Raw genomic sequence first — 72,089 nt, forward strand, 5'->3', positions numbered from 1 at the left:
AGATTAGAGATCAGGCATCTCTTTTGTCTAGCTTGATGCATTCCAAAATGTTTCATTGTTGCCAGCAGGAAAGAACCTAACAAGACAGAGATATTGACTCAAAAATCTCATACCACTGTGACTGGAGTTTGCTCCTTGATGATGAGGTCGATATTTCCAAACTGTTTCATGCTGACAGGTCTCAGATTCTGCTGGTCTCATTTCTGAGACCAGTATTTTCACCTGCATTTTAAACTTGAAAACAGCCCAAAAGATTGGATATTCTCTGACCATGCCCAATACATTTCATTGTCAAAGGAACTTCAAACCAAAGATTTCTGGGTTTTGGGTTCCAAGTGGCCTGAAGGGACTAGGTGGTCAGTTCATGAAACATAGCAAACTTTTGGGGGCACCTAAGGATGTGATTTTATGAGCCTACAGAAAGTTTTCACGTTTGAGGTGCCTCAGTAGTGTAGTTGGAGTTTTCCTTCCTTTTTTCCAGAAAGTGTCTAAATTTTGCCAAAGGCTCCTACATACATTTTAGGATCTGTTCCATGAGCTGTTCAATATGCAGAAGATTCTAGAAGGAGCATCTATATATGAAAAAAAAAATCAATCAGGAAGGTCCACATAATATATTATAGTAATAATTTCTGTTTTAAATGTTCAACAGTCAGTTTACACCATTTGTGTGAGGCAAAGCCCTCAATAATGAAATCACCTCAGGCTTGATTTCAAAAACTAGCATTGCAGAACATCTCTGGATTTCAGTGCCTCCACCACTAAATCCTCTTATAAGAAGTAGCTAAGGAATAAATAATATTTGCTTACTTAACTGAGCTAAGAACTGATCCCAGAACCCAAGTTAATAGAAAGCTGAAGCGGAGACACCGTATTAAGAAGATGTGGTGTTTCCTCATAAGGACAGTTGTGGGTTAACATGTCCTTTTGATTGGACAAGTCTTTTGGTCTATTCCATATAAAGACATGGGTACATTTCAGCTTTGAACATATACCACTTATAACTTCCATGTAAGACAACTTTTAAAATTTCTTGTCCTCTGCTAATGGATAGTGTTGCTGTAAGAGACTTTCTAAGGAGTTCAGCTTCCTTCACAGATATGCCAGTGGTTTATTTATTAACTCCTGCAATGAGGATTAATTTAGTGACCACAGCAAAAACAATTCCTGAGAGGTCATTGGGCCAGATCTCTAATTTCTAAATCCAGTAGAATAATATGTAAAACACTTTGATAAGCTTCAGGATTAAAGCCATCAGAGAAATGAAAGATTTCCATTATTAATATTAAGAAAAAGGTTTAATTCATACCAAAATATTACAGTGGAGTGTAAGTAGTTGCCCATTATCTGTTGGATGCTAAAGTGTGTTCTGCCAGAAAATAATGCTTCTTTCATCAACACTTTCTACTTAGTAACTGACCTTTAACTCCTGTAGGAATAATTAGGATCACTGACAAGTTGTTCATGTTTTCAGAGTCCTGTGAATAACATGGTGATGTGATTTCCTGACTAGATGTAACTCAGGATCATTTATTTATTCACGCACTGAAGGATAGCTGATAGTGCTTAAACATAATTTTATAAGTTTGCTTTTATTTCCTACCAGGCTCAACCCACTCCTTGTATTATAGCATTTACTTAACTCTCCTGTAGAACTTTAGATACCCAGGTTATAGGGGCCTCAGTAATTTGTACTGAATAGTGGGTGCAATAACAGAGGCAGTTTATCTGCCCCTTCTTTTCAGTGTTTTTAAAGAAACATCTTTCTGTGTGCCCAAGTCAAGTGATTCTCTGTTGTAATTCCCTGCAGGGCTCTTCTTGAACCATGAAACACCAGGTAGAGAGGACAGATCTTTTATACTAATTTGCATTGTCTGTGCAAGGCAATAACTTAGGTCATCGATACACTCCCAGAGGAGATGAGCAACCACTTCTTTTAGTATTATTATACACTAAATGAGCTGTTAATTTTCCAATTTATTTAAAATTCACATGCTTTGTAACAGACATATTTTATGTTTCACCTTTGCATTAAAACGTATCTTGGTAGCAGTTCCAAAGTTAATATCAAAAAGTTGTTTCAAATTCTTTGCATTGTTAAATAATCCTCTTGTTTTTACTGCAGTTTTCTTCATAAGTCCCTTTCCTCTGGAATGCGTCCAGGCTGAAACACCCCAAACCTCTCTCAAATTTTGCAGAGGAAGGCCTGGATTTGCTTAGTGGAACCAGTTTGAGAGTACTTGAGTTTGTATATGTATCTGTGCCAGTACATGTCTGTGTGGACACCTTTGTTTCAACCATCCTTCAATACTAAACTAGTCTTGTGTTTGTACATGCATATATCTCTCTCATCATACATGTATTACAAACTTTATTAAATTCCTAGAGCCATTTGAATTTTGCCACCTCATTGGCGTGAGGCAATGGCTCTCCAACAATGCAAAGAACAAATATTTTTGACAGAACTTAACAAATGATTCCTGTATTTGACATATTTATTAATTTCTGCAGTTCTAAAAATTAATTCATTTCTTTTTCCTCTAAGTAAAAGCAGAAAATAGATACATGTCATAACAAGCTCAACTACAAATAAACTTCTTGGAAATGTCACTAGCAAAATCTGAGCTATTTTTACTCCATATTTGGGTTATTTCACTTTAATAGCAGAAAATATTTTTAGAATTCTGGGAGCAATTGGAGTAGATCACCCACACATGTCCTTCCTAAAGGTTGTCCAGCTCTTCTGTGCAGTGGTACTCACTGATCTCTTGGGTTGCTTCTTTTAACCCATATTGCAATGGCTTTACCTATATGAAACTTTCAGTGATTCCTCGTTACCCAGAACCACGTTGCATCCAAACCCTAGAAAAAACCACATTGCCTGTTAAACAGTGTAGAGAATGAGATGCAGGCTGCCTGCTGCAAACAGAGGAAGAAGCATTCCAAAATATTTTGCTCCCCTCCTGGTAGTCTCAGTGATATTTTGGCAAACTCAAGTGATTCAGTGGGTGGGAATCCCCTACCACAATCCCTGGGAGTGAGAGATGAAAGAAACCATTCTCACCTCTGTGTCTGGGCCATCAGAGCAGTGAGAACTTGCCACTCCCTGAGTCAGAACACATGCACTCTCTCTTTCCTGACTTCTATGAGGTTGAAACTGAAACCTATCTTAACCATCTCAGTCAAGTCTAACTTAACTCAGAGCTGTGGTAACCATCATCTCACTCATGTGTTTCTGCATAAAAATTGTAGATTTGTGTCCAGAGGTGAGTTACAGTGTGTCAAACACATAAATTTAGACACATGATTGCAAGGCAGATAATTTAAATCATCCTATGCATTACACTGAGGTAGGCCATACACAATGAACCCATGGTCACATACTTGATCAGCAGAGCCACTTGATGTAAGAGAAAATTGTTAAGAAGTGATGTGTCCTCGGAGGCATTACAATTGTTTTTGGGGATGAACTTAGAAGACAATGCATAGTGTCAGCACTGCTTAAATTTCTTGCTCTGCTTATCCATGTGATTTAATGTACTGAAAAATATCTTTCTTTCCTGCCTCTACCCCAAATCGCTCTTTGAAATTGAGCCCAGAAAGTCTAACACAGCTAAAGACAGTGCAATCAGGCAACCTGCTCCTATAATAATTGGCAACATTGTCACTGAAGAGAACAATGTATGAAGGGGAATGTAACTAGAAGGACAGTATATTGTATGGAAACAGAATGCAATTATTCAGCTCAAAATTAATGAGTTACCAGCCACAGTTGTTCCTTCATCACCAAGTTGTTTTTCTTTACTGACAGCAAACAACAAGGCCTTGGGTTTATGTCAAATCTTAAAGAAGCTGCCATGTGTCTTTAAGGACCATAAATAGCAGAACCTTGGTTTTGTGTCTAAAGGCTGATGTCCACTCTCCATACATGATTAATGTGTTTTATGAATAGTACTTTGGCCACAGAAGCCATCCAGAAGTGGGAGAATAACTGTCAGAAAATATCTGAAGAGCACGGATGAAAGAATGGATCTGACTAAGATTGGGGAGCAGATGTTGCATCTTCCTGTGAGTGTCTGGATTTATCTTTCATGTGTTTGAAGGCTAGTGTAAAACAAATCAGGAATAATAATAAAGGTGTTTACCAACTTATACATATAGAAGTCTGTGAGGGCAAATTGCTTTAGACTGTTTTTTAAATTTCTGTGCTTTTTTCCAAGAGAATTAAAAAACATGCCTTTGAACATGTCCATTAGTTTGTATGCCTCTTGTTCCGTAATGTTCACTCATCAGTATGACAAATCACACAAAAATGGGTTATAACCTGGTCAGATGGTTTGCAAAGATCATCTTTGAATAGTAGGTATGGGAAGAAAAAAAGGGAATCAATTTGTTGAATGCTTAACATCGCTCATGTTCAAAATTATTGAATTAATTCCTAGTCACTTGTTTCAACTGACTTAAGTAACTGCTTTCTGAACTGTACGTAGGAAATGTCTCCTTTTCAGCCACTCGTCTTCTGCTGTCAACATGTACAGGAACAATTGTTACTGTCAGAACTGACATGAAACATCAACCACAAACCTGAATTAACTTCTCTTTGGTTGTCTCTCAAATTGCTTTCACAAGCAGCGAAAGCAGTCTCTTTCTTATTTCTGCGGGCTTAGTTCTCGATTTTTGTATTGTTTCGTTTCTGGGTTGCTTGAGTGTTTTTGTTATTGAATTTGTTATTTGCCATTCTCTCTAAAATAGTGTCTGGTCTGCATGGCATAAGTAAATTCCTTTTTGAACCTTCCAGAATGGGAAGAGAAGAGCTGTGGCATTCATCTGGTAAATCTCAGAGGGCCAATGCTGTGAGAAGAAGGAAGGGACGGAAGTAGAATCTGTGCTTTGCTCAAGCAAGCATTAATGCCATCCTTCTTTACTGCCTGAATTTACAGTGAACTCTTCACTGATGGTCTCATACTTTTACTGCATTCAGATAAGGGCAGGAATGCTTCTCAATCCTGACATCCCACAGATGAGCCGTAATGAAAACCTGCATCGGGTGGTGCAACCTGCATGGGATATGGTTCCTTGAATGGTTTAACTGAACCAAAAGAATCACTGAATGTGACTGGAGACAGCAAATCTTATTTCATCTGCTAATCTTGCTCTTAAAACTAGTTATGCCTAAATGTGGTTCAGTAACTTGTAGCCAATGAAACTTCACCTCTTCTTGGGATGAGAGCTGGTATGCAGCCTCCCTTCTGTTCCATCTGTAGCTGGGGCTTTGAAAATGGAAATCTAGATATGGGAGCAGGTAGGGAAAGGTGGTGTGATCCCTAGGATGGAGATAGCATGGCAGATATAAGTTCCCACAAGTTAAATGCTGCCAGAATGACCAACTTGTAGGCTTAAAAAAGGCTTGGTTTAGATTTTCTAGTGATAACTTCAAGCTATCAACTCAGTCTAATGAGGTGATAATTGTATCCTTAAATCTATACACTGAAAGACCAGGGACTCAAATTTTACAGCAAATCATATCTGAGTATCATTGCCAAGTTGTTTCTTTTTAGTTGGATAGAATGATAGATCCACAGCTTGTGAGTTTAGAGGAAGTTTCTTCATAGATTTCTATGGGTCTTGGATGAAGCATATGATATTTGCTGGTTGATACAACATAACATTCTGATATTTTAGAAGAAATTATTCACAGTTAAATGGTAATGAAAACCCAAAGTAAATTGTTATGTTTCTCAGCCTCTTTCAGACACCCTGACAGTTAAGGCAGAATATATATGAGTATATAAACTGCTGCTGGAATTTACCAGCAGGACAAAATATGTTTTGCTCCTGACAGAAATCCAGGTGCATCTCAGACAAAGACTAAATACCACTATTGCTTAAGATGCAAAGGAACTGGAGGAAGATTTCATTCGGTCCATGTGTTGCAATTTAGAGGTTTTGTCCTTCATGTCCTCACCTCTGCTAATGGAAATTGGGCTCATGCTCACTGAAAGTAAAGGGCTGGAGTTTCATCTGATAATACTTTAACAGCTCTCAGACGAGGTATCTTACGTGAGCATCAAGCCTGATGGAACAACTGTTGTAAACCTCAGTGAGTGACAGAGAGTCAGAGCTATTCATGATGGTTAATACAAGTTGCTGGCAGACATTCATTATGCACATATTACATAAACACATATAAAATCAGAGTTTGCATGATTTTTATATACATATATATCACACTTTAAATTAAACACATACAAATCATAGGTCAAGCTCATAAGAGGCAACATTGAAGGCAGTGGAAGAAAACTGGGATATAGGGACTTTTAAAACTTATTTCTGCTTTATCCTACTTGGATGTTGCTTGGAATAGAATTTGTTTCAGTGAGAATAGTTAGGTGAGTAACGACTGCATTCCTAAGGAAAAGATTTGAGAATAGACTTTGAATCAATAAGAGAGCAATCTTTAGCTCTCTGAGTACATAACCGGAGAAAAAAATGAAGCAACTATGATTTCTCATGCACTGCATTTTTGTTTTTCATTTGGATGAACAAGCACACATACTGAAAGAACTCTTTGCCAACAGAAATAAAAGACTTTTTGCCAGACTGCTATTGCTTATATTATAATATTACATTGTGACTGGAGCTGTATTTATTGTATTTGGTACTTTTTGTTTGTGCATTGTTAGGTTTGGCTGGCTACAGTACTAGTGTACTCAGGGCTGGCAGATTATTTCATTCATTTTGCAGTGTAAATATTCATTTTCACAAAGAAGGGATGCTTTTTGGGAATAATGAATTCAAAATCTCAGCTATGCCTTGTACACAATGGTTAGAAGAGAAAAAGAAGAGAAGAGAGTCCAGCTAAGACTCTTTTGTACCTATAGTTACTGTATAATTAGAGACCGACTGTTTGTTGTAAGTATAAGCCAGACACTTTTATGAGAAGAAAACCAATACTGAATCGTTTTTTCTTTCTTTCTTTTTCTTTCTTTCTTTCTCTTTCTTTCTTTCTCTTTCTTTCTCTTTCTTTCTCTCTTTGTTTTAAAATTTTTGAGTGGAAAAGGGTTTCAGCTGGCAGAAATCAACACAGTTTTATTAATCTCAGTGGAATTTTTCTGGCTAACAAGGTTTGCAGCTGAGAATCCTATCCAGAACTTAAATCTCTATTTTTTTTTTCATGAGAAAGGAAAGCAGATTTGTCCCTTTTTCTCCCTTCTGAAAAAAACAACAAAACCATAAGAACAAAAAATCCTTAGCAGTCTTATACCTAATCATCTAGATCAGAGATATGTTGTCTTCATCTATTTCACCTCAAAAATTCCTAGAAACCTAGGCACCACATCTTGGAGAGCCCTTTGCACTTTTGGAGCACAGAGGATGGCATTTCTTATAATCTGAGGTACACTTGAGAAGTAAAATCAGACTCACATGTTTCAGAAAGTTCTACCTCCCTACAGAGTCCCTGCCTTGTAATATAAAATGGTCTGTGTTTCCTGCTGTAGCTTGTTATCCTTTGGAAAGTTCTTCACTAGTAGGTTGTACCATGTGTTGGGCAATTTGCCTAGTACCATTTTGAAAGCAGCACTCCTGTATTTAGTCATGCTGAAATGTGTACTAATAAAGAAGATAGGCACTTGTCTCCCTTTTCCCTGTGTTAGATGAGGTTGGGGGAAAGAGCCTTGAGTGTTTTTCTTTTCTCCATTCTTCTTAATAATTTCAATCTCTCTTTTTTTATTCCTCTGTGTAAAACAGTTCTGAGACTAGGCATCTAAACAAATCCTTTAAAAATTATTTTTTTTTCTTTCTAAAGTTTTATTTTTTAGGGAGAGGAGAGGGAAGGAGATGTTAACTGGAATTTTAAATTTGTTTTCTTTCTTTTAAAACCATGTCAGTATACTCAGAAAAGTTTATGATTCAATGCTGTCAGGTTTAGGGCTTTTTTCAAAAGTTAATGTTTCCTTTGTATCCAACTAGTTCTATCTAAAATCAAAAAGATCAGTCAAACTGGCCTCACAGAGAATAAAATGACACCATAGGCTTCTTGCTGAAGCATTAACTCTAATGGCAGCTGCTGCCATTACATATACCAGCTGGGACATAACAAAGGTGCTACCAGATCCATCAAAGCCCTGAACACTTGCAGGTCACAGAACTGTCTGTCACTCTGTGTAGTTGCCACATCACATTGATGTGTGTCTTCTTCTGGATCTATGATACTGCTAGTTTCCTCTGGAGGATAACCCAGTAACCACCTTTAAATTATGGATAACCTGCTGTGAAATACAGGATACCTCTGGATGGTAACATCCACCATACCTGCAGTGGAATATGCCACATGAAAATCCTGTGTCCGTGATGAGTAGCTGGGAAAAGGATACTATGTAGCAATTGGAGGAGAAACCTTGTTGGAAATTCATCCCCTTTTGTCTTTCTGGATAGCTTTTATTGTACCATACTCCTTTCATATGGGAAAACAAACTAAAAAATCGTTTAAACACTCCATAAAAAATAAAACTTGGAATAAGTAGAGGGAAACAGAAGCATATCAGGATATAAGGCTCTTACGAGGAACAGACAGAAAGACAGAAAACATCTAATTAGAAGGAAGCGGCGCACATATAAGAAGAGGAGCAGATGCTTATTCTAATCCAGTCAGGACAGTTGTCCCAGTCACTCTTTCTTCCTGTCCCTCTTCCATCAGCCAAAATGCTGCTTTAAGTGGCAGTGAAAGCTGTAGATTTTATAAATATAGTACTGCTCCCAGCTCCAAGAATCAAGACAGGTCACAAAGAAGCACAGTACTTGCAGCTGACCTTTCTGAGCACTGTATGGAAAATGACTGACGGTTCTTGTTTGGCTTAAATCTTCAAGGGCTGTGAGATAGTGTAACAAAAAGTCATTTCTCATTCAGTCCCTATAGGCACATTAAATGTTTCATATTCCTTAAAAAGTCGCTGAAGTTACAAAACTCATTACATTCTATTTTAATTATATCCACTTTTTTCCCTTTTCTTCACTAGGTAGCAATTATTGGTGAATATATATATTCAAGTTAATCTGCATTTTCTTTCTAGTCTGAAATCTAATATGCAGTTGCATTAAAATTAGTCTGTTACCAAGAGAATATTCCAATAAAAGCTGGTAATAATGAAATAATTCTGTTTGGATTTAATATAATTCCATATTAAATATATTAAGGGTTCTTCCATAACCTCTTTCCTCCTTTGATATTTTTCTCTTCCCTTTTTTGGTGCCATTCACCAGCACAGCTCATGAAAGTAAAATCTTTTCAATGTCCTCAGGGTGCAAAGAACATTATTGCATAAAGGGTTCCCAAAAACGGTTGTATTTTTAAACATATCTATGCTGACACTTGTAACTGACCAATAAACTTATAAAACAGAAAAGGGCTCAGAGGAGATTGATAAGGATGATGTGCCCGTGAAGCTCAAAATAACACGTGTGACTGACCACAGCTGCTGTAAAGAATGTGAGTTTTATCTCAATACAAAAAGGGGTGGGGAAGGTGGCCTTTGTTGTGGATAAACATTTATCAACAGCAGAGTGGATCAACTGGTGGTATAAATATTTCTCTCTGTGTTCATTAGAGTGACTACATGTCCCTGAGTTAGCTAGACTAGAATGGGCAGGGTGAATATGTGGCTCAGCCCAACATAGAATATAAAACCTGAACAACTAACAAAAGAAGCAATGCGCTTGAGCTGGCTTCAATGCACATATTCCTTCCTGGCAATTGGGAAGTGTCATATCAGTGAGCATGTTACAGGGATGAGTAATGTGAATCACATTGGTATTGTCCTTGAACTGCATAATGCAATTGCTATACATTTTGCAAAGTGTACCTTATATCTGTATTGCATTGTGAAACATATTTATCATTGTTAAATCAATAATCCCGTCTTTAAATTACTAACTTGATTTTACACCTTAGCCTCTCTACCTAGGGAAAATCTAAAGAAACTTGATCAGAAGGTATTGGACTCTAACAATGTTGTGCAACAATTCTGAGATCAATCTGAGACTGTTGGAGTGACATTACTTTGGAAATGAAACAACAATAATGGGCAGAAGACAAAGCCAGAAGTAGATTCTTTCAAAATTTATATCAACAGAATAAAATTGCCCATGGTAGAATTTGGTTGGAATACAGTGATAAAATAGTATTTTCTTAGAAAGGATGATGATGTTTGCAAAGATCAGGGCTGTTCAGAAATTTTCCTTTTAGATTCACTGAACTGGCAGAGACGTCTAAATATTACCACGATTGGCTCAAGGCAGAGAGGAATATCTCTAAAACTGCGAATCACTTCCTTTAGTGGTTTCCCTAGTTAGTTTTTTTGTTTGCTTGTTTTTTAATTTCCCCTTCAAAGACTTTTCCTACCTCATTTCTTTTTTACAGTATTTTTACTGTTTTTACCATTTTTACAATATTTTTACTGTTTTTACCATTTTTACTGTATTTTTACCACTACATCTCTTCTTTTTTACAGTATTTTTAGAGGACAGGATCTCAAACTCACTTACCCATCCTTTACTGACATGAGTTATCATGGCAACCAAACATCACCAGCTTGTACTGTAATGGGATGGTGTAGTCTGGGCCATTGGCCAAAATAAGGCTGTTGTCCACTCTCTGCTGTGGGCTACAGTAGCTCTTGCTTATTGTAGGCACCTGGAGAAGGTTGCAGAGCCGGCAGACCGCCTGCACTTTGGACAACTGGTCACCAGATCTAAGGGACTTGAAAGTTGCAGTGGAACAGCACATTCTGATGTTTCGTTTCTTAGTTTAAACAGTCTATAAATTGAAATTACACATTTTTAAACTTAAATATTTTTGTGCTTTTAGAAGAACAACACAGCACTGCCTTTCTGTCTGTCCTCAGATGCCATAGACTCATTAGCACTCTTTGGGACCATGTCATGTAATAGTATAACTTAAATAATAGATTTTATTCACAGTAAGAAGACCTCAGGGAAAAATGAATTAAAAAAAAAAAAAGCAAGTATGTGTAACCCCAAACCTTGTGAGCCAGTACCTCTCATGGCAAAGGCTGAAATGGGAAAGGCGCAAGGTCGCCTTCCCTTCTGTGTACATGTCCCACATCCTTCTGTCTTCTTGCAAAATACCTGCTCACGGCAAATATCTTTTTCTTCACCTGTGCCTGTGGTGTGACTGCTCACTGGATTGGATGTGTGTATGTCTTAAGACCCCATGGAAACCACAAATTCCCACTGTTTTACTAGGTTAGCGTGCAGGACTTTCACTGCTGCGACCACGGGTTCAAATCCCGGTCTCCTGGCCTGATGGAGGTCGTTAGCCCTGTGTGGCCATCCATCTATGAGAAGGACACTCTAAACAAACCTACGTCCTGAGGACCTCACTGCCATTGTCCAAGCTTGCTTGGCCCCGGCAGATGAACCTTAGGATTAAAGGGTGGGCTCAGTTCAGCGCAGGCTGTGTCTCACCTAAAAAATCCATTGCGCAGGCTGGAAAGGTAAAAGACCTTTCCCCAAATCTTCATTCGCGAAGATGGGCCATTATTATTACCATTATTATCTCTCTTGAAATTCAAGCTTAAATGGAACAGTTCTGAGGATAGGGCTGGAAAGTAGAACTAATTAGAAAGAGAAACTGACTGAACCATTTTTCTTCAGTTTAATGAGAGCGAAAATGCTTTGTAACATAGTGTTGATTTCAGAGGTATATTATTTTGAGGAAAAGTTCAAAAAATTTCCAAGTAAATTCCAAGGGAAAAGAATCCCCTTTCACTCTTTGAGAAAATTCTCCTGTATTTTTGTTTAGGAGTCACATTTAGTTTTTACTTCTGTGTTTAGCCATATACCTTCTGTGTTAGTATATTAGATGAATAATATTCTATACTATGTATTTGTAAATATTTTGTACATATGATGTATTCTAAAAAGGTGAAAAAAATTAAAATTATTTGATCTGGACAAATAATTTCCAGTGTTGCAAAATATAATCCAGAGATATCAGAATTGTCCTTTCAGAGTTTGTCAAGTCCTTCACAACAATGAAATATATGTGCTCTGATATCCTCCTTTTATAGACATGCCTTCAGAGCTCAGTCGAAATTGTTCAGAGTATCTGTAGTAGTTGAATGGAAAGAAATTAAATTTAAAATACTAGTAGTATTATACTGGTATTTTAGGTCTCTATTATACCTGCTAACAGGATACATTGAAAAATCATCAAACACCATCAAGATTTTTAAGTGAAGGATATATCTGAAAAATGGAATATTGTATGACACTCTCTTACTAAATATTTTGCTAAGGTCCATTTCTTTGCACACTTCACAGAAGCTGAGAACATCTGGGTCTATTTGTTCCCCTGTCTTCTGTTCCTTCTGTATGCTCCCTCAGACAGAGTCTGTGCTGCAATCTGCTTCTGCACACAGAGTCAGGCATGATGACTCCTGGTTTATGACTCAGGGCAGATTTACACCAGCACAGGCTTGGAAAGCATTATCTGGGGTTTACAAATCTAGTGTAGCGGTCTAGGCCTCCTGAACCTAGTCTTTCACGTGTGGAGGCTTGACAGCTCTGGGCTTACTCTGCAGCACAGATGTACTTGTTGTGTACACACTCCCATGAACGGGACTATGCACGTGCTGGTAGGGGTCTTTGGCTTAAGAGGAAGCAAATGCTTGCTGCCACAAAAGCTGTATGCTCCCATTTCTAGCATGGTTATAGAAGGAAGAGACAATGGAATTGCCTTCCTGAATGTTCGCATTTTTCTTTTCCTTTTGCAGAGGAATGCCAGTACCTTGCTGAGCTTGATGGACCTCATCTTTGGAGCTCTTTGGAACATAGCTGAAACTGCCATCCTTGGCCCTTTTCATGGAGATGCAGGGTAACAAAGCACCTGGGTCAGGGTCTGGCCCTGGTCTTATCTTACACTGTAAATCATTAATGGAGACATGGAACCCCAAACACTAACTTCTAGTTTCTTTCCTTGACTCTGGAGAGATATTTTAGGGTGCAAGATCTTCAACAGAAAAAATGGTAGAGATAACTGTGACACTGTTCTCACCAGGTGTAACCCAGAGCTATATTTGTAAGTCCATAGATACTCCAATGTAGTGCTAGAGATGCTGTCAGCTTTAATTATGTCTGAGTGTGAGGTGCCATGTTAAATGGCTATCTCAATTCGTCATGAGGCTTAATAAAATAATTATTATATCTTCAGATATAGTGCCTATTCCTTTTTTTAATTTTTCACTTAAAAAACCTGTAAACCACACACACAGATATTTTTCAAATAAAAAATAATTGGATTTTGCTTTAGAAGAGTAGTCTGAATTACACCATAATTGCACTGATGGAAAAAAAAAGAGTTAAGACTGTGGAAACTGTAATTAAACTACAACCTTAAAAGGATTGGAAGTTAATATCTCTGAATCAAAAGAAGGTCTTTCAACCTGTAGTCTCCACAGTCTTGTCTTTACCTTACAGCCATTAACCCTGAGAAGCAGTGTTAATAACAGTAATTACCCTATGTTTTTATTCTAAGGTACCTATGCCTAAATTCTTCTGAGTGCATGGCAGAGGTGCAGCTGTAAATAAACCCTGCAGCTTCCTCACCAGAGACTGTGACTTCCTCTCTATGTTGTGGTTGGTAGGTGCATTCATTGCTAAGCTCCCTTTGGTACAAATGACACAGCCTCATACTGACTGAAATGCCTCCCCTACAGCAATGAGGTATGACATCTAACTTGTGAAACCTCACCTTTATCACTTTTGTGATTACCTGTGCTTTTTCACATGGAGCAGAAACCCAGAGCTATGAGGGGCAGGAGGAAAAAAGGTGCAAGAAACCCTTTTTCTTACTCTGCCTTGCTCTTAGAGAGAAGGTATCAGGAGTGAGTCTGAGGAAGGGGTTTTGTAAAGGGAGAAACACACAGAGGAACAGGCTTGTAAAGCCCACAGAGTGACTGTGTTTGGTTGCTTGTTAATTTGTCATCACTCTTCTCCTCTAGCCTTTCTATGTGAATGTCCTATTTCAATGGTGATGTTTCCGGACAAAGTCGAAGCCTATTCAATGTCCTGTGAGCTACTGAGCACATTTCAGAGGCTGAATAATCAATACCTTTGATGGGAAAGCAAGGAAAGGCTTTACTGAGATAGAGCCTTTCATCCAGGATCTTCTCTGTTGTCCTGCTGGTGTTATGATGAGGGTCCCTTTCTCTCATCCTTGAACACAGCCCCAGAGGCTGCTCCTTATATACTTTGAAAATACAAAGGAAATTTTTGCTATGCTCTCCGGTAGTGTTGATCTCTCCATGTGCTTTCTGAGTAATCAGGTCCTTCCAGCATTTTTCTAGCATTCTCTGGATATCAAGCTGCTAGCTCTGATCATAGCCTCAGCTATAGTACACAGGGAAAAACCTGTTGGAGCATCTGAAGGGTGGACCAGAATCACACACACAGTTGTAATTACATTATTTTGGCCACTGGAGGGCTCACAGTTTGTTCATCAGCTCTGTGGAGAGACATGGAGAATGAGGAAGAAAACTGAGTGGAGTGCTCAGTTCCGGGGACCTGTAACCTCTGTGCATGGATTGTAAGGTCTCTATGAAAATGTTTTACAAACTCAGGCTGTACTTCTCATGTTATACTCTTGCATCCATCACATGAGGAAGTCAGGAGGGAGACAGGGGTCATCTTGAGGTAATGTACAGTTTTAACAAACCTCTGTAGGAAATTAACTGCTGCTAAGTGAATCCTTCTGTGCCTTGTTTTCTTATGGTTATATTGCTTCTGGCTCAGGAGCTTGAACTATTTCCTGCGTTAGGCTGTGTAGACAAACTTTGTGCAGGTAAAGAGTTTACCAAGTGTCATGAATCACTTGGACAATGAAGTTATTTGTAACTTGATATTGGTATTCTCTGCAGTCACCTGGGAAGTTGCCAGGGGAAAGCTTTTTTGGTATCTGGGTGCAATATTTGCAGGGATGGAATGTAATTGGTTGTTATTTGGCTGGGGGACACTAGTCAGTGCCCATGTTTTGTCTGTAGTCCATCACTCTGGGGCTCTTAGTCCGTCGCTTAATAGCATCCATTGCTTAAGAGCATAAGAAAGAGTTTTGTGATGGTCTGTTGTTCCAACTTAGTTTTGCTCTGATGTTTCATATTGCATTTCTGGAGCAATCAAAGTTTGGGTTTGGCTCAGACACAATTTTATGGACGCAAAGGAGAAATCCCAGAGGAATATCTGACAGCTTGTGTAGTGGAGGATATTTAACTAGATGCTTAAAATTACCATAAGGATCTACAAACTCACCACAAAAATAACAGAATGGAGAAAGCCTACTGTCACCAGGTTAGTACATTTATTTACTAGTCAGAATTTCTTTCTGGTTTTTGAGATATTCAGCTGCCAAAGGCAGTGATACAGTCTCTTATTTTAAGGCTAATTGCTGCCTTAAATTGTATCTTATGATTCCAGTCCTCCTGAAGTCAACCCATATTTTTCCCCTCACATCAAGACAAACAAACTTTGACTGCAATGGTTACCATATCAACTTCCTCTTAATTTGAGTTGCATTCCCTGAATAATTTTTCTTCTTTTATGATAATATATATATAGATGTTAATCTGTTTGTGTAAGAAACTGTTAAAATATCTCCATATTCATCTCTGTCTATCAGTCAATGACAAGCATAAATGCATTAATACTGAGAGAGATACAGTGCAATTCAATTAACTTATTAATAAGATATCAGGATGTTTTAGAGCCTGTTAGTGCTGTGTTTTGGGATATGATCTGCACTCTGATAAATCTTCTGGAGTGCGTAGGCAGTGAGCAGAATACTTTTCCTTGTCAGTAACTTTGTGACCATGGACAGAGAAATGCCTCTTAATCCATTACAAATGGCTGTTGCCATAGTTCTTGCTTTGTCAAGATTTCTGGGACAATCAAAGCTCACATCCCTTTGCATACATGAGGTGACACAATACTCATGTCTTCTGCCCTCAATCATTTAATGGAAGTTCTCTGAATTATCCTTTGGAGACACCTATCACTCTCCAGGATTTTTATGAGAGCACTGAGTTACCTGTAATAGTCTTAAAGCTCAAATCATCTGAACTCTGTCTCAGCTATAGCCTGGGGTGTTGCTGGTCCTACCTGAACCTAAGTCAGTCAGATAAACTGGATCAGCCCCCTTGTCTAGTACGGAGAGCAAGTGGCAAGACACAGCTTGCACCCAGAGAGCTGAACACACTCTTCATCCCAAAAGTAAGTTGGTCTCACCCATGGAGCCTCTTGGAAAGAGCTTCATGCCTTGGTGATGTCCTGAGCCATGCCTGGTCATTGACTGGAAGATTGTTAAGGTGGATAAAACTGTTTCAGGAGCATTCTAATGGTAAGAAAGTGGGCTGCCATGGGACATAGCAGGATGTTTCCCCTGGACTTGTTTCATTTATTGTGTACATGTAGCTCCTGAAAGAAGTGTGCACATCAGTCCTTAGAGCCATTTCTCAACATAGCATCTACCAGTTATGCTTACCTTCTTAATAGAAATATTGTGACCTGCTTTAATTGTGGAGAAATATACAGTTCTGAAACTAGGAGTTAGGATCAAGAATTCAAATTCTAAAGGAAAGAAACTTAACCTTTGAAAAGAGTACAAAGAGCTCTATACCCTTCTTCTAAATCAGCAGGGAAGGGTATGCACACCTGAGTTAATTTAAAGAGATAAAAGCTTTTCCTGTAGGTATACCTGTTAAGCACCTTAAAATATGCACTGAGATAGAATGCTACCATAATTCTAATTAAATTTTAGTTCCTTATGAGACAATAAGTTTGATGTCAGAAAGAAATTGTTTCTCTTTAAAAAAAATAACCTAACTCTTCTGAGGGCAGAGCAGAATGCAAGTTTCTTCATAAGATTCACTCATGAGAGCAGTTGTTCTCAGGAATTAAATCAGCATTGCTTTGCATCATACAAGGAACTTGCCTAGAGTATTGTTGTGCAAGGACATAAATCACTTACAGTTTCCATGAACATAATTCATATTTGACCACTGGCCTTTGAGGTTAGAGAAGCAAAGTCCCAGGGATGAATGTGAGAAGCAAGTTGAAGGGAAAATATAGTGAAAATAATAGAAAATCTGCCTGGGCAAATCAGGTACTAATCATTCACAAACGGTTTCCTCTTTTATGAAATTGAAATTTCTTGGGGAGAGATTAAATTAATACAGAACAACATTTCTAAGCATTTGAGAAGAGAAAAACCCATCTGGTGCTTCTTACCAAACTAGGAAATTGTTGTTTGTGTATCCAAAGTTTCCAAGCAGTTGTTCTAGAGTTACAGACCTTAAGTTCTGTTTAAATTACTTACATCTACCTATGAAAAAGGAGAAGCAGCTCCTCAATTTTATAGATCTAGCAGTTTGGAACTTTGTAATAGTTCTAATGGCTTAAACTTATAACTTCTAGTGAACTGCCCCCAAAAGAAAAACAAATCCTACTCAATCACAACTTAGCTGCTTAGGTTATTTATGTTTTCTGATGAGAACTGTAGGGTATTTTACTTAGTTCATTAACTACGCAGCAGGAGACTGGCAACTTGCTTTCTATAATTTGAAATTAATGAACTGCAGTGTAATATATTGTAAGCAGAAAATGGACATTCTGATTACGGGAATAGGGTGAGTGGTTTGGTTTTTTTGTATTCTCTAATATAATGATTGCCAGCCTCTACAGACACTTAAAAAATCATAGAATCATTTAGGTTGGAAAAGACCTCTAAGATCATCAAGTCCAACCATGAATGAGCACTGCTAATTTCACCACTAAACCATGTCCCTGAGTGCCATATCTACATGTCTTTTAAACACCTCCAGGCATGGTGACTCCACCACTTCCCTGGACAGGCCTTTCCAATCCTTCTGATTAAGAAAACTTTCCTATTATCCAATCTAAACCTCCACTGACACAACTTGAGACCGTTTCCTCTTGTCTTATTGTTTGTTACTTGGGAGAAGAGACGGACCCCCATCTTGCTACAACCTCCTTTCAGGTAGCTGTAAAGAGTGAGAAGGTTCCCCTTGAGCCTCCTTTTCTCCAGGCTAAAGAAGTAACTCTCTTGAGTCGAATCAGTCTTTACAGTACTTAAGATATCAATTTTAATTTATAAACATTTTCTTCACTGCAAGTGAAGTTTTTTTGAGGACTTTATTGAAGTCCCAGACAATAGATAGGAGATCATTACATTAGAAATGCATCAACCTTCCCTTATCTTTACACAAACTGAAATAAAGGTAGATTTAATAGCAAATTCAATTTTATAGCAAATTCAGTGTTGATTAGGAAGAAAGCTGAATCAGTCTCACTACCTTTATTAAGAGTCTAAAGTGGAAGCTAAGGGAATGTGGGGAATCAGGAGGACTGTTTTGTTAGCTGCTCTTTTATGCTGTTTGCAAAACAGGCTGGATTACATGCAGAAACCAGACACTTAGCTTATTGTAGCCAGTTAAATCAGTATTGCTGAAATAACCAATCCGCTTCAGAGTGTTGTGTGTGTATATTTGGGGAATAATCTTTTCTTTTTGCTTGAAATACCACACAGTACATTTTGAACTCCTGTTCCTCCAAGCGAAAACTCTGAATCCATGACCTACGCCCCAGGAAAAGATGTCACTAAGGACGCTCTGAGCAGCTTAATGCCCTCCTGGTCTGCTCCTCGTCTCTTACCTTCCAACCTCTCTGCTGGCCAGAACTGGCTGTTTGAGACCCTCTCCACAGCGCTCTTCTCATTTCACTCAGTCCGTCACAGTATTTCTGCAACATATGAGGAATGGTGTAGTGGCACCTAATGAGGTTTATCTCACCTCTGTCATGTCTTGTTGGCAAGAGACAAAGTTTAGTTTTAGGAATGCTGAGATAGAGGAAGAGTTTAAGTGATTCTCTGCTCTATGAGTGTAAGGCAGAGACTAAAGCTCAATGTATATCAACAAAGTAGTGGAAGTACCCTGTTCCCACCAATCCTCCTGAGGGTAGGGGTGGGTTTCACGGGCATGGTATGGTTAGAACAGTACATTTAGGTTATTTCCCTAATTCAGGCTGTGCTGGCCGAATGCAGAGCTTCCAGATAGGTACCTCTACAGTTTGCACCTCCTGTTATACCACTTATTGTTTCTTGACACTCTTTTTTGTTGCCCTCCAAGCCTCTTCCAAAATAAGCATCTCAAAACTCCAGTCACTGTTCTCCACTGGTCTCGGTTTTTATACGTCTGTACTTTAATGGACTATTTCTGGCACTGTTACTGTGCTCATCTCGGCATAGCCTGGTGTTGCTGAAATGGTTCCCCATGCCTTGCTAGCTCCACTCCCTTAAGGTCCCTAGGGCTCCCCTCCAGTGTTGGTGTGGTTTTCTGTCCCTCCTCACATAAGTCTCCTGTCTCCCTTAGCAACCAGTGGCGTCATCTTCTTTTACACCACTGCCTGTGATTTTGTCACATCTGAAAATTTCTCGTTATGTTCAGTAGTTTTCTACATGTTGTTGAATTAGCTTAATTTCAGGCCATGACTTAGGCTTTGGCCTATCTGTAACCTGGTGTCTCAACAGTCACTACATGTCTTCAGAATATTTTGGGTTTTGAGGCATTTCCTCTTTGATCTTTCCTGGATTCTGAGCTGACCATTCTGCAACCCAAGGAACATTTCTTGGAGATACGCTGTCCTTTCAGTAATGGTGACAGCTCAGAGGTATGACCAAGTGCTTTAAGGGCTGTGCTCACAATTGATCCCTATAAATATTGCAGGAAGAAGGAATGACATGGGAAGAAGTTGGTGTCTTCACTGCTCTCTAGTGCTGCTGAAAAGATAACTGGAGATGGTTAGACATCTATACCTGTTTTATGTACAGATATAAAACATCCTCAACTCCTATATGGAGATCATGACACTGACATAGTGACTGTGTTTCAGCTAAACCCAACATATTTTCTAGGCTAGGGGCCTCCCAATTCAGGGTACCTCTTGAGAAGACCCTTAGGGAATTTGGATCTTCAAGACATTCAAGTGCAGTTATGCACCATATGTTCAGCATTTTCTGTTAGTGAGCTATTCTGAATGCATATGGCAGCTTCTTGGTGCCACATGCTCTTGCAAACAAAATTGTCTCAAAAATTTAATGAAGTTTTGGAAACCAGGTTCAGATGGCCAGATGAGGAATTCCTTGTAAGAACAAAACAAGAACCTCATTCTGATACAGAGTGGTCATATTGTTTTGAGTCAAAAAGAGACTTTTTAGTGCATTCAGATAGGACTTTTGTCATGTTTTGCAGGTTGCAATGAGTTCTCTCTTCCCCAGGACAGTAGCAAAGATATAACTCAGTCATGTGGTTGCATCCTGATGCTTGATGTTAACTGGGGAGATGATTAGTAGGACTGATTCTTAAACAAGCTCTGATGTTTCTGTAATACTACTCAAGCTTTGAAAAACTAAAATTCTGGGTTATAAATAATCTACATTGAAATTAAATATGTGAGTCACTCAGCAACCACATGATTTAGTTACGGCTGGCTTTGACAGACGTTTCTCTGGTATTTATCTAATTTCATTGTGGATTTCTTGACTTCTGAGAAAAAATACAGTCATTTTTAAAAAATGCATTGAAATTGTATTGAATCTGTAGGCAGAATTCCTTTTGCTGTCAGTGGGAACAGGATTAGGTTTCCAGTGGTTACTACATCAAATATTCTAATGAAAGATTACTACAGTCCCTTCTTAACTATTCCTCGTTTATGATAATTCAGATATAGCTGTTCATCTGCTTGTGAAACTCTTAAGTATCTTCAAATTCATCTCTGTCAATCAATGCAAAAGTGAGCTGCACGAATACTATGAAAATTACAATGGATTCAATTAACTTATTAATAAGACATTGGAATATTTTATAGCCCAGTAGCACTGTGCTTTGGGACATGATGCATTCACTGATAAATCTTGTGGAGTGCTGAGCAGAAAATGGATTCCTTCTCAATGATTCTGAAGTCACACTTAATTGGACAAAATCAGATATATAATTCTTAGCTGATTCCTTGTGGAATAGGGATGGTGGAAGCTGCAGAGTAGCAGAAATAAGATATTCTGAAGTACCGAGCTCTTTCAACTGAAATTTTGCTTGATTAGAAGAGAATTTGAGTCTAAACCCTTCAAGAAATGGATTCCGTTTTGATTTGTGACTATATCTCTCAATTCCAGTAGAGATGCTCTTAAACATATTTGTGAGGCAGAGTTACCTAGACTTGTGAATCTCTGTCATTACATAAATGCTTATAACTGATTGACTTAATAATACACTAGTAATTAAAACTGCTAAACACCTCACAGATGAGAAAGGTAATATCCATATCATGAAAAGTCTGAGTAAAATGGAACTTCTTCTCTTATTCTGTGCATGTTTTTATACATAGTGATGGAACTAGTAGTTTTGTGTACCATGCATTAATCCTAAATGCACAGGAAATGTATTAATATTATAGAAAACTGGTAACTGCCGTCTTACTTTCTCTTTTATTGTTCAAGATCCTAGGTTTGCCTTCAAAGCTTATTACCAAGATAGAGCTGAAAGAACTATAGCTAGTTCTTAAATATTGTGACTGAGTTATCTGTTGTTTGAGAGAGTGTTTTGACCTGAGGAGGTTTTGTCAACTATTCACAGTAGAAAAGGTGAAATTCAGGTAAAACTTTATTTTGAAGGACTGGGGTGGGCATGAGATTGGGGAAAGTTATTTATAAACACAAAGATGTACTATATATACATTTTATTAGTCGTATTCCTCTCTGATTAATTAGAAATGGACCCTTATTCCCTTAGTTTGATTGTTTTTATTTGTGAGTTCCTGGAGTGGTGAGTTTGCTTTTCTATGCAGGCGTATGTTGAACTCTTGCTTCTCATCTGTTAGAAAGTATCAGTGGCTACCTGTACACTTGAAATAAAAGGAGTCAAGGTCTGCTCTTTGCCAGCAAAGTAGATAGCATGTCACAGCTTATGTCCATATGATTTTTTCATAGAGCAGACTGTCCCTGATCCTAATGATTTTTGGGAATGGTTGCTCATTTGTGCTGTCCTTGAACTGTGCCTACATATTGTCTGGGAGCATGCTAGCTAACGTGTGCAGTTTTATGCTTTTACTCTAGCTGAGTGTCCCTGACTCTGTTTGGAACAGGGTAATCAATAATTCCATATAGGCTGATCTCTCCTTTCTATTCTGTGTAGTTGCTGTTTTCACTAAGAATGATAATTAGGATTTTAAAATGTGTTATAAAAAAACTTACAGTTTTTCATTATTAAGGGAAATTAATTAAGTGGGAAAAAAACCCACATATTTTTTTCTGTAATTCAGGGAGTCTATTTATTTTCAAAAGTGATCTGTGTTGGCTCTTTAAAGAAAAAATCACATGAGAAGGTTTCTCAGAATTTCCAATGCAACAGTAAAGATCCTATATGTAAGAATTTGGAGGGGCTTGTGCAGACACAACCTAGAGAATCAGTTCTTGATTAGAAAAATGTCATAATGACTTCTACAAACTTAGCTTGGTCTTGTATTCTGGAGAAAAACAGCCATCTGAGCTGGTCAAAGTTCAGGAAATCTCAGCAAGGACAGAAAACCATAAAATGGCATAGGTAAAATTGTTTTTCTCAGATGCAAGTGTTAAAGGGAAGGAACTGTAAGCTTTGTAGGCTGCAAAGGCCAGAGACCGTGCAGGTATATGAAAGAACCTATCATCAGCTCCATATCTGCATGGGAACCTTCCTGGGTCTATTTGTTGCCATAGAGCAGCACCTTTCTACCAAGAGATGTGGTTGCTGAATCCAATAAACAAGGCTGCTGCAGCCTTTTGACCCCAAAACCAACGAGCAGTGATTCTGAGCCTTGGTTCCCAGCAGACACATACACACAGAGTGCATGTACAAGCACATAAAGTCACAAAGAACAACATGGACAGAAAACACAGTGGTCACATAAATACAAACACAGATGCCTTATTCTGTTTCCTTCTGTGGCTGATAGTGAGAACGTATATGTGTATATAAATGCATATACTTATAAACAAATGCATTATATATATATGTGTATATATTTGTATTTATACATATATATACATGCAATTCGTACAATGTGGATCCCTCCAGCAGCTGCACTCAGACAAGAAGTTTTTCTGGATTTCAGTAAGGTTTTTGATACTGTTCCTCACAGAATCCTTCTGGTTCAGGGTGCTCTGGAAGAGGAACCATCTGAAGGATAGAGCATGAAGGGTTGTAGTGAATGGGGCTAAATTTGGCTGGTGGGGAATTGAACTGGGATACAACTCTAGGGCCAGTCCTATTCAACATATTTGTCAATGATCTTGAAGTTGAACGCACTATTAGCAAGTTTGCTGACAATACCAAACTGGGGGGTGGTGGTGACTCTCTTGAGGGAGAGGAGGCCTTGCAGAGGGATCTGGTTTCATTGGAGCATTGGGCTACGATTGTGGGATGAAATTTAACAATTCAAAATGCTGGATTCTCATCTACGATGAAGTAACTTCAGGCACAAGAATAAATTAGGAGAAAAGTGGCTGAGGAGCAGCCCTGCAGATAGGGATCTAGGTGTGCTAGTCAACAGCAGCTCAGTGTGAGCCAACAGCATGCCCTGGCACCCAAGAAGGCAAATGGCATCCTGGGGTGCATCAAACAGCATCACCAGCTGGTCAGAAGAGGTGACTGTCTCACTGTATTCAGCATTGGTGCAAGTCACTTTGAGTAGTGTGTGCAGTGCCGGAGCCCATAATTTAAGAATAATGTGAAGGTCCTTGAATGTGTCTGGAGGAGGGCAACATATCTGGGGAAATGGGCTGGAGGGAACATCTTATGTGGAGTTCTGAGGACGCTGGGTTGTCTAGTTTGAAAAGAAAGAGGCTGAATGTGACTTCATTGTTCTTTACAGCCTCTTAAGGAGGGGAAGTGGAGAGGTAGGTGCTGATCTCTTCTTCGTGGTATCCAGTGATAGAATGCATGGGAGTGGTTCAAAGCTGCATGAGGGGAGTTTCAGACTGCACATTACAAAGGATTTCTTCACACGGAGGGTGATCAGACACTGGAACAGGCTTCCTAGAGAGGTGATTAATGTTCCAAGACTCTCGGTGTTTAAGAGGACAATGCCCTCAGGAACATGCTTTAAGTTTTGGTCAGACCTGCATTGGTCAGGCGGTTGGACTAGATGATCATTATAGGTCCCTTCCAACTGAAATATTCTATGCTGTGGTATGCTGTGCTATGCCATGTTAATTTGTCTGCCCAGTAACCGCACCTGGATCCCAGTGTCCCCAGTTGCTGGTGCCTGGACACACGTCTCCGAGATTGCAGCCTCACTCCAGCTGCTGGTATTCAGAACATGTCTCTCTCATACACACACACAAACAGGTCTCTCAGTACACACCCAGACTCTATAGTCTTTCTAGAAGAGTTGTCCTGGACCCTCTTATTCCTCTAGTAACCAGCCTGGAGTCATTATCTCTGCCCCCTTGTACCCATCATGAAGTTCTGATTTCTTGTTGTAGTTGCAAAAGAGTTTGCTGAGGATAGAAAATAAGGAGGAAATGTATTCCAAAAACTGAAATATTTTTATGCTTGGCCTTTTTTTTTTCTTCTGCTAGATGTTAAATATTTTCTTTGTTTTTCTTAAATTTGTTTTGGAGAAGGAATAAAAGGACAGGCAATATGCATGAGATTCCTACTCTTCTAAATTCAATGGCAAGACTTGCAAGGAGAAAATTTTCAACAATGGAGCTTTTCCAGGTTTTCCACATGCATTTTCTTTTGTAAAAAAGTGAACCAGTGCCAGAATGTAAGGCAGCGCAAACTGGATTAATGGCATCTAATCTATGTATCTGTTTCAATTTTCCTTAACAGAAGACCTGAACCTATGTTTCAAAAGCAAGAGTGATAATTTTAAAAAAACATAAAATTTTATGTGCATCCATTTTGCTGTTATTAAGGAAAGTGAAAGTGTTACACAGGAGGGAGTAAAATTAGCTTTGGAATGATTTTGCATGTAGCTACTTAGGTTCCTTTCCTTTCCCCCGTCTTTTAGCAGAAAGAACATGCTTTCTGTGTCTGTTTTGAAAAAGTTCAATCTGAAGAAGACCAGAACTTGCTGTTTCACTCTGACAACCATGACGTACTCCCCGTATGCTTGATCCAAACACCGCAAAATGCCTTCATTACTTACTTCCATTCCTGTCTTTTCCATCTTGTGATACTTTAAACATTGGAGCAGTGTTTGATCACCTTTGAACTGAAGCTGTGTTCTTATTACCAGTTTCATAGCCACAGCTGGGTAACTGCTTTCCAGAAGGAAATTAAATCTGCATGGAAGAAAGGGAAATCTTAAGGTAGTTTAAATAAATAAGGTATGTTTTCTCTATCTGGTAGTCTTAGGAGCACTGAACTTGTCAGACTGGATCATGCTCCAGGTCTGTCCACCCAGCATCCTGCCTCTAACAGCAACCAGGACAGACTGCCTCAGAGGAAGACACATGAACCCCAGCATATGCAGACATGGCATAATCTGTTCCTTTGTGATATCTCATTTTTAGTCTTTGGAGACTTATATTGGGGTAATTATTGTAGTTCTGGATCTTGTGTTACTTCCTTTTACTTGTGTAAACTTCCTTTTCTTTGGAAGTTTTTTTAATTTTTTTCTGGGACAAAATAGATGGAATTGTATATCCATGTAGCCACAACTGAAAGGGAAATACTATTAAAATTCTTAACTGACTGCTGTGGACTTTTCAGATGTATGAACAGCAAGTTTTATGGGGACCATTTTGTGGCTCCTGAGACATAAGTGAATCAAGTGCAGGCATTATGACAGGTTTCTGTCACAGATCTGGTGACAGAACCATGCTACCATGGGGACTTCAGGGTGATGCTGACTTCTGGAGGAGGAGGTATGTGTGGACCAGCAGGTATATGCGGGCCTGCTCCTGAAACAGCCTCCACACTAAGTCTTGCACTATCCTGCCACATCTACCTCAGACGTCCCTGTTCCTCACCGTGAGGAACCCATGATGTGTTTCATGGCTCACAAAGTTTTCTGCCCCACTTATATAAAGGTTGGCCAGCCTAGTCATATGGAGTCACTGTGCTTGCAGCACAGTGTCTTGTCCTTCTAAAAATCAAATAAATATATATAATTATTGATTTTTGGCAAATACAAAAATTTCAGCCTTTCAGAGCAATACCATTTTCTTTAACAGGCAGTCACAACTAACCTTATTTCAAGAATGCAGAAATCACAGTTCTCTAATATTGGCTAATTAGCCAAAATGATCTGTTGTTTTGATGAGTCCTGCCAGAGGAGATTGAATAAAAACTTCAAGCCATTGAGGCAACCTGGACATAAGAAGCACATGGGATTTTATTTTTCTTACTACAGACTGGGATTTTTTTTTTTTTAAGGTTGATGAACCAAGACACATATATGTATCTTAAGCTACCTAAAGCCTTCAAAACCCTCTGCTCAGCTGCTGATTAACTCAAGAGGGTTAAATGACTAAATTTCCACTGTTGCACATATACAAAGCAGCTTATGTGCTGATCCTGTTCCATATTTTATGAGCTTCTTGGATCCCTCACTCAAACAGCAGTCCCAAACCTGGAGTTAATTCCTCTTGTCAGTCTCCCATAGTCCTTCTCAGAGCACTTCTCAACTGGAGACTGTTCCCAGCATGCCAACTCATTGGCACAGTACTCCAGGCTTGCTGAAATCTTGCTTCCTATTCAAATTTTCCACAAAGCTCTCACTGAATAGCCTTCTAAAAAGAAGAAACCTAATTTATTCTAGTTAATGGGAAGGTAAGCTTCTTTTTTAACTTCAGTGAAATCCATACTCTGTTCTCCAGACTACTTTCGGGCAAGTTGGGAGCAGGTACCCTGCCTTGAAGAACTCTCAGGGCTCTGACTCCCAAAAAGGAATCAGTGGGAAAAAGACAGAAACATGTTCTTGCTTGTGCAAGAAGCAGAACAAAGATAATATATTGATTGTCTTGAGGAAAAGCCATGTAATAAAATTTATTATATTAAACAGAATGCAGCTAACCTCACCTGCAGAATTATATTTTTTTTGACAGTAAATTTGTAGGGGAAAAAAACACAAATACTTTGAAACTTCCTTTTTTCTGTTTTCCATAGACAATTTTTTTTCACAGGTGTTAATATAATTAAAAAGTACCTCCACAAAGTATTTCTGGCTCTACTGAAAACTTCCATGCTCTACTGAAAAATGGAAGGTGAGGTAGTGACTGCATAGATATTGCAGCCATTCATGCATGCAAACTTTGTCTTCCTTGGTAATCCTTTATGATCTTTGCTGCACAGAGGGTGAAAATTGCTCCATGATGTGTGTCCCATCCAATTCCAAAACAGATGTCACTCTATATCTGTCTCTTTCTCAGGGAGTCTTATAAGCTTACAAAAGAAGTTAATCTATTAAAAAGCTCTGTACTGTTCATTCTACTTCTATTCCAGTGTCTAAAGACTCAGAGCTTCTGGCTATGATAATTTATAATATGTACTTTCTTCTGTATCACCAATTTATATGCATATAACCTGTAGGTTATCTGTGAAGAAGGCTGGTGTTTCAGCAGCAGGATTACATTCAAGTGTGAGAAGCAAAGGCAAAATTTTGGAAACATTTATTCTCTAGTAGTCTCCCTACTAATTTCCCAGGGACTAGTCCCTGTCCCTCTCTTCTCTTATTTGCCTTTTTTTTTTTCTTCGCTGGTCAACCAAGGGAAAAGTTTAGTTGAGATTTTCTATTCAGGTTCTTGTAAGGGGTAACAATTGTAAGTAAACGTAGTACATAAGAATACATGGTCGTTACAAGCTCTGCTGATGTGAAGTTCAGCTCTTTCAGTTAATACCGTTTACCTTCAATTAATGCTTTCTGCTTTCAGAGACAGGATTGCCAACCCTTCCCTTCTATCTTACATACATTTGCTCCTGTCACATTGCCATCACAGAAGCAAACCTACTGATATTAGCCTCATAGCCCCAAGAAATTTGTCACTTTGGAGAAAGAAACTTCATGAAAGAGTCAGCTGGAGGCTCAAGCCTGGAAATCAGCTACAGAACCAGTTGAACCAGCAGACAGCAGACAAAATGGTGTCAATATGGAGCTGTCAGTACAGTGGTGGCAATGGACTTTTCGTACCTACCTCAGCCTCTGTATCTCAAGCTTAATCTCCATTTACCTCTTCTGCCAGCTTTCCTTCTTTTCTCTCACTACTCCATCCTTGTATACCTCCTTCTTTCCTTAATTAGTAATTTCTTTGTCTCTGCTGAATTTCTTTGTTCTCTGGGGTAACCTTGTTCTCTTGACAGGGCAGAGATTGTGCAATGCCCAGCAACATCAGATCTCCATGTGTCGTTTGTCCCCAGGCACCTCTGTGGTAGGTCTGCTAGTAAAAATATGATATGTAGAACCAGGAAATCACTTTCAAAACATTGATGTAATTATACTGAGGAGCCACACATAGGTACTAATACAACAAACTGTAAATGACCAGAAGTCAAAAACTTTGCTGTTCTGAGCCATTCTGTAAGTATACAATCTTTTACAATGGCCTTGAATGAATATTAATGATGGCATACTTCCAAGGAACCCTGTCTATCAATATTTAACCTCTTTCCAAGAGAGGACCTGGGCTACTGTTCCTACTAAGTGGCCAAAAGCTGTCCTTGATATTGTATTTACCAGCTTGTCACCTCTCTGAACCAGAGACAGCCTGGGTGTTCCTTAGCTGTGCACTGCTCCCATATGAGTAGCTGTTTGCTCATTGAGGACATCAGTGGATTCAATTGTAGAAGCCAATTAGTACCCTTCTAGTCCTCGGTGCTGTCATTTTCCAAGATATCCAGGTGTATGCAGGACTTACCAGCTGCGAATTAAGTAAATAATATATAGAGCAAGAGTGAAACCCTTGGTAGCCCTGGGAAGCCAGCTCAGCCAGAACATTATCAATGCTGGAAGTGTTGTGCCAATGAATCAGAGCAACAAGAAAAGGATTGATGGGTTGGCATTTAGCAGCAATGACATCAGGTTAGAAAGATAATATTTCTTTTGCAACATTTGAAAACTGGAACACTTTATCATCTTTCCTCTAAAAATCACTGTTTTGTTGCAAGATCAATATTTTTATCTTGAAATGTACGAGCAGAGTAACAGCTTTAGAATATATGTCATCATCATCAGACCATATAATCTTGAAAAACAGAATTGTTTTGAAATTTTCAGTCCTGAGCTTATCAGTTAAGAAGTCACAGAAATTACTTATTTTAAACTGTAGAATTATAACTAGAATCCTAAAGGGCTTTTGGTGAGAGAAGGTTTTTCAAGAAACTTAATTTTCAGCAACCAAGGACAGAAAACCAAATTCTTCCCAAATTCTGATCACCAGGCTCTGAAACACTTTCAATATAGAGATTTTTGAAAATAATGCAGATCTTTAAAAGGACCAATTCAGGTCAAAGTGAAATGTTTAATCTAAGTAAAGAAGCTAAATGTATATATTTGTGTGAATAACAAAATTTTCTATTAATAAAAGTGTCACATGCCTTTGAAAGACAGTCTTTCCTTACACTAACGTGAAAGTTGGACTGGATGGCATGACACTTTTTAAATTGACTTAGTGTTATGTGCTAAAGTCAAGTTCTTAGTTGCATCCTTCTCAACGAGGTTTTAATAGCTGTCAATGTGAGCACAAAGTGCTGCTACAGAGCACAGAGGTGTCAGGTTAAGAGTGGATTTTATGCTTGGGACCATTTAGCAAAGCCAAACTTCTGTTTCTTTTCAAGATAAACTACTAGCAGTTAATCTGTCCAAAGTTTCTATTCATAAAAGACTGGGTAAAAGTTTGTTAGGTTTCGACTTGTAATTTAATCTGCTTCTATTAAAAAGTTCTTAATTTACCGTCTTATATTGCAGGAAAGTGTCTCTGTAGATACAGCCTGGTTTTGTTCTGGTTCTCTGTAACATTTACTGTTGACTGCTGCCAGAGGGAGGTTAATGGGCTAATTGGATCTTAGGTTTGATGCGATTTTGCTTCTTTTATTTTCCCACAGTTCCTATACTTGTTTTATCATCATTGTCCTCTTGTAAATACAAAGTTTGTAATCCCTCAGTTCATGTTTTTTCAGACTCTGTGTTTCACAACAGAGGGAGGGTAAGATTTGTTGCCTAAATACAGGAAGTTATCATCATTGTAAGCACAGAAGGAAATCCTTTCAGGCTTACAGTTGCCACTTCTGAAGGCTGCAGATCTTCCAGACCTGTCCCATTTCATATGTTTTTAGGACGCTCTTGGGTGTCCCGCAATGCACTCTAGAAACCTTTAAAAAGGCAGCTGAATCCTGCCCAGACAGGCTTACACTGTTTACATGTTACACAGAGTCTAGCACAATGGATCTCATATCCTGACAAGTGGTTCTGGGTGCTATAAGCAATACTACACACTTTGTGAGACAGTCATAAATGTGAACTTAGGAAAGACCATGGATAGGTCAAATCTGTGCTATAAAATATCTTCAGAGTGGAAACATTTTTTTTCTTGTCAGAATTTGGCACAGACAAATACTTCACAGGAACAAATACATTTTAATTGCATTTATTTTTGAAAACAGGAAAAAATTTATCTCAATAAAAGACATTTTAATTGTCTGGCTTCAAATGTCTTTGTTTCCAATTTAAAATGTCATTTTAGATGTATGTACACAAAATGACATGTCCATCTGTCTATATCATATCTAAGTGTAATGTAAGAGGCAAAGTTGGAATGGAAACTTCAATTTCTGTTCTCAAGGAATATTTATGTCACCTTGGAGTAAATTCACTTGCATTTAATTTTGTGGGAAATTTTATGAAAAGCTTCCCTTTTGTAACACAAAGAATGTGTTGGAAGGCTGTTACTTGAGAAGAAGGTAAGATCCAGATTCTCACCAGCTCCATGGCTGTAGAATGGGTGATTTTTTTCTTAACCAAAGAATTGATAGTGAGCAGTTATCTAACACATACATTTTTAACCCTACATAGAACTCTCCCTAAAAGCTTAAGTGTTTCCTTCATTTTGGGGAAAGTTGGCTAATGCAAAACCAAGGAAGTATTATTTTCTAAAAAAAAAAAGACAGGAAACATATTCATACATTGTAGATTTGAGTAATCTCTAGATATGTCCTAAAAAAATTCCACGGAAAGTACTAAATTAAAATCATATGTAAAAAATTGGCTCAGTGGTTCCATCAGCTCACCAAGGTATGAAAAAACTGAGATAGGTTGTTGGATGTTTAACACATAAAAGATTTTTCTGAGATGCTGGAGCTGAGTGAGGCAGCCCAAACTGCTCCCTGTATAACAAGTAGCACAATTAAGAAAAGGTGTCAGGTGATAGTAGTAGGTGACTCTCTTCTGAGATGTACAGAGGATTCCCTTTGCCAACTTGACGTGCCATCTAGAGAAGTGTGCTGCTTATTGGAGGCTTCTATTAGAGCTGTAACTGAGAGACTACCAAGTCTTGTACAGTTCACTGACAGTTTTCTGCTGCTGTTGCTTCATGTGGGAACCACTGAAACAGCCAGAAGCAGTCTGAGGAGTATAAAGGATTACGGAGTCCTGAGAGTGCTGGTAATGGACTCTAGAGAGCAGGCAGTGTTTTCATCAATCCTCCTGGTTAAAGGGAAGGGGTTTGAAAGGGCCAGTCAAATCTGGAAAAATAACAAATAGTTACAGGACTGGTGCCACAGCTAGGGGTTTGGCTGCTTGGACTGGGTTAGGAAAGCTAAAGCCCTGATAGAAATAAATCTGGCCAGGGACATCAAGGGCAACCAGAAAAGCTTTTATAGGTACATTGGTGATAAAAGAAAGACTAGAAAAAATGTGGACCCTTTCCAGAAGGAATCAGGAGGTGTGGTTACCTGGTATATGGAGAGGGTTGAAGTACTCATTGACATTTTTGGCTCAGTCTTCACAGACAAGTGCTTCACCACTCAAGTTGCAGCAAGCAAAATCAGTGACTGGGAGAATGAAGAACTGCCCACTGTAGAAGATCAGATTCGAGCTCTGAAGGTCCACAAGTCCGTGGGACTTGATGAGATGAATCCACAGGTTCTGAGGGAACTGGCTGATGAAGTGACTAAACCACTATCCGTCATATTTGAGAAGCCTTGACAGGCCACTGAAATTCCCACTGACTGGAAAAGGGGAAACAAGCCCCCTACTTATAAAAAGGGAAAAAAGAAAGACCCAGGGAACTATATGCCAGTCAGTCCCACCTCTGTGTCTGGTAAGATCACGGAACAGGTCCTTCTGGAAAGTATGTTAAGTCACAGGTAAAATGTTGAGGAATACATTTAATGCTTGGTGTACAATCTATCAGTAAAGGCTGCAGGTTGAGCTCTGGGGGCAGGAGCCAGAGCCTGAGGCAAGAGGTCATGAACTACCAACCCTTTGGATAACAAAGGGTCTGGGGTGACTGGACACGGCAGGAGCCAATGACCCCCAGACTTTCCTGCATTTAGACTGTAGGTGTATAAAAGACCATAGATTCCTTTGTTCAGAGTCCCTCCTTAAAGGCATCCAGCTTGAGCTGAAATTTTGTTATTTAGTTATTGCACCATGATTAAATTATTTTAAGGGTCTGGACATCTAAGACTCTGCTATGGGGAACTTGGGGTTGAGCTGGTAAGGAAACCTGGTTTAACAGTGTGAATGTGTGGGAGGGGTGTAGCTGTGAAGGAGTTTCAGTCCCAGCTCAGGTGATGTGACAGTGGCTTTTGTATGGTTGGATAGGGAAGTTTCCCTAACAGTAAGAAGGCAATTCACACTGTCCCGCACAACATCCTTGTACCTACCTAGAGAGACATGGGTTTGATGGATGGACTGTTCAATGGATAATTGGTTTGATGGTTGCATCCAGAGAGTAGTGTTTAACAGCTCTACGGCCAGGTGGAGATCAGTCATAAGCGGCATTCCTAAGGTGTAGGTATTGGGACCGACATTGTTCAACGTCTTTGTTGGTGACATGGAGTACAATTGAGGGCATCCTCAGCAAGTTTGTTGATGACACCAAGGTGTGTTGTGCACTTGACATGCTGGAGGGAAGGAATGCTGTCCAGAAGGACCCACAAAAGATTGAAAGGTGGGCCCATGTGAACCTCATGAGGTTCTGCAAGGCCAAGTGCAAGGTCCTGCACATGGATCCAGGAAATCACAAGCACAAATACAGGCTGAGGAATAAATGAATTGAGAGTGGCCCTGAGGAGAGGGATTTACGGGTTCTTATAGATGAAAATCTGAATATAAATCAGCAATGTGCACTTGCAACCCAGAAAGCCAACCCTATCCTGGGCATCATCAAAAGCTGCATGGCCATCAGATCAAGGGAGGTGATTCTCCCTCTTCACTCTGCTCTTGTGAGACCCTAGTTCTGGGCTCCTCAGGACAGGAAAGATGTTAATGACCTCTTGGACTGAGTCCAGAGGAGGCCATGAAGATGATCAGAGAGCTGGAGCACCTCTCCCATGAGATTAGGCTGACAGAGTTGGGGCTGTCCAGCCTGGAGAAGACTCTGCGGAGATTTTACAGCAGTCTCACAGTACCTAAAGGGGCTACAAGAGAGCTGAGGAGTGGGAATGGACTTAAACTGAAAGAGGGTAGATTTATATTAGATATTAGGAAGAAATTGTTTACTATGAGTGGAGTGAGGCTCTTGAACAGGTTGACCAGAGAAGGTGTGGATGCTCCATCTCTGGAAGTGTTCAAGGCTAGGATGGAAGGGGCTTTGAGCAACTTAATCTAGAGAATACGTCCCTGCCCATGGCAGGGATTGGAACTATGATGATTTTTAATGGCCCTTCCTATCTGAACCATTCTATGATTTTATGAGCCCTATATGTTGAATAGTACTACCAGAAGAGTACACTGAATTTCACTTAAAAAGAATGAGACTATTCAGTTCATCAAAGTAAAGTCAGTCTTGATAGAAACCCCATCCTATAACTTCAACTCCTTTGCTTAACACAGCTGAGGAAAAAATATGTCATGAATTTTACACGATGTCAACTTGTCTACAGTGAGTTGTAATTTTTTCTGTGTTGAGAATTAAATATTTTTCACTCTCATCTGTTTTTGCAATGAATGCATTTGACTCATGCAAAAATAAACAAGAATCACCATCCAGATCCTTATTATGAACAGTAAGAGCATTTTTATTTACTTTTAAATGCGTTAAAGGCAGCAACCATAAACACATGCAAGTAGAGCAGAGCAGTCTAGCTTTAATGCAGAACTCATTAAACTATTTTCCCCATTTTTTGAGTACAACTGATCTGTGATTACAGTTGGGAACATATATCTGTCTGAAGTGATTCCCCAAATGTTTTACACAGATGGCTTTTGGTTGATTTAATCTCAAACTACTTTTTTTTTTGTGCTGCTGATTTTGAATGTGTTTTTTCAACAAATGTTGTTGGTTATCAAAGGGATGTGTGGGTATTTCTCCTTTTTATATGGTTCTATGAAACACATAAACAGGACAAAGGCTTAATTGGGTAGAGTGCGATGTAAATATTCTAAGTGTTGTAGATACTGTCATCAAGCTTTCACTGTCTGCGGAAGAGAAGTATAACCTAGTGATTAAACTAGTGGACTGTGACTCAGGATATCAGAGTTCAATTCCTTCATCTAAATGTACTGTAATACAAAAAAATCTAAGCCTCATTCTTTAGTTTCCACTTATGGTTGTCTTTACCCATCATCCAGTTGCTTGGTTCAATCCCTTTGTGCCACATGAAGGAGGATACTGCAGGCTAACAGTGAAAGGTTAATGCATAAGGGAACATGCTTTGAAATCAAACGACCTAAATTATTGTTGCGTTGATTAGTATGCAAGAGATATTGTGTGTGAGACAGCATCATCCTGAAACAGCCTCATCTAAGTGAAAGGACATAGAAATACTCACCCCTGGGCATTCTGAAAATATTTTTAGCTTCATTGGTATGGAACCAATATCCTCAGGAGCTGGAATTGAATGTTCTTAACGCGAGGCAGAAGAAGCAAGTGCAGCACAATAACAAAATGTGACATGCCATTAGCAGAGTCCCAGTGATTCTTGCTCTTCCTCATTCCTCAAATAAATGTGCATTAGTAACAGAAATCTTCCTTTTAAGACCAAAGGATTGAAAAGTATAGGCTATCAGGCCTAGAGACCACTGATTTCAGGTGACATAATGGAGTCACCTGACAGAGCTGAGAAAAATCCTGTGTGCGCAGCAATCATAGATCTCCCAGTTGTAGGGTGTTACTGTTTTTTCCTGTGGGTTAGTGCAAAAGTGAGAGAATAAAGACTGCTAGGGAATAGGCATGCTTGATGGCAGGTGAAAGGAAAGCTATAGTTGAGGGCTGAGCACCTGATTACAGACGGGCAAGAGAGAAGAGGAAGAAACTTGTGTGGGATGCCCATCAGACTTTATAGTTAGACAAGGACTTAAGTAATATATAAAAGAGCAAATTCCATCTTCACTGGATAAGATAGCAGTAGGCAGTGCTGCCACAGGGAAAAAATAATAAAGAAAAAGAGAAAAAATATTTAAGGAAGATAGAAGGAAAGATGGAGAACTAAATATCTGATCTGCCCCAAAGAGGTACAATCTCAAGCATCCTCTGACTGAAATCCTCACTACTTTGTGGTGGCTTCTATTTATTTAGAACAGGAATATTGAATATTTTATTTACTGGGTCCCCCTGAACTGGCTTGTTTTATCCAGAACTGGTCAAATCAAAAGCACTAACTCCTTTTCTCCATCAGCTCTTTAGATATTTGTTACTACAGCAATGCCCCTTCAGCTTTTCAGACGTGAAAGGAAAATTCACATCAGAGTGACAACTTGTTTCTTTACTGCTGCTTTTCACAGCTCAGTGAGCTTCAGCAAAGTTGTTCTTTGCTATACCTAACTTTCTTGCTCTGCCTCAGCGTGCTGAAGAGCACCCTTGTTTCCAAAGAAATTTGGCAATTTGCCATAAATGGAGCTTATTCTTTACTGCCATTGGTGGGAGACAGGGATTAAATTGATTTCTTTTCTTACAGATGCCTCTGGCCAGCATGGCATAGACTGTCATATCACACATTACATCTGCAATGTGTACTAGAGTTGCAATTGGTTCGTACTATATAATTAACATGAAACAAGGAGAATGACACCTCAAGAACAGAACAAGAACCTAGATAAAATTTATTGAAATTAAACTGTTTGTTGAAAAGTTTTTTAAAATCAGTTTACTTCTTGGCTTCATTTTGAAATTGATGAGAATTGGGGTTTTTGTAATCTATTCAGTCTTTTTTGTTTTGTAAGATTTTTTTTTTCAGGGGTGGTGGGGTTTTCTGATTTCTTTTTGTCCAATTCCTCTTCTGATCCTTCTCTGCGCTGACTACTTGCCAGAAGTCTTGGATGTGAAAATGACCATAAACCACTGCTATTCTTTGACATGTATCTGCTGTAATCCAAAGCTCTAAGTTTTTGAACAAAATAATTTATCAATTTAGGATCAGGGCAAAGTGACTTGCAAATTTTTTAAACAGGGCAATGCATTTCCTAAGCATTTGTGTTCCATGTGGCATTTTAGATGGATAAGACTATTGTGAATATTTAAAAAGATTTTGTAAAACAATATGAACAAGAAAATATACATGTACACATCTATCTATCATGGCTAGGCTTCGCGAACGAAGATTTGGGAAGGGCTCTACCCATTTTTCATGCAAGCGCGTTGGTGGCTAAAAAGGCCAATACGAGAAAGGCAAGTCCGGTTGCAAAAGACACAGCAGAAAGACTCCTTAGATGGTATATTCTGCAAGGCTCGATTCTTTCTGCGTTGTCTTTTCTCCTCAAGAGTGATCCTGCGTGCCTTCTCAAAAGCATCAGCAGCGTTATAAATGGTCTGTCTCCAGGCCTCCCGATTAGAGGCCAGAGTGGACCAGTTATGGTGATCAATATGCCCGAGGCTGAGTTGTTGCTTCAGGGAGTCCTTGTATCATATTGCTAAGCCAAATGTATTGCAGTTTCACTAAGCTAATCAAAAGTGGCACAAAGCAATAATCAAATTGAGGTCACAGCCAAGAATTAATCAATGAGTTCAAATGTTCAAATTATTAAGCTTTCAAACTAACAGTGCAGGTAATCAAATCAAATTATGAGTTTGTCACTATTTGAACTACTTTAGGTTAGTTTTCCTTGGAAAAATTTAAGGAGGAGATAGATTTCTTTCCTCTATGATCTATAAGTACAAATGTTTTCGAGAAAGAATAAAAGTTCCCACAAGATGGTAAAGTACTTAATCTAAGTGCAGTTCTTTCTCTTAGCTTTGCTCATCTGAATGTTAGTCAGCAAGTTTAAAGTAGTCATGTAGTCCTTGTGGAAGTGACAAAAAGAGGCACAAAACAGGGCTCTACTCTGCTTTTCTAATCTCAAATGTTCAATTTAGGCTGAGGTGAACTGCCCACTGCAAATCTCTCAGTTCATGTAAAGAGTACGTACATGATTATTTTGGTCTGGACAACTGTTTTAGGTATGAAAAATCCTGCTTTAGACATTTAACTTTTATTTTGTTTTTATGGTTAGGTAAAAATGATCTGGACCTGAGCATTTGTTCTAGGCTTAGCCCTTTGACAACACAATTCAGAATATACAAGCGATGAACTCTCTTTGTTTGTCTTAGCAGAGTATGACTAGATGAATGCCATTTGAATGTCTCCTCCTTAAATCTCACTGCTACACATTACTGTGGTTATTCTTATTCCACCCCCTAACTTTAGAACAAAAGAACCTTTTCAAAGACTTCACACAGAGGTGATGGATAAATCATACACATTAACTGCTTTTGAATAACACCATTTTAACCTGAAAAATCTAATAATTCTCTACTGTTTACTTTAAGAAAATTATTTAAGGTATTGTTTATGCATATGCTGACACATGCATATAGTATAATTGAAAAAAAAAATAAGGAAAAAAAGATGAAGGCAATTGTCATCACACACAAAGAGACTGAATTCTACTTAATTTCTTCAAAGCTTGCACTCCAGTAGTTGTTTTTTGTTATCTTTATGTAGACTGTAGATTTACTGTCAGGACTGGTAACACATTTAGGATATCTGATCAGATGGCAGGTTACTCACACTGGCTTTATTAGTGAGTCAAGTCTTTAATTTTTTTCTTTTCTGTTTAAAGAAAGGTGGGCACCTTTGACTGTGATTTACAAGAAAAGAGAAAGACTCATCATTCTAGTGCAAAGATTTTTCTTTATCAGGATGCTAGCCTGTATGCTTTATCCTGTGTGTATGCCTGTGGCTTTTTAGCCAGCTATGTGGACACAAATTCTCATGGCTCAATCTTATAGAAGCGAATCTTTAGTGTATGATAAAGAATTCTATGACTAAGTAGCCCTAATGTTTGCCAAACCCAGCCATATTGATTCCAAATATAGATACTCAGAGTGGATTTAAAAAGGGAAGTCATGATGGTGGCCACCACGATGGGTGTTATACAAGCAGTTGACAGAAACTCATCCTTTACACAAATACTTAAAATGTGCACATAACTAAAAAGAATTTTCACATATCTAACACTTAGGGAGTTGGGTATTTGTTATTGAATAATAAGGGGAAAGGGAGCGTTAGCCAGTTAAACATTAGGTGTTTAAGATACTTTTTTTTTTTGGTTCCTTTCACAATCTGTAGAGAGTGATAGACATCTCTACTGGGCAATTTGACCTGTCTAATTTAGGCATCTCTCTTACTGTCATAAAAATTGTCATCTAAAGGAACCTATATTTGTATTAACCATGGAGTGGGTCTAGGTAATTAGCTTCGACTCGGTAGTTATTTTTAGATGGCAAATATATCCAAGTGTTTCTGGACAAGGCTTCTTTAATTTTTCTGGATTTGCCTTCTTCACACTGAATTTTCCTGGGCATGATTTAAACCTCACCCCACCTTCCTTATCAGATGCAAAGCTGAATCCAACTAACTTAGGCATCTATACTTCAGACATGTAGTCATTCAGTAGCCTAGATGCAGATTTCTAGTGCCATCTGAGATGCCCCAGGGTATTCCATGTGGCTTTGAGTAGTGCTCCTGCAGCTTGTGTCATTCTGTCAGCATTTTGTGGATGATTTGGACACTCCATAGTGTTGCAAATTGCACAATATGTTTGGCAAGTGAACAGAGCCTGTAGGGTGGAAGTTAGCTCCAGATTAAGACATTTAAACTCAGATGCCTGCATGTAGGTGTTTACCTGTGAGTTAAGTGCCTAATGTCCTTCTTTATTCAATGAAAATTTAATCACTACACTGGAGCCTGAAAAGCAACTCTGCTGACCCTCTGGCTTTAGCCAGACTTAGGGTAAATTGAATTGCTCTAGACTCTGCTTCATATATTGACAAGGGACTCAAAGCCTGGGGCTAGAAGCCAGACAGAGGGCTTAAGGGCATCTCAGATAGCTCCAGAGGCTTGTGTGAGGATAAATTAATGGAGTTAGTCTGTGCTGCTGTAATAGGAGTTTGGACACTGCTTCACATGCAGACATCTACATGTAGGCATATTAAACTAGTGATAGTTTTATCTCAAATTGAAACACACCATGAAGGCGGAGGAGATAAATCCTGTGCTTGATATCCAGGCACATGGTTACTTGTATTAGATGTGTCAACATTTCTCATGATGAACAAAGGACTGTATATTCATAAACATAATTTCTACAGCTTCAGACAAGATGGGCCAGTAAATCACTGGCAGAGCTGGAGTTTGTGACTCAAGGAATCCGACACAAACTTCTGAAACAGTAGACAAAAATCTAATAGACATCAACAAAAGCAAAAATGACAGTGTGAAGCTGAAGGCAATTACTGACTTGAAAAAAGATATGAATTTAGTGACTGCACTTGATGAGGCAGACCCAGCAAAGTCTGCGAGCAGCAGACAGATTAATGCAGATGAATGGTGTGATGAGTCTGTGTTGCAAGGAAATACTGAACAAAGAGATTAGGAGGCGGAGAAAGAGCTGAGTAGAAATACATCAGGAAAAGTTATTTTAAAAGGGAGAAAGGTCCCAGTTTTGACACTGTGTGGGCTGAGGAAGCTCTATGGAGCAACTCTATGAAACAAGGAATCATTTCTCTTTTATAACCCTTAGCTCATACACAGTAAAAAACATTCCTTCTACCCAAATACATAGATCCCCATGTTTATTGCCAATGGTTTTGTTACTTGAGAAAATTTTGACAAGGGAGGTTGACAAATGTAATTAGCAAATATAGCATATACTGCTTTATATAAAATATTTTGAGACAATTGCCCTTAAGGTTAGTGTGGAGAGTCTTGGCTCCCACTGGTAATGCTGGCGAGGGAAGAATGAAGGAAGTGAAAATAATGCCAGTCCACAGTAACGACCCATCGGGAGTGCCGTATGCTCCATACTGTGAGCTGTCAGGGAACCTTTACTTCCAAGGAAATATGGATATTCATTTATGTCTTGCATGTGTCAGACACATTGGAGCTGACATTAAAAAAATCAAACTAGGCAAGTGCTGTAGTGTTACATCTTACATTTAAATCATTGTGCTGGCAATAATTTTTTATTTGAGCTTATTGGGGTGTGAAAAAATTCCTGGCCAGAAAACTCTTCCGTGTCAAGTCTCTGTTAATAAAAGGAGATGGTACAGTGACTAAGACTCACAAATTCTGTGCTTTGGTGCCTTGTTTTTTTCCTGGAAGGGGAATTAGGATTTTTTGCGAGGACTAGTTCATGGTTCTTGCCAAAGAACCTAAGAGAGAACAAATGTTTTTAACAGGCAAAGCAGGGACTTAATTCACTGATTTGTGTTACATGATAGGGTCATTACATCAGTGTTGGCTGAAAGCATAGAGAATACCTTATTCATGCTTTGCTTGAGAGTTTCCTCTGCTGGGAAACTGTTCATGAGAACCCTGCACACCTTTGTAATCTCTTTTCCATGAGTAGAACTGGACCAGCACAGGAAATGGGATTATCATCCATCGCATAGATTTGCTTGCATGTTCTCCATGGCCATTTAGAAGTCAGATTTTACAGTATTACCTTCAGTTCTTGGTTGAAACCTCAACCTCCTTATGCCAGATTTTGTACAGATACATCTAGTATGCTAATCCAGCCCAAAACTTAGTGAGAAGAAGGCAGGTTCATTACAGTAACAGTTAAGAAACTGTAGTATAGAGAAGTAATTGTCTTGGACCCTGGCCTAAATCTGTGTCAAAGAAAAGAAAAAAAAAATGTCATAGTTGAGTCTGAACACCAAGATTTGATTCTCATCATTAGGCAATATAGATGCATTGGCAAATCGGTATATCAAAAGTATCATCAGTAAATCATGATTATCTTACATGTCTTCACAAGGTGTTGCCTCTCCTGCTGAGAGGAGGTTAGTGGTGGTTTGTAGAACACTAGCAAGGTGAGAGCCAAAGAGCAATAGTATAACTTAAACCACGTTCATTACAGAGACATAATGCAACCTCATTTGGCTAATTGGACTTTCAGGCTGCTTTTGGATGTTGGTTTCTCTTTTTTGTAACCAGTCAGGTGTACATGCAGGGAGTCATATTTTTTCTGACTACTGCAACGCGGGGAACTAAAAGCCACTTTGAACTCCTGCCAGGGCACTTTGTGTTTCGGCTTTGCAGAGCCTCAAGGTCATTCCTTGCAGAAGAAATACAAGCTCAGATTCCTTATGATACATGAGGGATGGCTTCCCACAAATATCAGCTGTACTCTGCAAGGCTTTGCCCATTTGACAGGAAGAGGCATGAAAATATTGTCTTTAATGGACATAATTCTGTCACCAAACTCTCCATACACTTAGCTTTCAGCAGTGAGGAAAGACTTAGCTACATTGGAAAAAGAGTAAGATCTGCTTTCCCATGCAACTAACTCAGCAACATCTCTTCTACCTAGAAATCTTCTGGGTTTGTATCAGCCCAAAGGCTCATTTGCACAAACTGACACTGAAGAACAAGGAATATGAAGGACTAAAGGATTAAAAAAATAAATCTAAATGCCCTCCAAACTGTCTTATACGTAACATCTATACACTTACATGGTTTCATTCACCTGTTTAATTCTCTTTCCCCTGCAGGCCTGCTAACTAGGAGACCAGCACACCTCATTAGTATTTACATTCTATTGAGTGCTTCATTAGCCCTGGCATTGTATTAATGATAGCTGGGGGAAAATAACCCAGAAAGTGAAGTTTTGAAATGGAGACTGCTTAGGATGTGATCAATCAAATAACTATATAGTTTCATGTAAAAGATTGGAGGAAAAATTGACCTGAATGTTACTTCCAATCAACATAATATATGAAAATGAATGGAGGTATCTTTGATTACTGCTGCTCTCGCTCTTTTTCTGATGGAGTGATGATCATGCTCATACCGCCTTTTTCTTTTGCTGATGGAGAAGATATTGCACTGTTATCCCAATTATTGACAGGAGTAACTACAGACCTTTATGTTTTCCATCAGCAGGTACTCATTCTTGTGGTCCATAATGCACAACCATGTTCCAACCATGCAGGAGCACGTGCATTACCATTTCTATTGATGGCCTGACAAAGGCAGCAAGGGGTTGCATAGACAGACTACTGCATAATGCAATGCACACTGACACATGGAAATCTTCTAGACATGATCCATGTGTGCAAGGATCTGTGCACCTCCATGCTTTGCATGTCCCTGATTCCCACTCTTGATATGCTCCAGTAGGGGAGGTCTGTAAGTGTGTATGTGTGCCCATTGTAGGATGTGGGCTCTGTAATGACAGAAGCTAGTACACATTTACATTTAACTTATGGCGTAACTTACTGTGTTTTCAGAGCAAAATCTAAGGTTTTAATTCCTGATGACATGAAGAAAGGAGGGAAGCAGGTCTGAGTGTACCAAACTAGGATCTTAAAAAGTAAGATTTGTCTTCTGTGATCCATTGTGAGACTGTCTTTTCATCTCCCTGCACCAGTTTTCCCCTTCCTGCTCCTGTTCTTTTCCAGAGGACCTTTGGAAATCATGGCTACCTCTTCATATATGTTTGTATCTTTTTTTTTTTTAAATAATGTTGGTCTGATCTTGAGTAGAATTTCACAGCCTTGTAATTCTTGTAATGACTAATAGTGATAAGAATTACAATGTGCAAACAAGTAGCTGCTGAAAAGACCTGCAGTTAATGATTTGTGACTGCGTATGTTCAAACATGAAATTTTCCTTGGTGTTTGAATATTTCCTGCAATTTTCTAATATATACTTATACTGGCCCCCCAACCCCTGGACAGATCAGCTAAAATTCAGTCTTCAGGGACTTCATAAATAGGCATACAGTTAGCTTTTCACAAGTTTTTTATTCTACTTTGCTCATGATGTATGGCTTAGCTGGTTAATGTAAAGAAACGTCTGGGAGTTGCACAGGCTGGTTTTTTTTTCAAGAATATGCCTCTTGTCACTGTTATTGACATGAAATGGTGTGTATTTCAGCACTCAATTGGTGGCTTAATATGTTTTCAGTGTTCAGCACTCTGCAATTCTGAGATTACTTTCACTTTGGCTGAGTAGAGGAAAATGGGAACATTGGTGACTGCTTGTCATTCTTATATCAATAATAGCTTGAAGCTACAGCACTAAGGTCTTGAAACAAAATGGTGACACAAGAGGCAACTTTGTTTTCTCATCATACCGTGCCTTGAACTGTCATGAAATCACATGTATGTGTATGGAAGATGTTGCAAAAGCAATGAGGTTCCTGATCCATGCACTCTTCTATTGATCTTCCTGACACAGGAAGCAGGGAAAAAATACGATACTGTAACTCTCTGCAGTTCCTCTGGAGGAGGAACATAAAAGAGCTCACATCTTTCTCAGTTAAAACCTTCTGTTTTCTTTGTAAAGATTTAACATTAGATTTCCACTCATGTATGCTTTTTGGAAAGAACCTAGATGAATTCAGAGTGATTGCTCTTCTTGAATAGGATATTCCACATACAAGTTCAATTTGATCCTTGACATAATTTTGCAAGTCAAACAGAAATCACATTAAAACATATCCTCTGCAAACCTGGCCTCTGGATAAAGCAATCAATATTCTTTAATTAAAGGGTGATACTATTGATTCTAATTAAGTAAAATTGCTTACCTCATTCATTTACAGTTCATATGTGTTCCTAGAGACAAGATGACTTAGTGCTCTTAGTACTACTTTCCATATACAAGAGAAACATACTTATTTTTTTAAAAAATCTCAACTCTAGCACCAAGTGCTACATGTGTCATTTTTCTCTTGATGAATGGACAATCTGATGTGTATAAACATAATTTTAAAATAATAAATTATGTAAGTAGGCAATACAAATGTGCAAACATAGGGTTTTGGAAAATTGAATTTTAAAATGTTGGAATCATTAGATTACTGAAAAAGCTCTGCAGCTATTAATGGCACACTTTAATATATCTTGGAGACAATATTTTTCACTCCAAATAATCTGTCAGGAAATCGTTTCTGTGAAAAGTGTGCATGTATTGTGTGCTGAGGTGTGCTAAAGAGAAAACCTTATAAGCATATTTATCATTTCATTTGAAAAGAGGAATCTCAGTTATATTGACACAAACTGCTATTTAATATAAACCATGGAATGATTATTTATATTCTTTTTTTTGTGACAGGAACCAATATGTAACCAAGGATTAATGACCTCCGGTTCTCTGAAAAGCTACTTTTTAATTTTCATTGGATGATAATTTAAAGAGAGAAACTTGAATTCACTATGTACATAAATATCCTAGTGTTAACCCCTAAGATTGGTATGGCCTTAGGATGCTTTGCTTAATTACACTTTTTTATGTTTTCTTTTTTTTCTAGGAAGTGCCATTAGACAGTAATTAGAATATTATGATATAGACTGAAAAATGTTACCTGAGGGTTTCTTGTCTGGTTTTGCAGAGGAGATATACCGTGTATCAAAGACCTGAGAGAGTAATGGATTTGGAAGACATTAAGAATAGAGCATTCATAAGAAAATTTAAAATGAAATTTAAAAAGAACAAAAGTAATGAAAAGCCTGCTGACATTTAATGAAAGCAGTGAGGTCTGTAAGTGTTAGAAGTGTACTTGATTTATTTTTGAGATAGATCTGGTTTGATTTATTTTCCTAGTAACACCAACAGATAAGCTTATAAGGATAGCTGTATTATAATCTACATGGAAAATTTCAGTAAAACAAATGTGGAAATTCCTGACTGTTTTACTGATACATGATGTTTTCTTTACACAGCTGGAGGCAACCATCTGGACCTGTTGTTTGTGGACAGAGAAGGACTGATGAATGTGTCATGACTGGACTTGTCTTGGATGCAGTGCTCATGAAATGATGGAGTCAGCGATTCTTGGAGAAGTAAGGAGGGGGATCAGCAAAACTGCCACCTAGGCCTTCCAGAGGGCAGACTTTGGTCTTTTTAGGACACTGATTGAGAGAGTCCTAAGGAGTAAAGGAGTCTAGGAAATCTGGGGTTGCTTGTCAGCAGCGACTGAACATGATCCAGCAGTGTGCCCAGGTGACCAAGAAGGCCAACGGCATCCTGGCCTGTATCAGCAATAGTGTGGCCAGCAGGAACAGGGCGGTGATTGTTCCCCTGTACTCAGCACTGGTGAGGCCACATCTCAAATCCTGTATTCAATTTTGGGCCCCTCACTGCAGGAGAGACATTGAGGTGCTGGAGCAGGCCCAGAGAAGAGGAATAAAGCTGGTGAAGGGGTTCAGAGCTCAAGTCTGATGAGGAGCAGCTGAGATAGCTGAGGAGTTTAGTCTGGAGAAAATGAGGCTCAGAGGTCACCTTCTTGCTATCTACTGAAATTACCTGAAAGGAGGTTGTGGTTAGGTCAAGTCTCTTCTCCAAGTAACAAGTAGGAAGTGGTCTCAAGTTGTGCCAGGCAAGATTTAGGTTGGATATTAGGAAAAATTTATTCACCAGAAAAGGTTTTCGTGTGCTGGAACAGGATGCCCAGGAAAATAGCTGAGTTACCATCCCTGGAGGTATTTAAAAGACATGTAGATGTGGCACTTAGAGATAGAGTTTATTGGTAACTTGTCAGTTGCTGGATTACTGGTTGGACTCAATGATCTTAGATGTCTTTTCCAACCTAAGTGATTCTATGATTCAGAACAACATGGTTACAAAGGGTGGTAAATATTATGGCAAATATTACAGTATAGATTGTTTAGGCAGATACGTGGAGTACTGAAATCTTGCCAAAAATACACTTGCCATTCCAGAGGAGATGGGAAATTGTTTTATACAAGCCTGCTTGAATTATTGATTGTTTGAAATAAGCCTTGATCTTACAGCTAATTTTGCTGAGGGCAAAACTAATAGCCATGTGGTAGTCAATGAACTACAGATGAATACGTTTTCTGGAGCCAGCCATTCAGTAAGAGGACATGGTGAATTTTATGATTCATGCTCTATAATTTTAAAATAAAACCAGAGCAAATTAAAAGCTATATAATACTGTTAGTATATTCCATCTTCTTCTTTGTTGCAAAAAAACAACGGGAGGTATTGTGCAGTCTTTCTTCAAGCCCTAAACCTGCAGAGTTTTTGGTGAATTTTGAAAATAGCCCAAAGACATTGGAGACATGCCAATATTGTCAAAACTGATCAATTTATTTATATAGCTGCTTCTGCTCTTTGAAATGTTGAATGGATAAGTGGAAGAAGTAAACAAAGTTATGAATGATAAAGGGTCTTTGAGCCCTCAAGTTGAGAGAAAAACACCCTTAAAGGTTATAATTAGCTCTGTTTGAGAGTTCTGGCAGGCTAATGAAGGACTGATGAGCAGGACCAACAGTAGTTATCTGCATTGTGTTTAATTGGTAAAATAAGCCAGGCTGGTTCAGCAGTACAGGGCAACTCATATCTGTCTGACTTAACTCTTTCTCCTAGGCACATGACTTCATATATTCAAGTGAGTGGAAACTGTCACTGTGCTATCCATCACTGATACAAGGGATGGTCTGGGAGTGTGGACACCGGCCATGACTGTGCCAAGGAACTTGCCAGCAGTTAGCTGGGACAGATGATCATGAACCAGTGGTTGAAGCTGTATGCTCATCCTGTTTATTATTCTTTTTAACATAGGAATAATCAGGGTCATCATCTTGCAATTTTGTCACTTACTTAAATCAGGTAGTAAAGTGTTGATTCTGTTCCCTGCAGTACATTGGACAGATTCAACACACAACAGATACAGCGAAGCCGCTGGAAAGATGAAAAACAGGGAGTTATTACCAAGAGATCAAGACAAGGAGTAAGGTATCTTGTTATTTTGCAACATGTATCTGCAAGTTTCTGGTTATTTATAGTCAAATTGTGTCCCCAGACAGATAACCGAGAGGAGCCCTTTCATAGGTACAGACCAGCACAGAAATGAAACTGCCTGGTATGTGAACAGTGATACAATCCCTATAGAAAGTGAGAGCATTGGTTTGGAGGAGACAGAGGTATGTAGTAAACTCAAAGCCATTTGGCTGACGGATACATTTTGCAGCTTAATGTGTATCTCATCTCCAATTCCATCTATTCTTTGTTTGCTGTCCTTGTGTCTCCTGATGCTGCAGCCAGCTCTCTGATTACAGTGATGAAGAGAGACATGTGACACTGAATTTCAGTTGTGCATTGAACTTGCCGGGAATTAGTGGGAAAAAAAAATCAATTGGAAAAAAAAATCAATTGGAGCATCTTGGTCACCTGCCAAAAAATAGGATGTAAGTGACTCACAGTTACTGTATGATGGGTCAGCTTAACAGGTGCTCTGAATAACTGACATGACAGAACATAATGGTTATTGTGGAGAGGCAGTTATAGTACTGATAGGAACATGGAGGCACTTAAGAAAAAAAAGGAAGTAGCAGATTGAGACATCCATGGTGATGCCAGAACCAGTGATTTTTTAACACTTTGTAAATGAGAGTCACTGTATTTTTGTCACTGGAAAGGTGATCTGTAGAGGTAATGCACCTGATAAGGTGCATTTGATAACCTGGACGAAATTCTTGTATGTAACCAGGCTGTGACAACTTGAGGGGAATTTAGGTAATGAAACAAAATACAGAGGCATAAAAGTAATAAACCAAGCACTTGGGCTAGGAAAAAACGTGTTGTATTCCTCATTAATTCAAAAACTTAGAACTCTTATTAATCTGTAGATCCAATATATCAAATCATTCTGCAGTTTGTACATGGACTTACAGGCTTGACTTGCCCCCGTGTGCATGAGGAAGAAGGGAAAACTGCCAAGGGCAATTTTATCCTCTCTTCTCTGGAAAGCATAGATAATGTGCATGCCTAAAGCTTAATCAGAGAGTCTGAAAGAGGTCAGGTTTCAGACTTCTTCCCTTGTGGAACTGTCTGGTTATGCTGGTGAAAATGTTGTGTGACAATTCATTCCACCATGGCCTCATTCTGCTTCATAGTACGGTGGGTAGAACCAGGTTCTCTCCTGTACAATACCTGACACACAACCTGATTTAGTGGGTGGCAGCCCTACCCATGGCAGAGAGGATATGTATATCTTTAAGGTCCCTTCCAACCCAAACCATTCTATGATTCTATGAATACTCAGAAAGTGCATACACCCTCACTGTACCCTGAAGGTGTACACACCAAGGACATAACGTGGAGGGCTTGGCTTTGAATCCGCAATGGTAGGGTTTATTTTGGAACAAACTATGAAGACAACCCATAAAAAATCTCTTCCTTTACATCTCCTCCAAGGCTTGACATGGCTATTTCCTCCCAAGCTTTTCACTGGTTTCCCATTTTCTGTGGGTGTTGCAGTCTTCCTTATGACTGAGTCTTTCCTCTTCTGTGTCTTCTATGCCTTATGCAGAATCACAAAGGCTTATTCTTGCTCAGCATCCTCAGATAGTTTTTGGGAAAGTGCCTTTGTCCTTTCTCCCCAAAGGGCATGTGGCTTGGGGTGAAGTAGCAAGGAAAATGAGCACCTAGTCTACACCAAACAACAAAATGTTGCAAGTCAGTAAAACGCATCCACCTTCTATCATGATCCATATATACATGTTTGGGCAACTTATATACAGCACAAGAGAACAGATATTCTCTCTCATCCCAAAAGGACTGGGTGTAACTGCCTGAAGGAAAGTATACAGAAATGTGTACTTATATTTATCAGCTATCTCATTTTCTATACTATCTCCATATATACTGGTGCTTAAAATAGCAAAACTGCCTGTGAAGTCCATAGATTTCATTTACGCTGTGTATATCTCAATATTCCTTGTTCCTTTCAGGGATAAGATGTAGATGATGGACACCACATCTCTGTGAACCCTGGTTTCCCTGAGGAATCATGTATGCAAGTGCACTGCAATGGAAGCCAATTTTTGGGAGCAATTTTTAACTACTCATAATAGAAATTTTTATTTTTTTTTGTTTTAAGTGGGAACCTTTGTGTTATTATTTAAATACACTGGGCCAAATTGATCTGCTGCATAATTCCCTGATTTCAACAGAATTGCAGCAGGGAGAAAACTGTCCTATTTTGCCTGGCCGAGTGTTGAATTCCAGATTATTATGATTTTTTTAATTTGCAACAGGGTGATTTTCTCAACAGTAGGCAGGAGATTACCTACTTGGCTTTTCCAGAAATCTCTTTGATTTTCATATAACAGCTGATGACCTCAGTTATACTTCCAGTCATGTTCTGTGTTGGCAACTGCAAGAGCTGTAAAAAACCCGAACAACTTTTTATGATATTCAGAACAGAAACTGAGTGAGATTTAAGCTAACATTTCACAGAGTTAGTTGACTTGCTTTATACTTTAAGCTAAGATACCAATATCTCTCAGTATGTTCTCATTCCCATGTCCATATGTACCTTGCACCATCATTCACCCACCTCTATTCTCTTTTCCCATCTCCATATTTTGGGAGCTGCAAAAGTAGGAGGACAAGTGGTTTCCTTTACCTCAACTTTATTCGATTGAGTGACTGGCTCATCTTTTCCCCATGTATTTCAGGGAGGAGTAGCACCTGTCAGGATATGTCCTTCTTTTACGCTTTTCAGCCGCTAGATGTCTCTAATGCCGTAAAAAATTCAGGAAAAAAAAGCCATTTGAACCCTGGTAAACAAGGGAAACAAAGTTGCAAGTTGATAATTTTGGAGACTGACTCTTTGGGCCGTAGTTCATTGGTCTTTTCCCTAATAATTCCCACTTAAAAAAAGGCACTCCTCATCTTTTTCTCCTGACAGTCACATATTCCTTTCCTCTTGTTACCAAAAGCAAAACATTAATGTACTAATTTTTCAAGTTCCTCCTTCTCTACTAAATTTCCATCTGGGAAATAAGTAGTCAACTCTCACACGTGTGATCCTGCCTCCATTTTTGAAATTGGGCTTTGCTTTTGCAAGAGGTCTGAAGGTCTTGAGAATGTTCAGTGGACTAAGGAAAGTAGATTTATTGTTTATAAATCAGTTCAAACTATGGCACCCTCAGGGCAAATTCAGAGGACACAGCATTCAAGAACAGTAGCAGTAGGATCAGTAGCAGCTGATCAACAGGATTCATAGCGTTTTCTCTGTTTCTCTTTTTTTCCCTCATTACCACTGGAAAAAACTGTTGACATACCTGTTGGAAGCACATAGGGAAAAAAATGTTGAAATTTTAAAAGCATTGACAGGATAAGAAATTATTTTCCTGTCCAAGTCCAGTAGCACACCATAGATATTAGCATACTGGTATGCTTGGATATAGAAGCTTCAAAGTGACTTCCAGAGATCTGTCCTTAGATTTTAGGTTCTCTGAGAACCAAGATATTTGCAACCATGATCTTGAAGTTATCGCAAAAATTTGAGATCATGAGACTAGGGCAGACTGATCATGGAATGAATTGGGTCTGTATAATTTGTGTCTAGTCATCAGAAGAGACATATCAGGATATATTATTGAGGAAAGCAATATTAAAGTTAATGAGTTTCCAAATGAGGAGTTACTTGGAATATTTTCTTTATATTTTTGTTTTTTTTTTTTTGTCTTAATAAACCTTGCACTTTTGAATAACCTTACTTCAGTCTGTGGACTCACCTCAGATTTGTGAATTACTTCTGGGGATAAACTTTCTTAATGCCTTCTGTAAACTTCTAGTGCTTATGGACTACAACATCTGAGGACCAGGCACTGAGAAAGTTACTCTTAGCTATGAACTTTTATTCTTAGTTATGAACATTACGTGATTATCAATAGTAAGTACATGCTAGATATTTTATACATCACTTTCTGAGCTAACACTTTAGCTGTATTTGACTTCCAATAGTCATATATGTGTTCCAGTGGTATTTACAAAATTTTGATAAAAAGAAAAAAACCCCAAGCCTGTTATTCACTTAAATCTCAACTTGTTGACATGCCAGATTGATGTCAACAGTTCTTCCTGTCTTTTACATATATACTGTGTGCAGTTCTGCCTCTCCCTGGTAGTTCATATGTCTTTGCTACAGGCGACAGTTATGTTGCTACTTCCCATCACCCAGTTATTTATAAACTTTTAAAATTTCCCTGTAGGTTAAAATTTTCCTTTTTTGTTCCTTGCTGAGGTCTTCTTTTCTGTTTTCTCACCACAGCATGACTCTTGTAACAAGCATTCTTTTTCTCTTGTTATTTGTTGTTGGGATGTCTGTGTTTTTTGTCTCACTCTGCTGACTTTTATCCATAAATTAAGTGTAATGGAGGTTGTATTTGCAGAGGTACTTGGAACAACTTCTGACCATTTTGATCTGAGTATACTTACATCCTTATATTTCATAGTGAATCACAGCTTTGGAAGCACAACACATCACAAAAACACTTTGAATTTCAGCAAGCAAAGGTAAAAAAATAGGCATTCATGGTTTTTTTAGAAATTATAGGCTATACAGATACTTTCAGTGTTGAAAAGAGGGAATACTATGAGACATGTCTGTTTGCAGGCAGAATAGGTGTCTATATTTTAAGCATGGCCACTTCTTTTTGAAACAGAGACAATTTTTTTTAGGCCTGGATAACAGATGATTGAACCTCTTGAACTGAGACAATGCAGACGTTGACTTCAGTTAGTTACCAACACAGAGGTGTCCAGTGTAATTGGATATGTCAATTGGCAGATATGTCTATTGGCAGATATGATGCAGGACCTATGTAAGACTGCTGGAGTGGCAGCTGGTGTCCAGACAGGTTAATCTGAAACATCTCAAAAGATACTACATTGTGTGAGCAACCAAGTCCAGTCCAAGACACCTAAACTGAGCACTGGAGGCAGTATTAACCTCACTCAAATTTAGTCATCTAAAGGTAGAAGTCTAGTCCAAGCTAATAACTCATCTAGGGTGGAATCAGTCGCCCACATATGAAGTGTTTTCTGTGATTAGAGATGACCTAAGATATTCCACCTTGTTACTCTCTACTACACCAGACGAACCTGTAGATCCTGTGTCATACTTGCCAGTTCCTTATGGACATCTCAGATACTCTAGGGTTTCTGAAATGAGAGGAAATACTTGTAAGGGCAACTAAGTATCTTTCATAGGCTTCCTTTGTAGATAAGAGAGAGAAAAAAAAGATAAAGTGAGCTCCAGAGAGCTATCCATCTCCTTTTAAGGAAGGTTTCTCTGATGGTAGAAAGAATTGTTCCATAAAGCTGCCTCTGATTCTCAAATAATATAGACAAAGTACACATAAATGCTTTATAATAGGTACCTAACTTTAAGAATCTAGATGGAATGAATCTGAAACAGCCTCATATCTCTGGAATGAAAAGTCATCCATTAAATATTTCTTGATACACTTCCGTTGTATATATTTTGGCTATGACTAAACTCCGTTTTTTTTCTTTGACTTACAGATCAATGACTATATGCTTCCAAGTGATTTTCTTTCCCAATATATGAACACAAAGCTACTTACAAAGTGCCTTGGAGCACAGCCAATGGTGAGAAATGGGTACCTTCAAAGGGGAATTTGGAATGTCAGCATCTTAGGTGCCACACAGTAAATGGAATAAATTAAAGCCCAGAGGGCATAGATTCAGGGTGAAGAGTTTGGAAATGGCTTACCAAGTTATGTTTCTTGGCCCAGCCAAATTCTGGGTAAATCCAGAACAGGGAGAAGTGAAAGCATCTCCAGTATATGGTTTCCATATGATTAGAAAATTGTGGCTGACTATTGATATGCTTTTAGCTGCACAAGAAGAGCCTATAGTATAGCAAATTTGAACAGACCAAACACAAGTCAAGATAGCAAGATTCTTGGTGTCTCTTGTCTTCAGGGCAAACTTGTTTGAAAATGGAAAATTGGAGAGCTGGGAAATATCTGTATGAAGAATGTGAGTGGAGGATAGGAAGCAGGAATAACAGCTAGCTCTTTTATAAATCACTATTGTCAAGTGATATCAAAGCAAGTCCTTTAACAGCAGGAGTAAGAACAGTTGTCCTACTCTCCTTTCTACAGATAGCTCAGAGTTCAAATCACAGAAGAGGCTGAAGACAAGACAGCCTGCAGTAAACTGACTGCTGTTGCTGACTTGGCAACCCTGCCCCCATCATAATTGCTTTTTGATGATGTTAATCTCAAACATCATTTAATAATATGTTTTCTGTTTATTTAGATGGTGGTTTTAGTCAACTGCCAGAGATGAACAATAGTCATGCAGAGAACTTGAGCAACTTTTTCACTCTGATTCATGTTCTGGTTTACAAATGAGTTCCTGTAAGTACATATAAGTATAACACTTTTTTTCCTGATTAGCATCAAGCATGAATTCAGATTTTTAGGCTTATTTTTAATTTGAAGATAGTGCAATGATCTAGAAAAGCAGCATGTATCAAAAGAAGCAGATGCAATAGATCCAACCCTATGAACACAATTTTCTAAACATCTGCTATGACTGTAAAGTACTAAACGCAGAAGTTGAATACATTAATAGCTCAGTACACTCAAGAATATGTCTTAGAATCTATACAAAACCAAACACACTTGCACAAAATAAGATTTATTCACTGCAATAGAACTGGGCTGGGTGTTGTTTTTCCTGTAAAGATCTGTGGGAAAAGCTGAAGTGGGGCATAGAATTGACCTTGTGTTTTGGTTGTGTGTGCCATACATGTAGAGAATTACTTTTGATTACAATTCTGTAGAGGTGTTGCAGGATAAGGCTGTAAACAAGAAACTATGGGGTGTGAAACTACATGACCTGGGACTACCTAGGTTTCAACATCCAGATACTCTCATGAAGAGGTGAGGATTACATCCAGTACCTTACTTCACAGTCTGCACTGAGTAGGCAACTGGAGGAAATTTGCGGCGTCATAAGAAGATCATGTTATTTCTCTGTGACTCCGCAGTTTAGATGCGTTGATTCTGCCACCCAAAAGCATATGTGTGCTTCATTCAAAAGAGGTACCAATTCTCAGTCTAACTGCCTAGCAAGAAGACATCTGAAAGAGCAGGGAAGTGTCCCTTCTTTGTATTTTACCCCATATCCTATGTGGGGCTTGTCAAATCCCTTGCCTTTGGATAGTGTTCAGACCAAGACCTGAATTCCTCAGTCTAATCTGTCAGACACAGAGGATGGCAGTCGTGGTCTGTTGTTAACTATGTGCAAGACAACTTTTTCAGGGCACACTCCAGTCTCTGTGTGTGTTCCCAGTTAGCTATGAAGATCTCTCTAGCCATGACTTGTCCATAATACATTATAACAAAGAAAGAAACACCACAATATGAAGAAAAGACCATGCTTGGGATTACATTAAAAGGGTTTGGGTCAGAATGTATATGAAGCAAATGGAGGAAGAGACTGGTGACTGCAAAATGGATTATTGTCCTCTAGATTTTAATAAACTCCAATAACCTTCATTTAACTTTTGACCATATAATGTAATACTCCCTTATACACTCCTTATACAACAGTAGAAATATTACCAATCTTCATTAATCTCAGTATTGATTTTGAAGTAATTTGTTGATCTCACTGAACAATTTCATAGGGGTTCATTTGACTAGATGTAGACATGTACATTGGAGATAGTTGCCTTGGTTTGCTTTGCACTCAGTGCAGACTAACTACAAATTATAGGGTGTGACTAATTTTGTCCTAAAACCAGTCACATATATCTTACTGGCTCTACTTCTTCCCTGTGGCTTTAACAGGAGGCAATTTGAGGTGGCAGGTTCACATGGTCATGACAGTGTTATAAATGCCTGAGGACAGATTGAAAGACTACACTTTTTCTGTCAATCACTATGAGGCCTCTAATATCAATTTACTTCTTAAAAAATCCTCCAACTCATATTTAGTACAGTTGGAGTTGAAATGTCCCCTGGAAGACTGAGTATTGGTGATTTATAGATGATCCTTCTTAGCAGGGTAAAAGCAGGGTAAATGGCCATATTTCATTTTCTAAAGAGAAAGATAACTAAATAATATTCGCTTATCGTGTTTAATCTAGAGAAGAGAAGACTGAGAGGGAATCTCATCAATACATATAAATATCTCAAAGGCAGGTGCCAGGAGGACGGTACCAGACTCTTCTAAGTGGTGCCCAGTGATAGAACAAGGAGCAATGGCCATAAACTAAAACACAAGAAGATTCACCTCAACATGAGGAAGAACTTCTTTACACTGGCGTGGCAGAGCACTGAAACAGGCTGCCCAGGGAGGTTGTGGAGTTTCCCTCCCAGGAGATGTTTCAAACACACCTGAACACATTCCTGTGTAACCTGCTCTAGGTGACCCTGCCTTGGCAAGGGGGTTGGACTAGATGATCTCCAGAGGTCCCTTCCAACCTGAACTATTCTGTGATATAGGAATTAGAAATTAGAAATTGTTGTGCACTTTTTTTTTTTTTTTTTTTTTCCGGTCCTCCCTCTCCCTCCTCCACTTCCCCCACATAGAGATCTCCTAGATGCACCTTCCCTTTTCAGTTTTGGCTGAATGTTCACTCTGTACTTCTTTGCCAGCTTAATTCCATAGTTAGAACTGAGTTTGACATAGTAGATAGCATTACACGTTTAACCATACTACAGTGCATTTTTAAAAATTATTCTGGTGCATTCTCCAAAAACAGTCAAACACAGAGAAAATTCCGCTGTTTAGATATAAAATTCACAAGAAGATAAGCAATTTGTATGATTACTGACAAGGAAGAAGTTTTGGGGGTTTTTCTTCTCAAAGAGAAGAGTGCCAAAGTAAAGGCAGCATTGGGTCATCTAATTAAAAAGGCATATTCACATCTAAAATGCCTTCATTTTTTATAAAAATATTTTCAAACCAATGTTTATTTCTATTTCATAAGAACACTATAATTGTCCCAGAGCATTGCCTTTCTCTCCAAAATATTTGTCAAGCTGCAATGCTGTATGATGAAGGGTTTTCTTTTAGGGCCAGGCATAAGCAAGCAGAGAAAGGGAATGCAGAGTGATGATGCAGAGGAATGTGATCAGAACCTTTTCAAAGTCATTTTCTGAATAATGTTCCTTGCTTAAAGTACCTGAATTGCCAGAAGATAAAAAGACTCAGTGCAAAACTGGTGATAATAGCTTTGGGGAAGCCATGCACAGTTAACCATTTTTCTCTGGAAATGCTTACATTGCTTTGGAATGGCTGTGGTTTGGGCCTAGGATAACTTTTTTTTTTTTTTTTAAATTAGGAAAGATTTACAAAAATCTGTTTCATTATTACTTGTTTTGGTTTTCCTTGGCAGTGCTGGGATTTTCCCAGAATAATCCATTCTCTTTAAAGTTAGGAGTATGCTTTGTCCATTGCCTAAAATATATGTCTATAATCAGATGGAAATGTGAAGAAATTCTGGTGGGTTTTGGGATGACTTGTGTCCTAGGGCAACAAGGCATCTGGAGATACCCCTGAAATCATTGAGTCAGGGCATGAATGAATGCCTTCTAACTCAAAAGAACAAAAAACAACAAAGCTCAAGTGCATCTGGCAACTGTCTTCAGGGAAAATTTCCTTTCCTAAGCACTCAGTTTCTCTGTCTTGTTTAGATTAGCCCACAAATCCTAATTTCTGTTGGGTCCAGAAAAATCAGCCTACATTTCATCATTGTTTCTCTTAACAGTCTTATATATCATACTATAATAATATCCAGAAAGAGCCTTTAGTCTTCTTTCTTTTGGGCTTGATTATCCTTGAAGTTAAATCATAACAAAGGTTGATACAAAAGGCAGCTTTGAAAGAATGAACATAAATGCATAGGGTTTTGTTCTCAGGAGATTGTAAGTGATCTCAGTACTTTCTCAGGCTCAAATAAGCCTGCTGGCATTCAAGATGAAAACTCTAAAGATTTTTAAAATTACTGCTAACACTAACTCAAATGACCTGTTCAATATCCTTGAAAATTAAGCGCAAGTTGGGACCGAAGGGAGCTGTAATAGGCAACTTAGTACCTTCATTGTGTTGCACTTCAGAGAAGTGATTTCCAGGTGCATTGCTTTATAACTGGGTGACTGCTGAGAGCACAATCAGTAACAAATTTCAGCTTTTTTTCTCTGTGTAACACAGTAACTAATCGTTTCACAAAATGGAAAGTCTTGCTGAGGCCTGTAAGCCACTGGGAGTGCTAAAGTAACCTTGTAGCTCTGATTAACAGGCTTCCAGATGCTAGATTAATGAGTGGATCTGAAAAGTTTACATCAGCATAAGCTTCAGTCTTGCTGAAAGCAGCAAGCTTTTTTGCTAGTACACTGCAGTAAAGATGAATCGAGCTATAGCATGTGGAAGAGCATTTTGCAAAAAATCCCCACATAACAGCTAGATACTGAAATGTGTGACTTTCCCTGCCAACAACAAAGCCTCTCCAGGCTGAGATAAATCCCCTTTCTGCTGCTTATTTTGGTCTCAGAAGTGCAATGTGTTTTTCTATTTGTATGGCTGTTTCATTTATGGCTGTACGGTTGAGAAGAATAATATCACTAAAACAACCACAAAAAATACCCCAAACCCAAAATGAGGCAAAGATAATAGGTTCTGTTTAGTAGTGGTGAGGAACTCCCTTTGCTGTATCTCCTTCCCTTCATGCCTGAAAACACCTCAGTAAAGCAAAATGCTGATTTTAAAAGGAAGCAACATACCCTAAACATAGACACTTTGGGAAGATGCTGGATAAGATGTAGCTAGACAAAAATAACAAGAAGTGACAGCAGGGAAGGTTGGGTATGGTTGATTCAATATTAATCTTGTTCTTTTCTACTTTATCATGCCATAGGATAGCTCTCACTTGAACATATGACAATTTTATTTTTTTTTCTGTGCAGAAGCCAAGTGCACATTTATTCTTAGGGTTCAGTGGCTAATTAGTTCAAGCCAGTCAGTGGCAGCCAAGCAATAGGCCACCAGATTGGTTTTAGGTGCCATCACTCCAATGTCATTTCCACACACTGCCAAGCAAAGAAAACTGTGGGGGAAATACCCTGATGTTCTATTTATTTTCCTCTGAACAGTTCGTATGGTGGTGTGAAAGGACATTTCATGGGTGTCTACTTTTCCTCTAGAATTTTGGTCCCTGTCTCTGGTCAGTTGTTCTGCTGGGTCCTTAAATGAACTTTAGTATTGCTGCTTGTGCTAAGATGCATTTATCTGTCCACAAAGACAGTTTTGGCTGTCAGCTCACACTATATATTTTGCAGCACCTGCTGCAAACTTGTTTTATCTTCAACAGTCAACCTATTCCTTTGTGGAAATGAAAGATTTAAGAAAAAATGGCAAAAAATATGGTACCATTACCACAGTGATTTATTTCTTGTTCAAAGAATAGATTTACTGGCAAGCAGATAACAGACTGCTGTCTCTAGGCTAATTTTGATTGGATTCATAAATGTTTAGCTGACATTATTCACACATTCTATACCGAGTAAGACTAAGAAGTGTTACTTCTCATATACTGTGCTGTGAAGTCCTTTAGCTAACCAAGAAAATGTATTTGTGGTGCCAGAAGTGCTTATTTTTGTAAAGCTTCAGGACAAGCATTCCATGATGTTTTTTCCATGTAGGATGAGAGGAAAGAACATTGCAGACAGTGAGTGATAAGCTTGGCTTTTGAAGGGTGCTTTGACAGTTTTGATGTCAAAGTCACTTTAAATTGAAAATAGATAGGGAACAATTCTGCTCATTCCTAAGGGGAAGAACATACACAGCAGCAAGACATCTAACCTACTATGGGAATAACAGAAGAGCCTTATAACAGATGTAAGGTTGTTGGTCACATTTACAGCAGCTCTCAGCAGCTCTGGTCTACCAAGGCTGCATTTAGTCCTCTGAGGTTCCCATGTGAAACCGTCTCATGGGACTGTCTCATGGTACTGTGAAACTAGTGCCCCTAGGAACTCACTGCCTGATGGTTCACTACATCTGTGTCTTACGAAGTGTATGTCCCATCTGCCTTTCCCCGAAGAGTGTACTGTTTTGACCTGTACTTTAGAATGCAACAAGCCTTCTCTCACCCTGTGTTTAGAAACTAAAGCTCCCTAAGCTTTCTGCTGTGAACTTGTTTCCCCTCCTTCAAGCCTGTGCCAGCTTTGAAGCAGCAGAGTTACACCAGGGTGAAAGGAGGAATGAGAAAATGAGTGTTTCCAATAGCTTACAGGCAATGTTCACAGCTGACACGGATGATTTGCCATCTGTGTTCTTGGTGTTTACAGTACTAACTGAGGTGAAATTGTGATCGAGGAGTAGCTCAGTAACATTTTCTGTTGGTTGATTTTGTTCCAGAGTAACTGCCTCCAGAGCCGATTTGGGACTTACCTGAACAAGTGAAGTCATCTCAGATTCTAATTTTATCTTCTCTTCTTCAACCAGTAGCTGTAAATGGCATTTTTCATTCTCAAAAGTACCTTAGCCCCAAAGTTGACAACAGCAAATAATGATATGAAGCAAAGTTCAGTGGGAGAAATCTCACATTAAGTAGAAAATTATTTAGTACAATGATTGAAGGTTGAAAAACCTTGTCAGCTTGTGCATACATCAGACAATTTACCATCTGTGATTAATCCCTCTGGTCTCCAAAGGTACTAATATGTGTACTTGTGGGAGAGTTTGTCTAACACATTTGTTCCCCATCAAGTGTTATTTGCACATTTCATGTCACTTCTGGATAGATTTATTCAAATATAAATGATGGGGGCATCTCTAAACAGTTCCAGCACTGGAAAATTTGTTATAATGGAGTCATTGCTTGAGGGACCTTGGGATTTCAGTCTTTATTTCACAAACTGATCAGTTATTCCCTTTCCAAAACATACCTATAACCACTGATTTTAATAAATACTGAAAAACAAGAAACCCAAGTTATTACAAAGGAAGCAAACTGCCATGTGATATGGGAAAAATAGATGATACTACTCACTACTGTTAGAAAGAATCCTGTAACTCTTTGCATATTTTGAGATTCCTCACACCTAGAAAATATTTAATAATGGCCAGTCTTCGCGAACGAAGATTTTGGGAAAGGTCTTTTACCTTTCCAGCCTGCGCAATGGATTTTTTAGGTGAGACACAGCCTGCGCTGAACTGAGCCCACCCTTTAATCCTAAGGTTCATCTGCCGGGGCCAAGCAAGCTTGGACAATGGCAGTGAGGTCCTCAGGACGTAGGTTTGTTTAGAGTGACCTTCTCATAGATGGATGGCCACACAGGGCTAACGGGCTCCATCTGCCCGGGAGACCGGGGAATTGAACCTGGGTCGCAGCGGTGAGAGTGCCGCATCCTAACCACTAGGCCACCAGGGCTCCCAGAAAATATTTATTGTTTGCTTTTTACTACCAGACTGCAACACTCCTCTCAGGGCTTGCTAACCTGGTCTGGAGTCTTCTAGAGAATAGTAGGAAAAAGCACTAGGACCTAAACAGTCAGTGGTCTCTGTTGTAACAAGGTGGTTTTAAGGACCAGTTGATTCTTTTGCTTTGTTCTTGAAGGATGAAACTGAGATCCTGTCAATGTGGCAAGATAGAATGCCCTCTAAACTAAGAAGGCTTATTTTGGAAATGGTTTAATTGTTGTTACACATCTGAGGATACAGAAAGGCCTCTGTGCCTGTTGAGGGGGAATTCTTGAGTGATTTTTTGCTGTGTCCACAATAAATACAGATTCTAATTATACAGTTGAACAACAGGAATCAATTTTTCTCAGGTATCTTCGGATAGACCTCGATAGCTGTGTGAAATCCTAATAAAACTAGACAGTATATAATAATTGAATACATTTTTCATGAAAAAAAAGATGAAGCTTTGTCAAAACTAAAATATTTTTCTCAGTTGTCTCTTTTAGCAGCCTCAGATGTAAAATACAGCAAAAGCCATTTACAGAATGCTAAATCACTTTGATTCAAGATGAAGTGTTCTGCTTCAGACTTCCACTTGCATTCCAAAAGAAACTAGAATCTGAAATGAAACATTTCACCTCAGGATTGAATGAGCTCCTGAGTTTTAAAAAAAGGGAAATTTAGACAGATAAGAATATACATATACATGTCAATGTAACTATAAATGTAAGAATACATAAATATAAACAAATATAAATTTGGCAACAGTCAATGATTTTTATACAACAGAACAATGAAATTCTTTATGGAAAGAAATTCTTCCCTTCTATGAAGGTGTGTGGGTCATCTGATTCCTTTGCCTTCTCTGGCTTCTTAGTGCTGATATTTCCAAAAGCTGTGCTCACCATTACCTGTATGACTTCGTGTTGCTGTTTGTTCTTAAATCATAATCCAGTTCACTGCTATCTTAATGATGCTATTAAAACTGTTGCTGAGATTGTGCCGTATTTGATTTATTTACTGCCTGCTCCTTCAACAATGGTGAAGAACAGTAGAAGGGGAACACCAAAGACAAGATATTGGATAATTTCACTCTATGATCCAATAGGAAATGCCCAAAAGAAAATTCGTGAAATTAGATTTCAAAGCCAAGCCTCTTTTTTTTCCTTTTTTTTAAGAAAAACATAAAATGTTTTGAATGTTGCTATGTATAATTGAGTTTCAGAGCCTGAAAAAGGCTTCTTGGCTTAGAAGTGGAAGTCATGGATTTGGTAATAGCTGAAATTGTGACTTCTGTAACTGCCGAGTGGCTGGTAGATTGCTACTACATACATCCATATAATAACCTTGCAGTGAGGTAACTGTGCATGAAGTGGATTTGGTAGCAGGGTAGGATAGGAGACAATCTTTTTCTTCACTTTTCTGCTGAAGCTGAACGACCATGTAGTCAGTGATAGGCCCAGTTCAGGAGAAGAAGCTGAATAGGGATCCTGAACTCCACTGACCAGCCAAGTGCAATTGCCTGTTCCATTTCTCCAGGACCACAAGTTCATTTTACGTTAGACAGAGTAGGATGGGCTGAGGAAGCAGTCTTTGTCCATAAGCACAGAAGTTCTCTCTTTGATTCTGTTTTAATACCTAAAGAGAGAAATCGTGTAAGGGGAAAGAAGGATAATATTAATTGATAATGGCTGAACAATAGGCTGGTGATAAGACTGGAAATACAACCCAGGTTTTGCAATTTCCAGATCAGTGATTTGCTCACTGACTTGTGCTGTTTTTTCCTCTCAATAACCATATTCTACTGTGTTAAACTGTCACGAGTCAAGATCTGAGATAGAGATCTCACTAAACATGGTTTACATCCATTTGTGTGGCTTTAACATCAGTGGGTACGAAGGTGTATTTGAACATCCATCTTGGCCTTACCTCCTCTTGGTAGATATCCACAATGAAAGACTCCGTGTTGATGGTTAAATTTTTAAGAGATTTTATTCTGAGATCCTGGATATATTATTCTAAGACAGACATGTGCCTGGGGTTTGTATATCAGAACATCTGATTTTCTTTCTCAAATTATATAGTGGCATTTCTGATTTCCAGAGCCAGAAGCCAAAGAACAATCCATCCAATCTTAAAATCATTTTGAAACCTTAAATATTGAATGAACACATTTTGGAAAGGGCTAAAGCCTATATTAATTTTATATGATTTCAGACAAGAGGGGATTTCAGGCATTAATGTCAGATAGACATATCTGGGAGGGTTTCTTTGAATGATAGACCCTGGAAAAAATCTTGCAAAATCCACGCCTCACTGTTAACCAACTCTGGGAGGGAGAAAAGAGAAATTCAAATCCGAAGGTTTTCTTTGTCTTCATGATATTCGTCTCACTTCCCAGGCACTTTTTCCTGCCTGAGGCAAGAGGCAATAGGATTGTGATGGAGGAGATGAATAGACAATATGTAGGAGGAGGCTGGTCTTTTATTACCCTGTAGGCAGAACAGATTTCTAAAATTTCAAAGATCATGCTGGAGTTAATACTTGTGAAAACTCTATTAATTGAGGCAGATGTCACTCGGGCCTATGATGTGCATGTGTCCCACAGCAGCTCTGCTTCTGGAGGAGCTGGGAGGTAAACAAATATCTTACAAAGGTGATTAGTCAAAGCCTTCAGTGATACAGACTCCAGATACCAGTGGATCTGAGAAATGGTTTCCCAAGGAAACCACTCCGTATTTCTTCCTCTAATAATATCAAAAAGAAACCTTTTTTTGAGTCTACATTTTACTGTCTTCTCTTGGATCACAGATTTTACTGCAGGACGTATGTGGTGAAGAAGCCTAACCTTGAAGTGTAGCAGTCTGTAGCCATAGCACAGTACCCAGAGGGTAGTTGGGCACTGTAACAGGCTCCCCAGGGAAGTGGCTGTGGCATCAAGCCTGACAGAGTTTGAGATGCGCTTGTACAATGCTCTCAGGTACATGGTGTGATTCCTGGGGTGTCATTTTGCATTAACAGTAATCTGATCATCAATTACTAACTTGGGTTATCATCACTGAATTGTTTATGGCTAAAGTCAAACAATACATGTCTTACTCTAAATACTGTCTTTTCAAAGCATGTCATGGAATTCTGATTCTTGTTTTCCTGAGGGCACAAGACAGAATTTCTGTTTCTGCTGGCTGCCTTCAAAAACTCCTGAGGTTTTTGGTTTCAGTTCATCGCTCTGAAAAACAGCTTCAGAATTAATTTATCCATACTCAGGTCAGGGATTTGAGATTCCACAGTGCTGGGTGCAGTACAACAATTTAAGTAAAGCAGAAAAAAGGTAATTCCTTTAATGTGGTGGGATGGCCTAACACTGAACTGCAGAATTTATTTTGAATTTTGACATAGCTTTCAGTGGGATCAGGATTTCCATTCCTAGATGTCCTTATCACAGGCAAAGTGTCAGATCTTATACAAATATAAATAAATAAAGGCAGGGAGGAGGGATAATAAACAAACAAATAAATAGATAGATCAATAAATAAACAAAGAGGAAGACAATTTAAAGACCTAGTAGCAGCTAGTGGTCTGGTTTGCAGTGTGATTACAAGGTTTATGTCATTTGTACCTGTAGACTGATCAGACTTGTAGACACCCTTGTTCCTGGAAAATATGGGACATGTCTGAATGTCAAAAACTGCAACTCCAATGTTTGTTTCCAGCTAATACACCAGAAGGGAGTGCTGCCATTCAGAAGGACCTGAACAGGCTGAAGAAATGAGCTGACTGGCTAGGAAGGTGCTCTACAGAGAAGGACCTTGGGATTCTGGTGGACAGCAAGCTGACCATGAGCCTGTAAGGTACTCTTGTGGTGAAGAAACCAACAGCCTTCTAGACCTGGAGGATAGAAAACTCAGGAGAATCTTATGGATATGTAAAATACCAGATGGAAGTGAACAAAGAGGAACCCAGACTCTTTTCCACACTGACTTCTGATAGGACAAGAGTCAGTGGGCACAAATTAAACATAGGAAACTTCGTCTGAACACAGTAAAGGACAATTTCACTATGAGGGTAGTCAAACTTTGGAACAAGCTGCACAGAGAAGCAGTACACATGGCTGGAACTGTGTTGTGTGTTGGTTCTGTGCCCTGTTGTGTCTTCTGGTATTACTCAAACACACCTTGTGTTCTTGAACACTTTTGCAGTGTCTTCAGAACAATCCTCATCCTTGATTTCATGCTGTAAATATCTTAGCGAGGTTGTGACATTGTTCTTTGCTTGTTGCAGAATCACAGAATCATTTAGGTTAGAAAAGATCTCCAAGATCATAGTGTCCAATGTTTGCCTGATCACCAGCTTATCAACTAGACCATGGCACTAAGTGCCACATCCGGTTGTTTCTTGAACACCTCCAGATGGTGATTCCACCACCACCTCCCTGGGCAGTCCATTCCAATGTTTAACAACTTTTTCCATGAAGAAATTCTTTCTGATAGCCAACCTGAATCTACCCTGGTGCAGCTTGGGGTTATGTCTTCTCTAGTTGCCTGGGAGAAGAGACCTACCTCCATGTGGTTGCAACCTCCTTTCAGGTAGTTATTGTGAGCAAGAAAGTCACCCCTGACCCTCCTTTTCTCCAGGCTAAAGAATCTCATTTCCCTCAGCCACTCCTCATAGGACTTACCCTCTAGGCCCTGCACCAGCTCTGCTGCCCTTCTGTGGACTCCATCCAGCACCTCAATGTCTTTCTTGTAGTGAGGGGCCCAAAACTGAACACAGGATTCGGTGTGGCCTCACCAGTGCCAAGTACATGATGATCACTGCCCTGGTCCTGCTGGCCACACTATTGCTGATACAGGCCAGGATGCCACTGGCCTTCTTGGCCATCTGTGCACACTGCTGGCTTCTGTTCAGCCACCATCAACCAGCACCTCCACATCCTTTTCTGCCAGGCCACTTTCCAGCCACTCTTCCCCCAGCCTATAGTGCTGCTTGAGGTTGTTGTGATTGAAGTGTAGGACTCAACACTTGGCCCCATTGAACCTTATACTGTTGGCCTTGGCCTACCAATCCAGCCTGTCCAGATCCCTTTGCTGAACCTTCCTACCCTCCAGCAGATCAACACCCCCACATAACTGAGTATTGTCCCCAGATTTACTGAGGGTGTACTCGATCCCCTCATTCAGATCATCAATAAAGATATTAAACAGTACTGGCCCAAATAACGAGACCTAGGGAACACCACTTGTGACTGGCCACCGACTGGATGTGGCACCATTCACCACCACTCTCTGGGTCCAGTCCCCCAGCCAGCTTTTAACCCAGCAGAGAGTGCCCCTGTCCAAGCTGTGGGCTGCCAGCTTTTTCAGGAGTATGCCATGGGTGACAGTATCAAAGGCTTTGCTGAAGCCCAGGTGGACTACATCCACAGCCTTTCCCTCATCAACCAGGTGGGTCACCTGGTCATAAAAGGTGATCAGGTTGGTCAGGCAGGACCTACCTTTTCTAAAACAGTTTTGGCTGGGCCTGATCCCTTGGTTGTCCTATAGGTGCCGTGTGATTGCACTCAAGATGATCTTGATCTGTTCCATAACCTTGCTGGGTGCCAAGGTCAGGCTGACAGATCTATAGTTCCCTGGGTCCTCCTTCAGGCCCTTCTTGAGGATGGGTGGTACGCTGGTCAATCTCCAGTCATCTTGGACCTCCCCAGTTAACCAGGACTGATGATGGAGAGTGTCTTGGTGGGCTTTTCCACCAGATCCTTCAGTACCCTTGGCTGAATTCCATCTGGTCCCATAGACTTGTGAGCGTCTAGGTGGCTCAGCAGGTCACTAACTACTTCCTCCTGGATTGCAGGGGTCTATTTTTTTCCCTGTCACTGTCTAAGGGGTCTGGTTGACTTGAAGATAACCTGTCTTCCTGTTAAAAACTGAGGCAAAAAAGTCATTAGTACCTCAGCCTTTTCCTTATCCTTGGAAACAGTGTACCTCCCATGTCCAAAAAAGGATAGAGGTTTTTCCCTGGCCCTCCTTTCATTTTTGTTGTATTTATAAAATCACTTTTTATTATCTTTCACAGCAGTGGCCACATTGAGTTCTAGTTGAGCTTTCACCTTCTGATTTTCTCTTTAGATGACCTAAGGACTTCCTGGTATTACCTATTGTTCTGAAAACCTTCATCTGAAAACCACTGGCAACATTCATTTGAACTAGTTTTTTGTTATAGAGTGACATGAACATGCTTATTCTGTACTACTTGGCCTGTGATGTGGAATTTTCTTTCTTGAGTGGCAATATCTGTTGTTGAAGATATAGTGTTACTTGATTAAGTAATATGCAGCAAACAACAAGGAAGTTCTCTCAGCATCCTATTTTATTTCTTAATCCCTATGAAAGGCTAAAACCGGCCTGGATTGCAGTATGCTTCAAAGCTGGATCCTGTTTTACAGGGGGTGTTTCCTGCAAGAAACCTAAGATTCCTTCTGTAGTGAAGAAAAAAAGATTTTGGAGTACAATGAAATGGTAGTTTTCAATTTCTAATTTGCAGAAGGTGTGGAGTAATTGCAATGGAGATATGAAAAAATTGCTGAAGAAAATTGTCAGACAACACGATTTTGCTATTTGCAAAATTGTGAGGGTTTCAAAAAGTAGGGGAAAGAAAGATTGAAATCCACTGTTCTGTAGAATAGAGGCCATGTCCTTCCATTATGAGGTATATAGTATATATGTATTTGTTTTAGAATGGATGTGGTACAAATGTGTTGTGAGGCATAAGTGAACTCCAAAAAAAAGTTCACATTCTCAGTTTGAAAACAAATCTTTACAGATTAACTAGTTGAAATAAGACATTAACCCTCATACATGGCAGCTCAGAGCTCTATACTATGAGTGCAAATCCAGAGAAAGTTACTCTAGGAAGCAGGACTGGAAAAAAAGATGCATTTATTCTGGTGTGGGACCACCCTTGACATTCAGACTGACTTGAAACTGTGACGTATGATTATGCCAGTAGCAGCTCTTGTCCTTTTTCAAGAGTGTTAAAAATTGATGCAAAAATAAATTGCATATGATAGACAAGTGGTATATCCCAGGTGTTCTTGGCAAATGCTGCCATGAAAATAAATAAAAGCTCTTTTAGGAGGATCTGAACAAGCAATCTTTCATGTTTCATAGTGAAGCCACTTGCCCACCATCACCACCTCACTACAGATGAGGGAAGAGACATATTGAGGGCTCTTGAGCTTTATGAATGATCACAGTGAATCAGCACTGAGTGATTTAGCACAGGTGTTCTGTAATTGGGCTGCACAGGAAAAATTCCAAGTTCATTCAGCAATTCTCAATGTCACCTTTCCAGTGGGGAGTTCAAGTGAAATGTCTGTCTACTAGAACGAGAATAAAACAGTTGATGTGGTGAATACACAACCTCAGTATCTCCTCTCCCTAATATGGAGCCTTTTTATGGGCTTATTTGTTAGAGGTACTTATTCATTTCTATAAAGAGCATTTAAAATGTAGAATACTTTAAAAACTCCCAACTAGTTCTGAAAGTTACTACTGAAGCACTTGAACTCCCTATGTTCATTCTGAAAGGACACTGCCCCTTCGTCTGTGCCTTGTGGCAGTCCTCAGCCCTTCATCAGGCATCAGTAAAATCTTATATGATTTCTATGATTGAATTTCTAAGGCCAGTTTGAGGGAGAATTAAAGAAAACCCAGGAAAAATACACCCAGATGCATGAAAAACTCATGAATAGATCCACCAGAGAGACAAATACTTTCTCTTGAAGTGTTTACTGTATGGGATATTTATGACTGCCAGAGACGAGCAGATATTGGGTTTTTCAGAGATTCAGAGTGAAAATCAAAAGTAATGTCATGAATTAAATCTGGAAACAAAAATGGAACACTAATGCTTTGCAGTGTCTGGGAAAAATCCAGTGCACTTTCCACCAGAGTTTCTTTAGCCTCTTTCAGTCCTAACATTACAGTGTGACTGTTCTTACATACTTTCATTAATTAGAACATACTTATTTTAAGCCAAGACAGACAGGGGTCTGTGAAAAAGCATTTTCCCTTAAGAATATTTCTCAACTCCTTTTTAGCCTCAGCTCTTTATGTCATATTACCAAAGCTATAGAGAACTAAAGCTCCATGTTAATACATTAGAATTCCATATGTATGGAATATAATTTTCCTTTGTTGCATTTTCCCCTCAAAGCAAGCAAACTTGCAAGTAGATTAAACCTCATAACAGTAAGGTACATGTTGTTCCTTAAAAAAAAAAAAATAAACAATTAGGACTTGTGGTTCTTTACTGTTGACAAAAACCTGGTCTAAAGACCCTGCTGTACTGAAAAAAACAGTTTCCAGCCTACATCTAGGCTCTGCAAGCCCTGGCTCCTAGTCACTATGGTGGCTTCAGCTCTCCAAAGGACAGGCCTGCCTACTCCAGTGTGCTTGCCAGAATACCAATGCTTTGGGTACACAGGATCCCAAAGCTCTGGAGGGTTCACTCTGACCACAGTGAATTCATGCAGGCAGGTTTGCCGATTGAATGACATTAAACCCATTGTATGGGGCATAAATTCTCAAAGGTGCAGGGAGCCCCAGAACAAAACATTGGGTTCGTATTGTAGTAAATGACATTTTCACCCCCTCTGAAAAGTAATCACAGCATTCTTCCAGTGGCTTTTTGTCATCCACTGAGTATATGGTACATTGGAGACTAAATCCGGGATTTCTGTGCTATCTACTAATTGCCAGGCTCATTAGAAAAAAAAGCTTGCTCAGATTCAAAATAGATATTGTACCTGTTGTACTGCTAGACTGGCTGATAGAAAGGTGTGTTGGAAAGAGGCCAAAAAACAATTGGCTGTAAAGACATGCATCCAACAGGTTGAGGGAAGTGATTCTCCCCCTCTACTCTGCCCTCATGAGACCACACCTGGAGCACTGCATCCAGCTCTGGGGTCCTCAGCACAAGGATGACATAGACCTGTTGGAGTGAGTCCAGAGAAGGGACACAAAAGATGATCAGAGGGATGAAGCACCTCTTCTGCCAGGAAAGGCTGAGAAAGTTGGGGTTGTTCAGCATGGAGGTGGCTTAGGGGAGACTTCACTGCAGCCTTCTGGTACTTAAAGGGCGCTTATAAAAAGGAGAGAGAGTAACCTTTTACATGGAAAGATAGTGATAGGACAAGGGAGAATGACCTTTAACTAAAAGAGGAGAGATTTAGATTAGCTTTTAGAAGGAAACTCTTTTCTGTGAGCATATTGAGGCACTGACATATGTTGCCTAGAGACGTTGTAGATGCCCCACCCCTGCAAGTGTTTAAGACCACATTGGATAGAGCTCTGAGCAACCTGTTCTAGTGAAAGTTGTTCCTGCCCATGGCAGGGGGAATGGAGTTAGATAATCTTTAGGGTTCCTTCCAGCCCAAGCCATTCTATGATTCTATGATTGTTTGGGAAAATAATCCTGAACAAAACTGGTCAATAGACTGTTCTAAGAATTTATGTTTGGATCTGGATTATTAGGGAATAATCACATGAAAAGGCTTGAGGTTATGCACAGGTCCTATTTAGTTTATTATGGATATAGACTAAGACAACATCTTATCCCACTGTATCCCACTCTACAAGATTTTCACGTGAAATTTTGTGTCTTTGTGTGAAAGACAAGCGACACTGTTTAAATATGGGTTTATTTGGACTTAACACAGTGATGAAATAAATCACTTTGTTTAGTTTCCATGGAATGATTACACAACATTGACATTTGTTTATGCAGTAACAGACACATTTTTAAAATTCTTCTTCCCAAAGAAAAGGTTTATTTTAATTTTTTTTCTTCAGAGTAAAAAGGAAGGAGAGAGAAGCAGAATGTAGAGAAATAGGAAACTTGCTTTCAGAACTGCCAGAAATGCATAGCTATAACTTTTGAAATCTATATATTTAAACAAACGAACATATGCTTTTCTTTCATGCAATAGAGAGAGAAGACACAGAACGGTCTATCTACAACTCAATGTGGGAAGTAGAGAGGATTGTACTGAGTATGGTGGCATATCAACAACTTAAACTTCTTAGACATAGGAAAGATTTGACCCAATCTCTTTACTTCACCCTGCACGCACAAAACCCCTAGCCTTTGAAATCCTCCTTTTGTCTGCTCAATTTTATTTATCACAGGGAAAAAATTCTTAGTGTAGTTGTAAAAAGCTCTATGAGGTACAGACTCCAGAAAAGGGATTTGGGATGTTCAGAGGTCATAAGAAAAATAGAAGAATACTTTACCTCACCTGTCAAGTTCAGGCTCAATATACTTTATTTTCTGTCCTGCACCAGCTGGCTGGTACAGACATCTCAGACTCTCCAGAGTCTGCACTCTTTCACTAGCTATTTCCATTCTGTATGCTAGGATTAAGTTTTCAAAATAAATCATGTTTGGAAATTGGATTCACTAAAGCTTGCATGTGTTTGGTACTGAAGCTTTGGGCTGAGTTGTTATTGCGGTACACAAATATTTGCATCTATATTAGCATTTCCTGCACATTCCAGCAAAGTTTGAGATGTTACTCCTTCAACAATACAAAAGGATTGCAATGAAATTCTAAAAAATCTTTCAGAAAGCATTTCCACTTATCACATCTCTATGAGAAATACGGGAAGAAGAGCTTAAGAAAAGAGATGTAGAAAAGGAAGAAATTCCTTGACATAACTACCAGGGAGTCGGTATGCATAACTAGTAATGGCTGGAGGTAGCTTACAGTTTGACTAAATCCTCTCCCTGTGTAGAGTTAGGCCCTGAACTGACCTGAGGTCTCAAAAAGTAATTTACCTCGCTTTAGTTAATCCTATAAGCAACTACGCTTATAAAGATTCTCCCTACTTATTCTGAAATTTCTAACTTCAGCTGCCCACTGAAATGAAAAGTGGGCTGCAAAGATGATTAGAGCACAGGAGAATCTCTCTCATGTGGAAAGGCTGAAGGAGCTGGGCCTGTTTAGCCCAGAGAAGAGAAGATTGAGAGAGGATCTTGAAAAGACATATAACTATATACATTGGTATGTAAGTATCTAAAAGGAGGGTGCCAAAAGGATGGAGCCAGTGT

The sequence above is a fragment of the Neopelma chrysocephalum genome, unplaced genomic scaffold (assembly GCF_003984885.1).
Source record: "Neopelma chrysocephalum unplaced genomic scaffold, ASM398488v2 Primary Assembly neopelma1_43, whole genome shotgun sequence".
NCBI lineage: Eukaryota > Metazoa > Chordata > Aves > Passeriformes > Pipridae > Neopelma > Neopelma chrysocephalum.